We start from the raw sequence: 72,089 nt of genomic DNA, 5'->3' as shown, positions 1-72,089 counted from the left end.
GGTATGGTAATCTCAGTAGCGCAAAAGTACAATCTCATTTCGAGGACCATCATAGTAAAGCGAAGATTTTTAACTACGCCTCTTTTGTGTGGATAACAAAGATTTCCCAATATTTGGCATAGTTTGGGACGCCACCATATCACAAATCTTGAATGTCGGGGTAATTCTTCTAAAAATGAATTCTAACACCCTTCTGCTAGTGGTAGCATTGACTGAGTGGTTACTTAACGTTTTCAGGCTCGTAGTTCAGCTAGTGATTATTCGTCTAATAATTTTGAATAGGACGCTATATAATCTCACTTGAATTCCTTCCTAATCTTTAATATACTCAACTGGTGAAGGACGCGCTCTGAGAAGCATATATTAGACTTTTCCTAATATATCAGACTATTAATTTTGCTTGTTCACGGCGCATTGCTTCACTAATGGAAGTGACGTCAAATGTCTGTGCATCAAGGAGATACAAAATAGTCTTTTCTAAACAATAATGTTTTCAGAACACAAGACACATCGGGAACATGTCTTCCTTTGCCAGAAAATATTCGCTTTGTGACACCCTTCTTTCTCGCTCACAGCTGAATGTTCCCAGCTCATATAGGTCCGATGTACTTCTGTCTGTACTTAAAACCCGGTGAAAATCCCACTTCAAAATGAAAACTATTTGTAGAGTCCCTGATTTTCTCTGGTTATACGAGATCTGCATCCCTTAACTGCGCTCAGGATATCATTTTCTTCCTTGAACATGCCAAAAATAACATGGTAAATCACTTGTTGGGCCCCTTGTTCTCTGAATAAGCCATACATAGGATATCTATAATCTCACACTTTTTTGGAGGAGTCAGTACCCCACTGGGAGTATATCCATCATTATCTTATGTGTTCAAACCAATAAGTTCCATTTCTTTCTGTTATCTTAACAACAGTAATCCATTACAGTAGGTCAGATTCCCCAATTAGTCACACTAGTAATGCCTGGTTGGTTAAGTATTTTATAAACAGTCCACACTTTCATGCAAGAATATCGTCTTGGCCTCTTGTCAAGCAGGACTCTCGACCAGGAGAATGGTCAGCAACTGGCAACAGAAACTTACACACCTGGTTGTCACCTTGTCCAGTAATGTAACTTCTTCTCCGTGTGGAGTCTTGTAAACCAATTGTTATTAGAAGACTATCCTTTCTGCTTCAAACCTTCAAAACTTCCTCCATGATCGTACCATAAAATGTGTCATTCTGCTGGTGTTTCTTCAGGAAAGTGTACTGGTGTTACTAAAAGACTGAGATAGGAAGCCCAGGCCACTATGTACGAGGATCATTCAAAAGTAACGCCCGTTTTTTTTTTCTAGGAACGTATTTGACGTTAAGAGTGGGAATTTGGTGGCAATATACATCAACATGTCCATGTCATATTTTTCTACATAGCGTCGTTCACGTTCTATGGTCGTACGCCGACGTTGTGGAAGAGCATGTATTCCCTGCTGGTAAGAGCTCTTGACCTGTAGTCGTAGCCATGTTTTCATTGCATAATGACACTCTCGTCATCTTCAAAGAGTGTTCCCCAAAGAGAGTCTGTAAGCGGCCCGAGACACGGAAGTCCGAGGATGGGAGGTCTGAAATGTAGAGTGGATGAGGCAATGTTGTCCATCCCATTTGGCGATGTGTTCCTGGGTTCCCAGGTTTGTAAGTGGGCGTGCATTATCGTCTTGGAGCAAGATTTTTGCTGGATCGTTGCCGGATCGAACACGTCGGAAACGGGTCTTCAGTTTCTTCAGGGTCTTCACTATGCCTCTGAATTGATGGTTGAACCTCTTGGCATCACATCCTCGAGGATGATGCCATCAGAATCCGAGAAGACTGTCACTATGCCTTTCACGGCAGAGGGGGTTGTCTTAATGAACGGGTGTTTCAAACAGCTGATACAAAATTTCAAAGAAAAATTAGTGTAGTTGGTTTATGTGACTGGGATTTCAGAAGCACTGAGGAAGCCATTAGGATTAGCAACATTGATTAGAACCGCTTTACTGACTCAATCACATCTAATAGCATGGTTCTCTTTTTCTCGCTTCTTTCCCACATGTATATGAGATTGGCGTGTTTTGGAAGCAGGTGCACCAGACGCCTTTAATGTCGCCACCTCATTATCCCTCCAGGACGGAGATGTGTAGCGCAACTGTCGGTGTATCGTGTTACCTTTGTGAAAGTCTGTGAATGTTTATCTAAATGTTTTCGAAACTTATAACTCACTCATCACTTAGCTACTTGTCTGACATTGAGCAATTGATAATTGGGAAAACACCTAATAACAACATCCACGCTGGCTGGCGAACTGTTTCTCGTCGTTAATCTGGCACTCGGATTCAGTCCAGGTCGAGTTAGTTGTTTGTCCTCGTAAAAGCTATTTATCGTTCTCCACATAAACGCAGTCCAGGTTTTTCCAAATTTTTAACGTATTGCAATCGTTAAGTAAGGGGTCTCAGGAATATACATTAAGCTTTTTTCTAACATATGTAAGGAATAGGCTTATCGGTGTTTCGCCTCTCTTCTCCCTAGGTGGCACTGTTCGCTGGTGCATCAGAAAGATATAATTTTTTTCTTTCCAAGCTAGAACATGTCTTACTTTTCTAAAATTATCTCTTTGTAGTATCCTTTTTTCTTACCCACTGTTGAATATTCCCAGTATATAGAGATACTGTGTACTTTAAACCTGAAGAAAAATTCCAGTCTCAAATGAAGCTTATTACAGATCACCCTGATTTTTCTTTTTGTATAAGATCTACATCTCGTAACTGAGCCCGGGACACCCATTTCTGCTTTGGACATAACAAAAATAGATTATTATATCACTTGTATGGTTTCCTTTTAACTGAATGCCCCATACATACGATATCTGTGATCATAAACTTTGTCCAGCGATATACCTCTTTCATCCCTGTAGACTGTTCAACCAGAACTAATTAACCTATAGATATTACAGAATATGCTTTCTGCCTCAAGCCCTCAAACCCTCTGGCGTAATGATAACTTTTCGTATTCTGCTGGTGTTTCTTCTGGGTGATCTATGAGTCCTTTTGGATGGTTGAGACGGAAAACCAAGGCCACAGTGTAGGACTCAAAGAACCAATGCATGTTGGTTTAATGACCTGGTGTTTCAAACAGTTGATACAGAATTTGAAAGAGAAGTAAGGGTAGTTGGTTCATGTGACTGGAATTTCAGAAGCATAATGTATATTGTATATCGCACTTAGGAAGCTTTTAGTATTAGAAACATCGATTAGAACCACATTATTGACTCAATCACACCTAATAGCATGGTCCTTTTTTTTCGCTTGTGTTCCACCTGTACACGAGATCGGCATGTTTAGGAAGTAGGTCCACCACACGCCTTTAATGTCGCCACCCCATTATCCCTCCAGGATGGAGTTGTATACCCCAACTGTCTGTGTATAGTGTTAGCTTCGTGAAATTCTGTGAATGTTTGTCTACATTTTTTCGAAGCTTGTAACTCACACATCACTTAGCTACTATTCTGATATTCAGCAATTGTTAATTGGGAAACCGCCTAAAAACCACACCGAGGCTGGCTGGCATACTGTTGCTCGTCGTTAACCTGGTAGCCGGATTCAGTCCATGGTGGATGCCCATCCCAGGTCCCAGAAGCGATGCCGTAACACACACGGCTATGCAGGCTGGTATCTTTTATCGTTGTCTGGTCTGGAAAACCCCTAATATGTTTTCTTTGCTGTGCTACGCTCTGTTGTGCAGAAGTATAGCCTCATCTCTAATACCATCATTGCAAAGAGTCAGCCTTTCTTTGCTGTCCCTATATTCTGTGGAAAACAGTGATACTCGGCATAGTTTGGGACGTCACCATATCGCATATCTCCTTGACTGTCTTGATAGTTTTTATTGGTATATCCTTTAACCCTTCCTGCATGTGGTAGGGTCCTCTGTGTGCTTACTTAACCTTTGCTGGCAACACATAGCTCGTAATTCTGAAGGAGGTCGAGCTAGTTGTTTGCCCCCGTAACAGCTTTGTATCGTTCTGTTCATAATCACAGTAAAATTGTTTCCTAAATTCTAACATAATCCAATCGTTAAAAAAGATTTCTCAGGAGTATACATTACGAAGTTTCGTGATGTCTATAAGGAATAGGCTTATTCGTGCGTATCTCCTCTCTTTACCCTAGGTGGCGCTGTGAGCAGGTGCATCAGAGACACGTATATTTTTTTCTTTTCAAGCAAGAACATGTCTTACTTTTCGTACGGCAATGCGTCTTAAAGCTCTCAGAGTCCATGCATTCCTTTCTGGCGAGATACACGTGGTAAAGGTGGTTATGTTTGCTCCCAGTGGTTTCAACCCGACTTCTCCTCTGATGCATAATTAGCTCAGCATATTATGTGTAATTCTTCTTCTTCCCCTTCTTCTTCTTTCGATGCCTATCCGGTTCGGATGCCGGATATAATTATGACTATTCTTCTCTTCTTGATAGATAGAGGTTCATACCTTTTTCACATAATTACGCAGATATCTCGTAGATATAAAAGCCTTTTGTCAAAAGTTAAAACATTCACGAATTGAGAGATTTTCGGTTCCAGTAACACTGAAATTCGGTTCAGAGATATTATAAAATAAAACTGCCGTATCTTGCACATTAGAGAGCAGTTTTGAAACCCTTTTTAATATTTTACTCCTGCCGTTAAAATGTGCCTTTTTACATCTACTGCGTAATTGTACTGACATGTTCGCTGAATGAAAACAATCTATTACCCATTAATAGTGTTACACGTGATTGCAAACACATCAACGTGTTAGCACCCATTCGCTTTAGTTATCAGGTCCTAACAGTACATGTTGACATGACTTGCCGAGGTCCTATATTCACGAAATTTTATTTATAATTATTTTGCTACCGTATAAATAAATTAAGAAAGTATGTGTTCAAACCAACAATTTCCATTTCTTTCTGATATCTTAATGAACAGTAATCTATTGCAGTAAGTCAGGTTCCGCAATTAGTCTCAGTAGTAATGCCTGGTTGGTTAAGGATTTTATAAACAGTCTCCACATTCGTGCAAGAATATCGTCCTGGCCACCTATGAAGCAGAACTCTCGACCAGAAGAATGGTCAGCCATTGGATACAGTAACTTACATACCTGGTTGTCTCCTTGTCCAGTAATATAACTTCTTCTCCCTGTGGATTTTGCAACAAGAACTAGTAAATCAATTCTTATTAGAGACTATCCTTTCTGCTTCAGACCTTCAAAACCTCCGGCATGATCGTGCCATAAAATTTGACATTCTGCAGGTTTCTCTTCAGGACAGTGTACTGGTGTTATTGGAGGTCTGAGATGGGAAGCCCAGGCCACTATGCACAAGGGTCATTCAATAAGTAACGCCAGATTTTTTTTTCTCAGAACATATTTATTGTAAAGAGTCAGAATTTGGTGGCAATATACATCAACATACCTTGTCCATGTCCTACCTTTCTCCATAGTCTCCTTCAGGTTGTACGCCGACGTTGTGGAAGACCATGTATTCCCTGCCGGTAAGAGCTCTTGTCCTGTAGGCGTAGCCATGTTTTCACTGCATGAATGACACTCTCCTCATCTTCAAAAAGTATTCCCCATAGAGAATCTGTAAGCGGCCCAAGAGACCTAAGTCCGAGGCTGGGGGGTCTGAAATGTAGGGTGAATGAGGCAATGATGTCCATCGCATTTGGCGATGTGTTCCTGGGTTCTTAGTCTTGTATGTGGGCGTGAATTATCGTGTTGGAGCAAGATTTCTGATTGTTGCCTGATCGAACACATCGGAAACGGGACTTCAGTTTATTCAGGGTCTTCAGTATGCCTATGAATTGTTGGTTGACCCTCTTGGCATCACATCCTCGAGAACGTTGCCATCAGGATCGCGGAAGACTGTCACCGTGACGTTTCCGGCAGAGGGAGTTGTCTTGAATTTCTCCTTTTGTAATGAATGAGGATGATACAACTCCATGGACTGCCTTTTTGTTTCCGGCGCAAGATGGTGCACCCAACGTTGTCCTCCGTAACGATCCGTGACAGAGGCCTCTCCGTCGGCCTCATAATGCTCCAACAATTCATATGAAATGGCCTTTCTTTGAATCTTGTGGTCCGCTGTTTGCATTCGTGGAACCCGTCGTGAGCACCTCTTTGAATATCCAAGAGTCTCAGTAATTGCAGACGCACTTCCAATGCTGACAGACAACTGTAGAGTTGTGATAGGCCAGTCGTCACGAATAATGGCATCCGCACGGTTCAGCATTTCTGCAGCAGTGGCTGTGACAGGACGTCCCGAGCGTGGCTGATCATGGAGTTGTTTTTCTGCGTTTCCTGAGGCTGTAACGTCTTTTACCCAACGCCCAGCTGTACTCCTACCAACTGCAGCACAAAAACGTTTATGGATGTTTCTTTTCTGCACACAAGAATTTAATAAAGGCACGCTGTGAGTCGTATGTAGACGTCATTTTGACGATATACTACGGCTTTGCTATCTCCAGAACGGTTCGAAACTTACCGGCACACAGAAAAAACATCAAATGTGAAGCATCAATTAGGTTTCTGTGTAATTTTTTTTTTCATTACTTATTGAACGAGTTGCATAGGACTGTAGGAACCACTGGGTATCGGCGTAAATAGCCGGTGTTTCAAACAGTTGAACCAGAAATCCAAACAAAAAGAAATACAGTGACATTGTGAGATAGATATTCCAGGAGTCAAAATCTAAATGGTGTATGATACTTAGGAATCAGTTAGGTTTCGTGCCAGGCTCAGAGAAGTGTAGGTGCCATTTCATTAACAAGGTCTCACCTAGTATCTTGGTCTTGTTCTTGTTGTACGTTTCTTTTGCATTTGTCTGTCGTTTTCATGGGGTCGGCATGCATCTACATCTACACGGATAATCCGCAAGCCACCATACGGTGCGTGGCGGAAGGGAGCCTGTACCACTACTAGTCACCTCCTGTTCCACCCACGAAAAGAGCAAGCTAGAAACGACCATCAAGATGCCTCGGAATGAGCCGTAATTTCTTGTGTCTTATCTTCGTGGTCCTTACAACTGGGAACTGATTGGCACCCAGAAGTTTAAGGGCTGACAAGCTCCTCTTCCTGTCACCGCCACATTACTCCCAGGAGGTGGATGTATATCGTAACTGTCTCTGTATAGTGTCAGCCATGTGAAAATGTGCGAATGTTTTTCTAAATTCTTGCAAATCCTTAACTGAGATGAGACTTTGAAAGGAGTCTGGTATTTACAACATTGGGTGTGGGGAACTTTCTAAAAACCACATCCAGTCTGGGTAAAACCCCAGTCCTCATCATTAATCTCCCAGAAAGATTCAGTCCAGAATCTGGCACACATGCTCGAATCCTGGAAATGGTGCGTTAACACATGTGGCAGTCAATGCCCGTGTCTAGTATCAGTGTCTGTTGTGGGAAATATCTAATATACCTGTTGTCTTGGGTATGGTAATCTCAGTAGCGCAAAAGTACAATCTCATTTCGAGGACCATCATAGTAAAGCGAAGATTTTTAACTACGCCTCTTTTGTGTGGATAACAAAGATTTCCCAATATTTGGCATAGTTTGGGACGCCACCATATCACAAATCTTGAATGTCGGGGTAATTCTTCTAAAAATGAATTCTAACACCCTTCTGCTAGTGGTAGCATTGACTGAGTGGTTACTTAACGTTTTCAGGCTCGTAGTTCAGCTAGTGATTATTCGTCTAATAATTTTGAATAGGACGCTATATAATCTCACTTGAATTCCTTCCTAATCTTTAATATACTCAACTGGTGAAGGACGTGCTCTGAGAAGCATATATTAGACTTTTCCTAATATATCAGACTATTAATTTTGCTTGTTCACGGCGCATTGCTTCACTAATGGAAGTGACGTCAAATGTCTGTGCATCAAGGAGATACAAAATAGTCTTTTCTAAACAATAATGTTTTCAGAACACAAGACACATCGGGAACATGTCTTCCTTTGCCAGAAAATATTCGCTTTGTGACACCCTTCTTTCTCGCTCACAGCTGAATGTTCCCAGCTCATATAGGTCCGATGTACTTCTGTCTGTACTTAAAACCCGGTGAAAATCCCACTTCAAAATGAAAACTATTTGTAGAGTCCCTGATTTTCTCTGGTTATACGAGATCTGCATCCCTTAACTGCGCTCAGGATATCATTTTCTTCCTTGAACATGCCAAAAATAACATGGTAAATCACTTGTTGGGCCCCTTGTTCTCTGAATAAGCCATACATAGGATATCTATAATCTCACACTTTTTTGGAGGAGTCAGTACCCCACTGGGAGTATATCCATCATTATCTTATGTGTTCAAACCAATAAGTTCCATTTCTTTCTGTTATCTTAACAACAGTAATCCATTACAGTAGGTCAGATTCCCCAATTAGTCACACTAGTAATGCCTGGTTGGTTAAGTATTTTATAAACAGTCCACACTTTCATGCAAGAATATCGTCTTGGCCTCTTGTCAAGCAGGACTCTCGACCAGGAGAATGGTCAGCAACTGGCAACAGAAACTTACACACCTGGTTGTCACCTTGTCCAGTAATGTAACTTCTTCTCCGTGTGGATTCTTGTAAACCAATTGTTATTAGAAGACTATCCTTTCCGCTTCAAACCTTCAAAACCTCCTCCATGATCGTACCGTAAAATGTGTCATTCTGCTGGTGTTTCTTCAGGACAGTGTATTGGTGTTAGTAGAAGAATGAGATAGGAAGCCCAGGCCACTATGTACGAGGATCATTCAAAAGAAACGCCCGTTTTTTTTCTAGGAACGTATTTGACGTTAAGAGTGGGAATTTGGTGGCAATATACATCAACATGTCCATGTCATATTTTTCTACATAGCGTCGTTCACGTTCTATGGTCGTACGCCGACGTTGTGGAAGAGCATGTATTCCCTGCTGGTAAGAGCTCTTGACCTGTAGTCGTAGCCATGTTTTCATTGCATAATGACACTCTCGTCATCTTCAAAGAGTGTTCCCCAAAGAGAGTCTGTAAGCGACCCGAGACACGGAAGTCCGAGGATGGGAGGTCTGAAATGTAGAGTGGATGAGGCAATGTTGTCCATCCCATTTGGCGATGTGTTCCTGGGTTCCCAGGTTTGTAAGTGGGCGTGCATTATCGTCTTGGAGCAAGATTTTTGCTGGATCGTTGCCGGATCGAACACGTCGGAAACGGGTTTTCAGTTTCTTCAGGGTCTTCACTATGCCTCTGAATTGATGGTTGAACCTCTTGGCATCACATCCTCGAGGATGATGCCATCAGAATCCGAGAAGACTGTCACTATGTCTTTCACGGCAGAGGGGGTTGTCTTAATGAACGGGTGTTTCAAACAGCTGATACAAAATTTCAAAGAAAAATTAGTGTAGTTGGTTTATGTGACTGGGATTTCAGAAGCACTGAGGAAGCCATTAGGATTAGCAACATTGATTAGAACCGCTTTACTGACTCAATCACATCTAATAGCATGGTTCTCTTTTTCTCGCTTCTTTCCCACATGTATATGAGATTGGCGTGTTTTGGAAGCAGGTGCACCAGACGCCTTTAATGTCGCCACCTCATTATCCCTCCAGGACGGAGATGTGTAGCGCAACTGTCGGTGTATCGTGTTACCTTTGTGAAAGTCTGTGAATGTTTATCTAAATGTTTTCGAAACTTGTAACTCACTCATCACTTAGCTACTTGTCTGACATTGAGCAATTGATAATTGGGAAAACACCTAAAAACAACATCCACGCTGGCTGGCGAACTGTTTCTCGTCGTTAATCTGGCACTCGGATTCAGTCCAGGTCGAGTTAGTTGTTTGTCCTCGTAAAAGCTATTTATCGTTCTCCACATAAACGCAGTCCAGGTTTTTCCAAATTTTTAACGTATTGCAATCGTTAAGAAAGGGGTCTCAGGAATATACATCAAGCTTTTTCCTAACATATGTAAGGAATAGGCTTATCGGCGTATTGCCTCTCTTCACCCTAGGTGGCACTGTTCGCTGGTGCATCATAAAGACTTAATTTTTTTCTTACCAAGCAATAACATGTCTTACTTTTTCTGAAATTATCTCTTTGTAGTATCCTTCTTTCTTACCCGCTGTTGAATATTCCCAGTATATAGAGATACTGTGTACTTTAAACCTGAAGAAAAATTCCACTCTCAAATGAAGCTTATTACAGATTACCCTGATTTTTCTATTTGTATAAGATCTTCATCTCGTAACTGAGCCCGGGACACCCATTTCTGCTTTGGGCATAACAAAAATAGATTATGATATCACTTGTATGGTTTCTTGTTAACTGAATGCCCAATACATACGATATCAGTGATCATAAACCTTGTCCAGCGATATACCTCTTTCATTCCTGTAGACTGTTCAACCAGAACTAATTAGCCTATAGATATTACAGAATATGCTTTCTGCCTCAAGTCCTCAAACCCTCTGGCGTAATGATAACTTTTCGTATTCTGCTGGTGTTTCTTCTGGGTGATCTATGAGTCCTTTTGGAGGGTTGAGGCGGAAAACCAAGGCCACAGTGTAGGACTCAAAGAACCAATGCATGTTAGTTTAATGACCTGGTGTTTCAAACAGTTGATACAGAATTTCAAAGAGAAATAAGGGTAGTTGGTTTATGTGACTGGAATTTCAGAAGCAAAATGTATATTGTATATCGCACTTAGGAAGCTTTTAGTTCTAGAAACATCGATTAGAACCACATTATTGACTCAATCACATCTAATAACATGGTTCTTTTTTTTTCGCTTGTGTTCCACCTGTACACGAGATCGGCATGTTTAGGAAGTAGGTCCACCAGACGCCTTTAATGTCGCCACCCCATTATCCCTCCAGGATGGAGATGTATACCCAAACTGTCTGTGTATAGTGTTAGCTTTGTGAAATTCTGTGAATGTTTGTCTAAATTTTTTCGAAGCTTGTAACTCACACATCACTTAGCTACTATTCTGTTATTCAGCAATTGTTAATTGGGAAACAGCCTATAAACCACATCCAGGCTGGCTGGCACACTGTTTCTCGTCGTTAATCTGGTAGCCGGATTCAGTCCATAGTGGATGCCCCATCCCAGGTCCCAGAAACGATGCCGTAACACACACGGCTATGCAGGCTGGTATCTCTTATCATTGTCTGGTCTGGAAAACCCCTAATATGTTTTCTTTGCTGTGCTACGCTCTGTTGTGCAGAACTATAGCCTCATCTCTAGTACCATCATTGCAAAGAGTCAGCCTCTCTTTGCTCTCCCTATATTCTGTGGAAAACAGTGATATTCGGCATAGTTTGGGACGTCACCATATCGCCTATCTCCTTGACTTTCTTGGTAGTTTTTATTGGTATCTCTTTTAACCCTTCCTGCATGTGGTAGGGATCTCTGTGTGCTTACTTAACCTTTGCTGGCAATACATAGCTCGTAATTCTGAAGGAGGTCGAGCTAGTTGTTTGCCCTCGTAACAGCTTTGTATCGTTCTCTACATAATCACAGAAAAATTGTTTCCTAAATTCTAACATAATCCAATCGTTAAAAAAGGTTTCTCAGGAGTATACATTACGAAGTTTCGTAATGTCTGTAAGGAATAGGCTTTATCGTGCGTATCTCCTCTCTTTACCCTAGGTGGCGCTGTGAGCCGGTGAATCACAGAGACATATATTTTTTGTTTTCAAGCAAGAACATGTCTTGCTTTTCCTAAAATTATCTCTTTTTGGTATACTTTTTCCTCACCCACGGGCTGAATATTACCAGTCCTTACAGATTTTCTGTACTTTAAACCTGAGGAAAAATTCCCCTTTTGGTTGAAGCTAATTACTGATTTCCCTGATTTCTTTCTATTTGTATAAGATCTACATCTCATAATTGACCTCAGGACACCCATTTCGTCCTTTGACATGTTAAAAATGGCGTGGTATATCACTTGTTTGTATAAGATGTACATGTCGTAATTGAGCGCTGGACAGCCATTTCGTCGTTGCACATGACAAAATGGCATGTTATATCACCTGCTGGGTTCCTTATTCCCTGAATGCCTCATACATACGATATCTGTCATCACGACGCTTGTCCAGCGATATAACTCTTTTATCCCCGTGAATTGTTCATCCAGAACCAATAAAACTATACTTATAACAGAATATGCTTTCTGTCTCAAGCCCTCAAATCATCTGGCTTGATGATAGTAGGTTCACCAGACGCCTTTAATGTCGCCACCCCATTATCCCTCCACGAGGGAGATGTATACCCCAAACTGCCTATGTAGTCTTAGCTTTCTGAAAAGGTGTGAATGTTTGTCTAAATGTTTTCGAAACTTGTAACTCACACGCCACTTTGCTAGTATTCTGATGTTCAGCATTTATTAATTGGGAAACCGCCTAAGAACAACATCCATGCTGACTGGCACACTGTTTCTCGTCGTTAATTTACCGGTCGGATTCAGTCCATGGCGGATGCCCCAGCCCACGTCCTAGAAGCAGTTACGTAACACACACGGCTATGCAGGTATGGAAATCTCCTAATATGTTTTCTTTGCTCTGCTACGCTCTGTTACGCAAAAGTATAGTCTCATCTCTATTACCATCATTGCAAACAATGAACTTTTTTATCTCTGCCTATGCTCTGTGCAAGACAGTGATGTTTGGAATGGTTTGGGACGTCACCATATCACATATCTCCTTGACTCTCTTGGTAGCTTTTATGGGTATTTCTTTTAATACATCCTGCTTGTGGTAGGATTCTCTGAGTGCTTAATTATCTTTGTTGGCAATACATAGTACGTAATTCGGAAGGAGTTCGAGCTAGTTGCTTGTCCTCGTATCAGTTTTGTACCGTTCTCTACATAATCGCAGTCCAATACTTTCCTAAATTCTAACGTATTCCAATCGTTAAAAAAGACTCTCAGGAGTATACATTGCACATTATCCTAAGGTCTATAAGGAATAGGCTTGTTCATGCATATCACCTCTCTTCACCCTAGGTGGCGCGGTGAGCCGGTGCATCAGAGAGACATAAAATTTTCTTTCCAGGTAAGAACATGGCTTACTTTTCCTAAAATTATCTCTTTGTGTTATCCTTTTTCTTCACCCTCTGTTGAATATTCCCAGTCCATAGAGATACGATGTACAGTAAACTTGAAGAAATATTACACTTTAAAATGAAACTTATTACGGATTTCTCCGATTTTTTTCTATTTGTATATGATCTATATCTCGTAGTTGAGTGCAGTACAACAATTTCTGCCTTGGACATAACAAAAATGGATTGTTATATCACTTGTTGGGCTTCTTGTTCCCTGAATGGCTCTTACATACGATATCTGTGATCACGACGCTTGTCCAGCGATATAACTCTTTTATCCCTGTGAATTGTTCATCCAGAACCAATAAAACTATACTTATAACAGAATATGCTTCTGTCCCAAGTCCTCAAATCATCTGGCTTGATGATAGTAGGTTCACTACACGCCTTTAATGTCGCTAACGCATTATCCCTCAAGGCGGAAGATGTAACCCGCAACTGCCTGTATATAGTGTTAGCTTTGTGAAAATATGCGAATGTTTGTCTAATTGTTTTCCAATCCTGTAACTGAGACGTGATGTGGCTTCCAGTCTGACATTTGGGTATTGGTATACGGGAAAACCTCCTACAACCCCATCCGGGCTGGCTGGCACACTGATTCTCGTCGTTAATCTGCCGGTCGGATTCAGTACATGGGGGATGTCCTAGGCCAAGTCCTTGATGCGGTGCTGTGACATACACGGCTATGCAGGATGGTGTCTTCTATCACTGTCTGGTGTGGAAAACACGTAATATATTTTCTTTGCTGTGCTAAGTATAATAGTGCAAACATATAGTCTCGTTTCCAAGACCTTCATGGAAAACAGTGAAATTTTTCAACTCTCCCAATTTTCCGTGGAAAACAGTGATATTTGGCATAGTTTGTGACATGACCATATGGCATATATCATTGTCTGTCGTGGTAGTTTTCATTGGTATCTCTTTTAATATTTTCCAGCGAGTGGCAGGATTCTATGAGTGCTTACTTAACCTTCGCTGGTTATATATAGCTTGTAATTCTCAAGGAGGTCTAGCTAGTTGTGTGTCCCCAGAACGGGGTTGTATCATTCTCCACATAATCGCAGTCCAATTTTTTCCAAATTTTTAACGTATTGCAATCGCTCAGAAAGAGGTCTTAGGAGATTACATTAAGTATTTTCCTAATGTATGTAAGGAATAGGCTTATTCGGGCGTATCACCTCTCTTGACCCTAAGTGGCGCTCTTCGCTGGTGCATCAGAGAGACTTAAATTTTTTCTTTTCAAGCAAGAGCATGTCTTACTTTTCCTAAAACTATCTCTTTTTGGTATTTATTCCCAGTCCATAGAGATACTCAGTACTTGAAACCGGAAGAAAAAAACCACTATAAAATGAACTTATTACAGGTTTCCCTTTTTTTTTCCTCTTTGTTTAAGATCTACATCTCGTAATTGAGCGCATTCGACGCATTCCTACCTTGGACATAGCACAAATGAATTGTTATATCACTTGTTTGGTTTCTTGTTAACTGAATGCTCTGTATACATTATCTGTAATCATAAATCTTGTCCAGCGATGTAACTCTTTTATCCCTGTAGATTGCTCAACCAGAACCAATAAACGTATAGTTATTACAGAATATGCTTTCTGTCTCAAGCCGTCTGATCCTCTGGCGTGATGATAACTTTTAATATTCTGCTGGTGTTTCTTCCTGGTGATCTATCAGTCCTGTTGGAGGGATGAGATAGAAAACGAAGGCCACAATGTAGGACTCAAAGAACCAATACACGTTGGCTTAATGACCTGCTGTTTCAAGGAGTTGATACAAAAATTGAAAGAAAAATAAGGTTTATGTGACCTGGCATTTCGGAAGCAAAAGTATATGGTATATCGCACTGAGGAACCTCTTAGGATTACAAACATTGATTAGAACCACTGTATTGACTCGATCACATCTAATAGAATGGTTATCTTTTCTCGTTTCTGTCCCGCATGTGCATGGGATCAGCAGACGCCTTTAATATCGACACCCCATTATCCCTCCAGGAGGGAGATGTATACCTCAAACTGTCTGTGTATAGTGTTATCTTTTGGAAAAGGTGCGAATGTTTGTCTAAATGTTTTTCGAAACTTGTAACCCAGACGCCACTTTGCTACTATTCTGATATTTAGCAACTGGTAATTGGGAAACCGCCTAAATACCACATCCATGCTGGCTGGCACACTGTTTCTCGTCGTTAATTTGCCGGTCGGATTCAGTCCATGGTGCATGCCCCAGCCCACGTCCCAGAAGCAGTGACGTAACACACACGGCTATGCAGGTACGGAAATCTCCTAATATGTTTTCTTTGCTGTGCTACGCTCTGTTATGCAAAAGTATAGTCTCATCTCTATTACCATCATTGCTAAGGGTTAACGTTTTTATCTCTTCCTATTTTCTGTGCAATGCAGTGATATTTGGCATGGTTTGGGACGTCACCACATCGCATATCTACTTGACTCTCTTGGTAGTTTTTATGGGTATCTCTTTTAACACTTTCCTGCTAGTAGTAGGGTTCTCTGAGTGCTTAATTAACCTTTGCTGGCAATACATAGCTCGTAATTCGGAAGTAGGTTGAACTAATTGCCTGTCCTCGTAACAGTTTTGTATCGTTCTCCATATAATCGCAGTCCAATCCTTTCCTAAATTCTAACATATTCCAATCGTTAAAAAAGAGCTCTCAGGAGTATACATTGCGCATTATCCTAATGTCTATAAGGAATTAGACTTATTCATGCGCATCACCTCTCTTCACCAGAGGTGGTGCTGTAAGCCGGTGCATCAGAGAGACATAAATTTTCTTTCCAAGCAAGAACATGGCTTACTTTTCCTAAAATTATCTCTTTCTTAGGTATACTTTTTCCGCGCCCACGGGCTGGTTATTCCCAGTTCTTACAGATTTTCTGTACTTTAAACCCGAGGAAAAATTCCACTTTTAATTGATACTAATTAGAGATTTCCCTGATTTGTTTCTGTTTGTATAAGATCTACATTATGTAATTGAGGGCAGGACACACATTTCGTCCTTTGACATGCCGAAAAATGGCGTGGTGTATCTCTTGTAGGGCTTCGTGTTCCCTGAATGCCCCATACATACGGTATTTGTAATCACGAACCTTTTTGTAGGAGACTATAACACTGAACACAACTTTGAAATATGCAGAAAACCCTCGACCATCGATGCTAACATAAATGCCGAATCAATTATTCCACTTAACATAAATTTGTATAGTTTAACTCCATGATCAATAGGTAAATAAATTTTCCACTAAGTAAAGAAGCAATCAATGAATAATTTGAAATACTAGAATATAAATGTCACGAAAACGACTTTGACCATAAAATTGTCACCCAATTTTACAAAAAACGGATAAAACTAACAAAATACTCGCTACACAGAAATATTCACCTATCTCGAAAAAAACAGGACACACACTAGAGTTAAATACATACCCACAGTATATTTAGGCAATATTTCCGACAAAATTGATGCACTGTTCAAAAATGCGATAGTTAAATTAGCCTTTCGCCTAACAACAATTTAGGAACAGAACTACATTGTACAAATACCAGAAATTCCCACTACTCAGCACCAGGAATTTACAAAAAGACATGTGAAGACTGCGACAACTTCTACATCGACCAGACAGGATGTAATTTCATCACACGATTCCGTGAATATATAAAGAGTCTGTGAAAACAACTAGTTAAGTTTCTGTCTACAACTAAAAACCGAAAACCACTCAGTACAAAACATCGAAACCGCTCAAGCATTATTACATAAAACACAAAAAGTATTACAGTTGAATGTTTTGAAAGAACTTTAGGTATATATTGACACAAATTGTAATTCGTGTTATTGGAAATTATGACTGCAGTTTCTCTTACACCTCGATAACTCACGAAATTGTTCACTTATAAAATGAATTCTAAAATTCTTTAAAACTCCGGGTCGTTGTAATTCTCAGGCATTTTATACTTAGGTACTTGAAAAAGGGAATCCTCCGAAACAGCTGTCATAATACTCAATAAATGTTTCAAGCAGTTGTACTGGAACCTTACTTACAATGTAATTTATATTTTGTCCAGCCGATTGTGGTTGTTGGGATAGTCTGTGTTTAGCTGTAATAAGGCATCGACACAAGCCTGAGAGTCATCCCTTGACATGATACTTCCTGTCCTCGCAGTGCCACGGTAAAGTGTGTAGTTGAAGACTTACCATTCTGCTTTGCGTTATCTGTTGGCTGCCCGTTGTCGTAAGATTCCAGATACACTCCTAAATACATAAACGATGCACTGCAGTGACAAGTCGATCACGTAGATAGCGAGCCAAGATTCTATGGTTGTGTGGTATGGGTATGCGACTGCAGCAGTGTGGAAATTGGAACAGCTATTTCGGACCACAAAATCCCCCTATTCACAGCCTCACCAGTTTGCGTGCCACGCACTAGCTGCACTGTAAGAGACAATTTTCCCTGTATTTGCTTCGAGCTACCGCTTGTTCGTCTCCCATAGCCGCTTCTTCGAGTCCTCTCGATGCACTGCACACTGCAGTACGCCAATTTACAAAAAAAGGTCTCAGACTCAGCTGCCTGTACCCGGAGCAGTTACTGATGGCACCCATCTTCGGGAGAAAAAACCCTACAGTTTTGGCAGCAGCGAGATTAGAATCCTCGTTTCCGTAGATACTGGTGGTTCAAACTACTACCTTAGAAAACTATTCTTTTGTTTTCCGAGTCACTATTTTAACTAAAAGCTTTTTCTCTTGTATGTAGTATAGTACTGGTTGTTCATAGAAAATGGATACAATGTTCTTCTTTTCTACTGGTGTGTAAGTATTCATGTGTGTTGTATAAAACTGAAAAAAGAAGAAACCGGGAAAAGACTTTTTTCATGAAAAAGAGTAGTTATTACTTGCATAAAAACAGTAAAATACCAACAACGGTCAGACCATTAAAATATTGTAGTTAATTAGACTGTAAAAACATACAGCGAGCCACTCTTTTCCCCCTTGACGATACGGTTAGTGCTTTTGTCAAACATGTCTCTGATACTATTCGATAGTTTTTAAAATTTTGTGTCTCTCATGTTGCTGAACTTCTTTCTAATACTACTGATTCGTGTTGCTCTCCAGAATGCAGTTTTCTCCTAAGTCTTTGAACTGGTTAAATTGTCTCTAGATAAGTTAATAGTGTAAGTCACATAATTCCTAAACGAAGAATACACTGTATTAATTTTTGTGGCAGGAGAGAATTGTGTGTCTGGCTGGAGTGATGTCACTGACATATAGCTTGTTACTGAAGATCTTGTCAGTGAAGCACGGCACTTTCTTATCCGTCTTCTGTTTTCCAGGAGTCCAGTGCAAGTGATCATGTCGGCAACGAGTCTGTCAATCAACTTTGGAGTTAAAATTGCCATTGTTACTGAGGCCGATTCGGTTGAGCTATGGTATATTTGACCACATTATACCAGGTGTATATATCTAATGTGGGCAAAAGCTTTATAAAACTATCCAAAGAGCAATGCACATTTTATAGTGTCACTGTATTCGTAAATTGCTGATATGACAGTACATCCAGGAAAACGAGACTGATGTTTATGGAATATTTTACGGAATTCATGCGCCTATGTATTGTAAATTCACCTGGCAATAGCTCCATAACCAAAGTTTAGCACAATTCTTGGACTCTTTTTGCCGTATGTTTTTAGACGACGCCGCGCGGGATTAGCCGAGCAGTCTGGGGCGTTGCAGTCATGGCTGTGCGGCTGGTCCCGGCGGAGGTTCGAGTCCTCCCTCGGGCATGGGTGTGTGTATTTGTCCTTAGGATAATTTAGGTTAAGTAGTGTGTAAGCTCAGGGACTGATAACCTTAGCAGTTACGTCCCATAAGATTTCACACACATTTGAACATTTTTTTCTTGGACGCCAATAAGATTTTGGTTTGGTTTAAACATGTGGGTACGGCCCCTCAATTCGTTTTATCATTCAGAAACGCAGTGAAAGTAGGGCTTATAAAGTTGAGAAATTTACAATAACATTCTTAGCGCTCCTCCTGGCCATGGAGGTTTATTTTCTGGCGATTTCAAGAGTAATTCTAAAACATCGTCTTCATCAAAATCAACAGAAATTTCGCTATAATCGCCATAAGTAGCACCTCTACTCAGTCTCTCTACAGTTTCAAGAACGGTATCCACCTCAACGAATTCTCCGGAGTACAAAGTTTCACAATGCTGCTGTATTTCTTGCATTGTTTCATTCTGGTTGGAAAAATCCGCCTTTCGTTGTTTACTGCCTATCAATGAATGTCCATCTGCAATTTGACTGGTGTTTAAAGAAGTGTTGTTGTGTGTTTAATGAGATGGTATATCGTGTTTTTGAACTGATCTTAAGCCATTATAGATGTTCTGCTTGATTCTTAAAATTATGGCTGTTATACAACAAAAACACATCTCGGACAGTTCCGATGCAAGTACACACATTGGTTATGTATGTAACAGGTCCCTGTTTGAGCGCTGTGAGTGAGTTGGCTCTCATACCCACAAGAAAATACCTTGGGATAAGAAAAAAGTGCCTTCAATGGTATGTCTACCGACCCACACAAACAGAACACTGTAGTATGTGCTGACTAGGCCAGCAGTCATCACTAATTTATTTGACCCCACCATACTTGGATGAAACGTCTTCATGAAAACAGTTCTTAACGTCTGGCGGCAAGCCGGTCGCTGCGGTAGAGCGGTTCTAGGCGCTTCAGCCCGGAATCATGCTGCTGTTACGGTCGCACGTTCGAAACCTGCCTCGGGCATGGATGTGTGTGATGTCCTTAGGTTAGTTGCGTTTACGTAGTTCGAAGTCTATGGGACTGATGACCTCAGATGTTAAGTGCCACAGTGCTTAGAGCCATGTGAGCCATTCAGGCGGCAAATTAAACACATGTACATTCTCGTGGTCATTTCAATGTCGACATTTAAAATTTTCTAAATTTCGATATTTAAAAATGTTGCAGTACCCATTGCAGAATAAGAAATCTGACTTTTTTCCTTGTTCCAGGAAAATTTCAAACTGGTTCACAGTACTGAACAATTTGCTGGAAAATCAGTACTGTTCCATGCCATAGTACGCAGTGTGTGCTTCATAGAGGTGATTCCAATTATATCCACAAATTGTGTAATTATAAGAAACTTGACTGGATTGTTCGATAGAACTTGTCAAATTCAAACTGTAGTGAGCACTTCAGGATTAGGCCACTCAGCGGCCGAAACCGCCAACTACAATAAATAATATACACCACGAACCTCTATAACACGGAAGGCACGGACATTTTGAACGTTTTTACGCGAAACGCAAAATAAACACGAAATGTTCAGTGCTTGTTTTCGGTGACGCATACCCAGACACGTAGTAAGTCCTCACGTAACAGCAGCTCTGGTGGGAATTTTCTTCCTTCCGTACCTTATAAAGATTTACATCCATCATGGCAGCCCTGTCTGCTAATTGAACAAATATCTGAGCAAATTCCAGAGTTGTCCACTATAGCAAACTAGAAAAACCCCTGCCTTTTTCCTAAAAAGTAGGGAATGAAACTCGTAAGATGTTCATATTCGTTAAAGGATCGTTTCTCTGAAAAAGGATAGGCTCTTGGAGAAATTAATTTCTGCCCAGTACCCTAGGGCTGTGAGTTCTATCGACATTCTGTTCGTACCATCTATAGATAAATTGGTGCGCAGCGTGTGAAGTTCTCAAGTCTTGTGTTCATTCAGGTACAACCTCCTCCTAGTAGAAGATCCTTAGTTTCTTGGCTTGATTTGTTGCTCATTCGTCGTGTGGGGTTGTGCTGGACGCTTTCGCCAGAAATTCAGAAATAATACAATCCTGGCCGGCTGTCGACAAGTGTAACCTCCCAACAGTTTAAACCCGTAACCTCGCAATAATAATAGTGACTAACCTCTCAATAAATATGTGACTAATATATAACCTTTCAGTAATTATCTGACTGTCAGTCTGAACTGGTAAATCTGGACGTTAGAAATGCTGCGTCATGGCCCTGAAAAGTCGTTCTGAATAAACTGAAAATTCTTATCTCAATTATGTCGCCGGATAACGCGTATATATCTGCACCTATAAAAAAAAATTAATGGCACAGCCCAGTGCAATGCTGGCCACTAGATTTTGTTACGTATGGAAAACAACTGATTTTATTTACGATAATTGGCATGACTATCGATAAGAGGAATTAGTAAAAAGTTCAAATTCAGATGAATGACTGTCAAAAGTTCTCTTTATAAGAAACACTATTATTGAAAAATTATTGAAAAATATTTACATGTAACTTTGGTATAACAATAGTACAAAATCAGTTGTAGCAATAAATATATGCCCGCGGCAACAGATAATAATTATTTTGCTTTTACCTTATACTACGTCGCTCAGGCAACGCCATCGTTCTCCACGACCGGCCTTGGTAATTCCATATAGGACACAAGTGCTCTCTGTGAGCTATTCAACTAGACAACTGCTCTCTGAGAGCGACCTGAGCCAACCGCCCGACTGCGTGCTATTACTAGTACTGCTGCCGACACAGCTCTGTGGTCTGCGATTCTATTGTAGCACACATATCGCAGGCAGCGCGTGAGCAATCCATGGAAGTTACATCTGCTCGAGTCCGCTAGCAATAAATTCCTTAGTCATGGACCTCTTACAAGGGTTTTTGGTGGGTTAAGGGTGGAAGTCAAGTCCACAATGTAGGACTCTAAGATACGGTAGGTATTCGCTTAAAGAACTGGTGCGCCAAGCTATTGATCCAAAAATTCAGAGAGACAAGAAGGCAATGGCTTTGTGTTACAGAGATTCCAGCAGACAAAATTACGTGGTATGTAACACTGAGAAACCTGTCAGGGTCTCAGCCGGGATTTAAGGTAAACAGGAGTTGCTTTATTATTTATTCGGTCTCGACTAGTGTTATGGTCTCATTCTTGCTTTTTTCGTGTTGCCTCCGGGGTCGGCATGGCTACGAACTGATTCGGCGACATTCAGTTAAGGGCTGATGGGATGCGAACGCTTTCTATCAGCTCACTCTCCATCCTCTCCTACTCCCGTCCCCTTGGGAGAAAGATGTATACTCCAACAGTTACAGAGTTTGCCATGTGAAAGGGTTCGAACGTTCTTTTCTAAATACATATAGAAGCTGAAGCAACGAATTACAATTTGTGCCATAGCTAGTGTTGTGGGTTGGCAGGAGAGCCAACACCGGGTTACTAGAGGAAGCCGAAAGGCACGCGTTTTAGCTCACGCAGGCTGGCGTGAGGTGTGGAACATGACAAGGAAATTAGAATTTAGAAAAAAACGGACGTAGCTGGTGGAATACGTAACTTTAATCCATAAATTGTGAACGTCGATCTTGACGGTACATTATTACAGTATCAATAGTACTGGCGCCTTGCTATGTCGCAGCAAATGACGTAGCTGAAGGCTATGCTAACTATAGTCTCGGCAAATGAGAGCGTATTTAGTCACTGAACCATCGCTAGCAAAGCCGGTTGTACAACTGGGGCGAGTGCTAGGAAGTCTCTCTAGACCTGCCGTGTGGCGGCGCTCGGTCTGCAATCACTGATACTGGCGACACGCGGGTCCGAAGTATACTAACGGACCTCGGCCGATTGAAAGGCTACCACCTAGCAAGTGTGGTGTCTGGCGGTGACACCACAGCTAGGACTTAAGAGCTGCTTACTAGGCAGGTGTGCTAACCGCTACGCCGCTATAGCATTACGGCAGCCTCCCCTCCGTCATTGGTGTTCCTAACACAAACTTTAATTCACACCTTCAGCTCATTTTCCCATTTTGTTGTCGTCATTGTTGCCTAGCCTCCCCCTCGCTGGAATAGCACCCCAGGTGGGGTGTGTAGTAACAAGGAGACATAAGGTAAAGTCCTAGCTGTAGCACAAATTTTAGTTCGTTGCTTCGGCTTCTATCCTTACTGAAGTTATATGTCTCCAGAAATGTTTATCTGGATGTTTGCGAATTGTATAAATGAGACAGGGCTTGGTACTAGCCTGTTATTCATCTAGTCGGTTGTTAGAAACCACCTGTTAACCACACCCTATCTGGCTGGCGCACTGGCCTTCATAGTTAACCTCCCAGTTTCATCCGCTCAACGCTACAGCTCCGTCACATGCCACAGGAATTATTGTATTCTGTAAAAGTTATTCATCTAATTTGTAGGCTTCAAGACACTGAAACGTAGCATAAAAATTCCAGAAACGCCACGCTTTCGAGCTCAATTGGGACCAAAAGTAAATTTACGTATAATTCTCGACTGAATTTTGTAAGACAAACTCTGATCTTCAAAATTAGATTTGATGTTTTGCTTAAACTAATTTTTCGTCGATGATGACTGCAAACGTATCGTCCACTTGTACTATTTCCTGTATACGTTTTCTAATTTTTTTAGACTGCTATCGTTAATGGTATTCACACGCGCCTTACTCGAATCTAGTAATCGGCCCATATTTAATGCAGTGACCTCCTGAACATCGATTTCTGATTTGAAGTTGTCGAGAGACTGGTTCTCTTTCGCAGCCGTGTAGGCAAAGCGAAAGATTCTTGCTGTAACTTCTTTCTCTTTTGATATGGTTTTCAAGCATTTTCCATTGTTTATTGTTAACTATCTACTAAAATTTTTACACCTGCTGCGTTAGGAGCACTGTCTTCGTGATCAAATATCTTTTTTCTCAACGCTGTCTGTTGCTTTGTTGCTGGGTTCGAATTTCCCCGCAGCTAATCACATTCAGTCCATTGCTTCGACATCTACATATCAGTCTTTTTTCTTTTCCGTTTTTTCTTCAAACCTCACAGCTCAGTCTTTCTTGAGTGCAATATTACAAAACTCGGTCGTTTGTTCAAACCTCCAACAGTCTGGCAAATGTGTATCATCTTCCTTGACGTCCTCAGCAGAAGATGATAAAGTGACGCTGGATGAAGCAGGTACTGGTAACTCCGTTTCAACTTTTCCACTGACTGCGTCGGGCGTTTTTCTACTTCTTCGCCTAGTTTTTGTTCTTTAGCTGTTTTACTCAAATAACTAGTAATTTTAGCTATTGTACACAACAAACGAACACTTGATGCACATGGATTTTACAGTTTTACTCGACAGAACTGAGCACGCTCAACAGAATAGTGACAGGCAGAGCGGCCACTTCACACACCAAACCGAGTCGAATTGAATAAACTGACTGAAGTGATATGTGGGAGTGTAGCGGAGCTCGTACAGAATGGTGGACCAGGCAGGGAGGGTAAAGAAGAGTCAGCTGACCATAGCCCATAGCCATCTCCCACTGCGCTCCACTGAGTAGGTCTAGACGAAGTGCAGTGTAGTTTAGCACCAAGTAGCCGGCCGCGGTGGCCGTGCGGTTCTAGGCGCTGCAGTCCGGAACCGCGGAACTGCTACGGTCGCAGGTTCGAATCCTGCCTCGGGCATGGATGTGTGTGATGTCCTTAGGTTAGTTAGGTTTAAGTAGTTCTGAGTTCTAGGGGACTGATGACCTAAGATGTTAAGTCCCATAGTGCTCAGAGCCATTTGAACCATTTTTTTTAGCACCAAGTATGCATGATTTTACATATATTCATCTGTCAAAATTTGGAGCTTTGATTACTTTTTAGCCGGCCGTGGTGGCCGTGCGGTTCTGGGCGCTACACTCTGGAACCGCGCGACCGCTACGGTCGCAGGTTCGAATCCTGCCTCGGGCATGGATGTGTGTGATGTCCTTAGGTTAGTTAGGTTTAAGTAGTTCTAAGTTCTAGGGGACTGATGACCTTCGAAGTTAAGTCCCATAGTGCTCAGAGGCATTTGAACCATTTGATTACTTTTTCGTCAGAGTCAACGGTACATTGTAATGGTGTTGTCATATATTGAGACGTAATGACTTGTACGTTGTTACACTTAAGGCTGTTTGGAGCCATAAAGGGCACTCCAAGGAAAAATCCGAGACACAATGCGAGGAGCAGACGAGAGTGGTAGCGTTTAGGTTACCTGAGGTAAAGAGTAATACTAGAGCAGTGCAAATTGCAGATTCTCTGCGCAGCTGTCCCAGGGGAGTAGTTTCACTTGAAAGAATTAAATGGCAATTCCATCCACCGCCTAGACATTGTCGTAAGGCATCATTGCAGAAGATGTCCGCCCACTTAGCTGAGTGGTAACGTGCTTGCCTCTCATGCAGTGGGCCCGGGTTAGAGATTTTCTCCGCTTGGGGACTGGGTGTTGTGTTGTCCTCATCATTTATTTCATTTCCATTTTCGGCCGCAAGTGGCCTAATGTGACACCAACTGGAATAACACTTGCACTTGGCGGCCGAACCAGAATGGGACATGGCGGGAAACAACGCCATCCGATCATTTCATTTCATTTCTTTTGCTACCGAAGATGTCCACAAACAGGCACGTCTTAGCAGAGGCAGAAAACTACATACTTGCTCGTGAGAACTGCAACGTTAGTGGGTTTACACAGGTTAGAGTGCTACTGCAGCAGGCCCCACCCACAGAAGGGCGGGGCCAAGTGATGTAAAACACTTTTGTTGCTGGCCATAATAGGAGTGGCAGTGACTTTTAGCTTTCAGCTGAACGCTGTTGATATCAAATTTGGAGTCTTTTAATGTAATATCCAGAAACATCCCTACCTACCGAATAGGAGTAGGGAGGGAATCTAAATGTGGGTGGCCAGAGACACAATGGAGGTGCAGAACGACTCGCAAGATTTTTCTAAGATTTTTAAGTGGCGGTGGTTTGGTGGGTCGTCTAAAGGAATGGAGAAATGATGCGCCGCCAGTGTTCTTTAAAAACCAGTGTTTTTTTCTTCATCGGAATTTTCAGTCAGATCGCATTTTTCTCACTTGGAGTACTGCTCTTAAGTTTGTACTTAAAGCCCTTCTTATTGCTCATGAAAATGACACATTGCATGTTGTACTATAATACAACGAGACCTCCAGACGTAGTGGTCCAAATTTCTGTACACACCGGTACCTCTAATACCCAATAGCACGTCCTCTTGCATTTATGCATGCCTGTTTTCGTCGTGGCACACCATCCACAAGTTCATCAAGGCACGGCTGGTCGAGATTGTCCCACTCCTCAGCCGCGAATCGGCGTAGATTCCTCAGACTGGTTTTCAGTCAATCTCAGGCATGTTCGATAGGGTTCATGTCTGGAGAACATGCTGGCCACTCTAGTCGAGCGATGTCGTTATCCTGAAGGAAGTCATTCACAAGTTGTTCACGATGGAGCTGAAAATTGTCGTCCATGAAGACGGATACCAAGCCAATATGCTGCTGATATGGTTGCAGTATCGGTCGGAGGATGGCATTCACCTATCGTACAGCCGTCACTTCGCCTTCCATGACCACCAGAGGCGTACGTCGGCCCCACATAATGCTACCCCAAAACAGGGAACCTCCACCTTGCTGCACGTGCTTGACAAGGCATTCAGCCTGGCCGGATTGCCTCCAAACACGTCTCCGACGATTGTCTGGTTAAAGGCATATGCGACGTTCATCGGTGAAGAGAACTTGATGCCAATCCCGAGCGGTCCATTCGGCATGTTGTTGGGCCCATCTGTACCGCGCTGCGTGGTGTCGTGGTTGCGAATATAGACCTCGCCATGGACGTCGGGAGTGAAGTTTCGCATCATGCAGCCCATTGCGCATAGTTTGAGTCGTAACATGACGTCTTGTGGCTGCACAAAAAGCATTATTCAACATGGTGGCGTTGTTGTCGGGGTTCCGCCCGAGCCATAATCCGTAGGTAGTCATCCACTGCAGTAGTAGCCTTTGGCGGCCTCAGAAAGACATGTCATCGACACTTCGTGTGTCGCTGTATCTCCTCCATGTCCGAAAACATCGCTTTGGTTCACTCCGAGACACCTGGACACTTCCCTTGTTGAGAGCGCTTCTTGGCACAAAGTGACAATGCGGACGCGATCGAACCGTGGTATTGGCCGTCTAGGCATGGTTGAACTACAGACAACACGAGCCGTATACCTCCTTCCTTGTGGAATGACTGCAACTGATCGGCTGTCGGACCCTTCCATCTAATAGGCGTTGCTCATGCATGGTTGTTTACATCTTTGAGCGCGTTTAATGCTATCTGTGAACAGTCAAAAAGACTTTGTCTGTGATACAATATCCACAGTCAACGTCTATCTTCTGGGAACTGGGGTGATGCTAAACTTTTTTTTGATGTGTGTACTTCGTTATCATGAAATACGCGATGCACAAATACGGAAGCTGCACCTTAGATTTGGAATTACGATATGTAGCTCGTATTTGCACGGGGAAACTCATTGTTAGCTACCCATAATGCCATCGTGGATAATCGTCATCGGCTAGTGTTAACTACAAATGTTCGAAACGCTTGCCGATAGGAATACAATCCCCTCATAAGAATGTGAGCAATAAATCCACATACTATGTCATGACATTCCCTGTCGCATTATATCATAGTCACGTGTTTCCGTTAGAAAACTCATGCTCATCTAAATACTACTGAAATACAACAAGATTTGATAGAAAAACTCTGTTCCTTTTCAATCTGCAGTTCTCATTCTTAGCTCTTCCGGCTAGTCTCCTCCGTCATTACCAACAGTTGACAGCATGTTCTCAGTTCATTCAACGTAACTAACATCAGTGCCTGGCTTGTCCTTTTCTCTCTTCAAGTGTTTGGCTTTTGAAAGCAGTTTTTCTTCAAAGTTGGATCTGCTATATGATTCTGACACAGTTTCAAAGAAAATGCCATAGATCTCTCGAAACAGACACGAAAAGTGATAGATAAAATACGTACTGCCTATGTTGGATGGGATAGTGGCGCAGACGTACCTGTCATTGCTCGGTTGCTATTCCTAGAAATAGCGATTAATTTCTGCTGTCATTCTCACCTTGTAACCTCCTGGACTCTCACTCCGTAAGTCCGGCTTCACACTGAGCCCTTGTGCTAGGGTGCTGCAAAATTGTCCTTTGGTGCACATTGTCAGTTCCTCATAGACATTCTCCCGAGCGACTTCGAAAACCATTTCTTCTATCCGAAAATAACTAATTTTTCAACATTAGCATGTAATTCTCGTTCAGGTCCCTCGACTGCTCCCTCTCACCACAAAATAAAGGTCGGAGCAATCCTTGCGCTTAGCGGTTTCCTCAATAAGCTCACAACGTAAATGACTTGCAATCAGTATTTGACTCTGCAATTTCACGTAACGGCTACAACAAGATCATCACAAATAGGTTTGACTAAACCTTTCGTTACCAGTAAAATGTCCAACTAGGGCAACGGAAAGTTACACATCACTTAACATCTATCTACATTACCCACAGAATCCCCACTCTTCAGTCGAAATGCTTGCCCACTAATTACAAAAAGTTACAATTAAGCCAACGTTATCCTTACAATTTATCGTTTTATGTCTCGCCAACTGCCCTACTTTGTTCATTCTCGAATCAACTTGGGGTACCTCAGATGGTTCACACCTCACAACATCTTCATACAACTAACACACATGAACAAGATTTTTATGAGCAGTCTGCAACCAACATGATGCTCATCGCTCATATATTCATTGACCCAGTCTCAGTACCTGTGGTTACTATATATACTCGCGCAGATTAATGGTTCCTAACCTAACAAAAGAGAAAGGGCTTCTGGGGAAAAAACAAAAAGTGAAATCATGGCCACGCTAAAAGGAATAAACAAATCATACAACATTCATTAAAGGAATTTGACCCTTTAAATTTCAAAAATATATGCACACTCCAATATCAATTAATTAGGCCACCCAGTCATCAAAAAGAAAACCTCATTAGCTTGGCACCACAGAAACGTCATCGCTCCACCAAACAATGAGGAATATGCACACATAGTTACATTACATTTTTTTCTTTTTTTTCCGTAACATCAATCACATACCACCCTCATCACCCCCCTTATCAGATCACTTCATACTGTCAATCACACAACACTTAAGGAAGGAAGAAGGATGAAAGTAAATGCTTAGAATGTCTCAGCCAAAGGAAGAAACGATAAAACTCAAACCGTCTTCTACTTAGCCAATGCACATTTCGTTTGGCAAAGGTTCCCTCTTACCTCTCGAAGTTTCTATAAGCTTTTATAATTACCCCTGTGTCTGCTTTACAGCATCTATTGAAATGTCTAAATTCCACTTTGGCTTGTTAAAGGTTCATTTTGGAACACATTCCAACTTTCAACTGTCACACAGTATTCGACCCCTAGTGTAGTCACAATGATTGAGTGGGCTCCTTCGCTCAGCTCCTATTAGTAAATCATTACAGAAAATCGCTGCAACACTTCACTGCGAAATGTCACATATAGCACCACTCATTACCTTTGCATCATTAATGATTAATATCCTCATTATCTTCAATTTACAGAACATGTGTAATGCATCCGTGTTCCCTGGGAAAAAAAATTCCTATCTTCTCCACAACATTGACACTTCTGGACAAGTTACACCACAGATTAATCTCTTCAGACTACTGCTACCGAAGTTCAGCCACAGAACACAAGAGAAGTGGTCTTCCCTGCGTAAGTCTTCCTCTGTGAGTAAAACCACTGATCTCTAACTCACCAACGCTGAGACAACTCTGGTGCACCATGGCCCATAGAGGACAGGGACGAACGAAGGCAGTAGATACTTCTACAGGCGAATAGATGCGCAACTGTTGGGCAAATGACGTCCCAGATGAACCAGAGGACTACCACCAGTGTCATCTCGACAACCATTCAGCGAATGTTGCTGCTTATGTGTCTCTGCAGTATGCACCTGGTTCATGGACCCATTCTGACTGCTGCTCATCGCTAATGAAGGCTGGAATTTGCACTTCGGTACCGCAACTGGAATTTGCACTCCGCTACCGCTAATGGAGGTCCACAGATGGCCTTTTGGATGAATGCTCCATTGCACAAATGACTTTGGCGTGTATGGCGTCAAATGTCTGAATCCTAATACTCTGCAGTAATCGTCACAACGATCCAGGCCGGAAGGCATTTCCTGATTAATCTCGTCGTTCTGGAGGGCACAATGGAACAACAGAAGTATGCATCTATCCTTAGTACCATGTTCACTTCTGCATGCAGTTTGTTTTTCCTCTGCACGATCATGGCAACATGGCAAAGCATCTTGTCGCACAGCTAGCAGTGTATGTGCATGGTTTGAAAAGCACGAGGATGAATTTATCACACTCCCCCGGCCACAAAACTCCAGAGTTATAAACACAATCGAGAATGTGTATGATCATTTCCATCAGGATGTACCGGCCAAGAGTTCTCAACCAAGAGTCCTAGTGCATATGGCCACGGCGCTGGAGTTGCCATTGCTCCAGACCGCCGTCGGTACCTTCTAGAGCACCAATGACTCAGTTCCTCCACATCTCGCAATGTGAATCGTGGTTGCATTAATGTGACTGACAGTGTATATAAGCTAATATATACCTGTGAGATACTTCGAGATACTAAAATACCATCAACAGGTTTTCTACTCTGAGTCGTTCCGGCCATTTCTTGCCATGCAGACAATGACTTAACGTACGCTGAGCATCAGACTTGTACATGTTGTTGCGCTACAAACCATATACCTAACCTGGCGCCATTTTGAGTGACGTCTACTGTTTTCAGTGTCTCCATTTCGCTTTAATCTTCTCGATTTCCTCCGAGCTTCCCGTTTTACGTAGCAAATGGTTTCATCATCAAATCCGACTAACTACAATGAGACTGTGAATAAAGTATCTACAGTGGGGCAAATTGGCATTCTTAAAACTAGCAGGCCATGGCACACTTCAACAGTGTGAACTATGGCCGTTATTACCGTATATCTTGATCAAGAGCCGACTGACCCCATTTTACAACAAATAAAGATCCTCCTGACTTTAATTCCAGAACTATTGTAGAGTGAGCGCTTCCCGACTCTAACCATGTTTGAGAAAGCAAAGAAAACAGTTGGTGTCAGAAGTTGCACTAACTTAGTATGACTGCATGGTTAGTACGTGACTGTACGACGGTATTGTCACTAAGGACTGTAGATTGCATAGTTTGGCTCGAGCCCCCACTTGCTATGGCACGAATATACACTCCTGGAAATTGAAATAAGAACACCGTGAATTCATTGTCCCAGGAAGGGGAAACTTTATTGACACATTCCTGGGGTCAGATACATCACATGATCACACTGACAGAACCACAGGCACATAGACACAGGCAACAGAGCATGCACAATGTCGGCACTAGTACAGTGTATATCCACCTTTCGCAGCAATGCAGGCTGCTATTCTCCCATGGAGACGATCGTAGAGATGCTGGATGTAGTCCTGTGGAACGGCTTGCCATGCCATTTCCACCTGGCGCCTCAGTTGGACCAGCGTTCGTGCTGGACGTGCAGACCGCGTGAGACGACGCTTCATCCAGTCCCAAACATGCTCAATGGGGGACAGATCCGGAGATCTTGCTGGCCAGGGTAGTTGACTTACACCTTCTAGAGCACGTTGGGTGGCACGGGATACATGCGGACGTGCATTGTCCTGTTGGAACAGCAAGTTCCCTTGCCGGTCTAGGAATGGTAGAACGATGGGTTCGATGACGGTTTGGATGTACCGTGCACTATTCAGTGTCCCCTCGACGATCACCAGTGGTGTACGGCCAGTGTAGGAGATCGCTCCCCACACCATGATGCCGGGTGTTGGCCCTGTGTGCCTCGGTCGTATGCAGTCCTGATTGTGGCGCTCACCTGCACGGCGCCAAACACGCATACGACCATCATTGGCACCAAGGCAGAAGCGACTCTCATCGCTGAAGACGACACGTCTCCATTCGTCCCTCCATTCACGCCTGTCGAGACACCACTGGAGGCGGGCTGCACGATGTTGGGGCGTGAGCGGAATACGGCCTAACGGTGTGCGGGACCGTAGCCCAGCTTCATGGAGACTGTTGCGAATGCTCCTCGCCGATACCCCAGGAGCAACAGTGTCCCTAATTTGCTGGGAAGTGGCGGTGCGGTCCCCTACGGCACTGCGTAGGATCCTACGGTCTTGGCGTGCATCCGTGCGTCGCTGCGGTCCGGTCCCAGGTCGACGGGCACGTGCACCTTCCGCCGACCACTGGCGACAACATCGATGTACTGTGGAGACCTCACGCCCCACGTGTTGAGCAATTCGGCGGTACGTCCACCCGGCCTCCCGCATGCCCACTATACGCCCTCGGTCAAAGTCCGTCAACTGCACATACGGTTCACGTCCACGCTGTCGCGGCATGCTACCAGTGTTAAAGACTGCGATGGAGCTCCGTATGCCACGGCAAACTGGCTGACACTGACGGCGGCGGTGCACAAATGCTGCGCAGCTAACGCCATTCGACGGCCAACACCGCGGTTCCTGGTGTGTCCGCTGTGCCGTGCGTGTGATCATTGCTTGTACAGCCCTCTCGCAGTGTCCGGAGCAAGTATGGTGGGTCTGACACACCGGTGTCAATGTGTTCTTTTTTCCATTTCCAGGAGTGTATATATATATTACACTCAGCTTAATTGAGCGGCCCAGAGATGTGACTGGTCTCAATGTTTGGCTGCGTTTTGGGTCATACTGTGTCGGATCACACCTGTCGTAAACTCAATATTCAAGCTGAAATGAAATATTAAAAAAGAAAAAAAAAAATGCAACAGGTACTGCGGTGAAATTTAAAGATATTGAGTCACTCACGTTGATTTATAATTTGAACAAGTAGTTTATTTCTATTTTTTGACAAATAGTCTTCAATATGTGATGTTTAAAGCTTCTCAAAACCTTGGTCCACCGTGCCCATACTATCTCTGACGCCGACAGTCTTCAAGCGGAACTGGAACACCTGCAAAAAGTATTTTTGAAGAATGGCTTTTCACCTAGGCAAGTGAACAGAGTGATGAAGACCTACAAACGACGGAACAAGGAAGAGGAAGAGGCCTTCAGGTCGACTGTTTATCTACCATTTATTGGGAATATTTCTTCACAGATAGGGAGAATATTGAGAAAGTATCAAGTGAGAATCATCTTTCGCCCTCCTTCCAAAATTTCATCACTGGTGGGATCCGTTAAAGACGACCTGGGCCTGCGTAAACCAGGTGTTTACAAAATTCCGTGTGAATGCGGCAAATCATATATAGGGCAAACAACACGAACTGTGCAGGAACGCATTGTGGAACACCAACGGCATACTCGCCTTCTCCAACCCACCAAGTCCGCAATCGCCGAACATTGTATTTCCACAGACCATTCCATGAATTACAACGACACAAAAATTTTAGCCCATACATCCAACTTTTGGAGCTCGATTATCAATGAAGCTGTGGAAATAAGATTGTCTGACAACGAGACTCTCATCAATCGAGATAGCGGTTATCAGCTGAACTCTGCTTGGAATCCTGTTATAGAGAAACTTCGTAGTCGACGTAGTTATCTGCATAAAGATGGAAATCGACCTGACACCGATACGCCAGGCTTTCACAGTGGACGGCGCGAGGCGCAGCGCACGGAGCCGTTATGAACGCGCGCACTGAGCGGCGCATGCGCAATGTCACCTCAGAAGGCTTTAAATAGCGGAGCTCAGCGCGTACTCGCCAGTACTACTACAGTGGCATTCACCTGAAGATGGCCAGAAGACTCTGCGCCGAAATATCGTGGCAGGAAGTTACTGATATCCGGCAGTTCTCCCGTGTTTTATGGAACAGTCTTCAATATGTTGACGAAACTCTTAAAATGCTGTGTTAGGGGCTTTTATGTAAGGGCGGCTGTTAATAACTGAAGCTACAACACTTTACTATAAACTTCCTATGTCGCGATCGTTTGCTGTCCTAAACCACTATATTGCGCTCAACGTGATCGTTTTTGAACGTCGCTACATACATACTTGCCCGCAATCGTGGCTACCAACGAAATACTACCCCCATATCGGCAGTACGTCTGGGTCTTAGCGTCACTCGAACTCCACTATCCTCAAAGATGGCCGCCCTATGCTCCCTCGAAACGACTGCCTAACTCAAAACAATGTTTGACAAAAAAAATTATGAATGTTCTAAAACACAAAAACACATATGATACATTGAAAAATAAGGAAATTTTCCAGGCAACAACAATCTTTCTTTTCTTTCTTTCTTTTGCTACTGCCTTTATTTCGCATTGTGCGCAGGGTCGGCAGGGTTATGTATGGGATTGGCATGGTTAATTTTAAGGGGTCGCCGGATGCCCTTCCTGCCGCCACCCCATACCCCCCGGGACGGAAGTAGTGAACCCCAGCTGTCTGCGTCTAGTGTAAATCGTGAAATAGTGTGAATGTGTTTCAAATGTCTGCGAGTCGTGTAACTGAGGTGGGACGTGGGGACCAGCCCGGTATGCACCTAGCAGGATGTGGAAAACCGCCTAAAAACCACATCCACGCTGGCTGGCACACCGGCCGTCGTCGTTAATCCGCCGAGCGGATTCGATCCGGGACCGGCGCGCCTACCCGAGTCCTGGAAGCAGCGCGTTAGCGCTCTCGGCCACCCTGGCGGTTGGGCAATAACAATCTAAAGTTAAATTTTTTGTATCTGCAACCGTTTTTTCACAAACTATGTTCTCGTGGCACGATTTTGCTTTTCCCATATTTTTAATAATAAACATAAATAAATAAAAATAGGTATGAATGTATTTCAGATGCCTTCGAGTCGTGTAACTGAGGCGGAACGTGGGGACCAGCCTGGAATGCACCTATTAGGATGTGGAAAACCGCCTAAAAACCACATCTAGGCTGGCCGGCACACCTACCACTTGAATCTTGTCCCTAGTTTTGTCTCTCTAAATTTATTTATTACCAAAAGCATAGGTTCTCTCAGTCCATTCCCATATTCCGACTTCTCATTCAAAAGCGGTACATATTATGCTTAATCGGCTATGATTGCTCGATACGGATCTACTAGCTGCATGCATAAACATTTTGTTCAAATCGACCAAAGCATTGCTGAGATGTTCGCGTCTGAACTTTAATAAATTTACAATTTTTAAGACAACAATAACTTTTAAATTATTATATATTGTTGTGGCGTGTCTAGATAATTTAGTTTTACATATTGTGTGCCAACTCGCAGCTCCATGTCACTCTTAGTTTTCTTTTTATCATTTTTTCTGTGGCATATAATTCCTCCAACGGCAAAAACACAGCCATACGCGCCCCTGCCAGGCTCCCGCTCGGCTTCTTCCAGGACTCTGGAGGTGTTAATAATATGAGATTTCATCCTGAATTTCTGCTTAGAACCACTTTCTAGCAGAAACGTCGGCACTCTTCGAAGCCAGGAACAGCCTGGTTTCGTTCCAGAACATATCTCGCTGGATGCTGAGTCCAGAGCAAAAAATCTTCAGGTTGGGCGGTCTCGAGCAGTCTCCAGCGCCCACTACACAATGCGCCCCACTTTCTTTACATGACCTCCTCCCCACAAGTTGAATGAATAGGCTTTAATAAAGGTGGTAAAATGCGTTGCCACATTTGTGGCCAGCTGCCCCCTATCAAGTTCGAAGAAAAGCTTGTCCCAGTTGTGGAGAATAAGAAACTGATAATCGCCTCAAACTCGTTCCATAGACGGCGTGTTACTGATTTTTTGTAAGTTGAAGTGGCTGCGTAAGGAATTGGGATGTTGAAAGGAATGAGGCCGTTGACTTCAGTAGTCACATGAGAACACTGAAACTGAATAACTTCTCCGTTAGAAATAGTGTATGTAAAGATTAAATATAAATCAGTAACAGTTCAAAAATGAAATGTACACACGGTACTAATCTTCACATTATGAGAGATACACCGAAGTAGCATCAAGAGTATGAAAGGCACATCAAGTAACATCTATCTTTCAGTGGAATCATCGTCTTTTGTTGTAGGGATTTTGATATGTCATAATCGAAGTTATACACCCTATACGGCTTTTTAGGGTCATGGTGTCAAAGTTGATCAAGGGCAAATTATTTTTCTGAACTTCTGCTTCCACACTTGGCACTTGCGTGGACGTCATCCCTTGTCATGATGCTCCATCCTTTTGAGACAGTGAAGTCTCTAGCTGATGATTTCTCTTTTTCTTCTCACTGACTGTCAGCTGTCCTTAGTTGGAAGAGTGCATGACAGCCAAAATCGATAATGGCACGGTGGCTTTTTAGATTCACATTGGATATTTTACCTTTATCGTTTGGGTTAAATTTAAGAACCTTTTAAGGTTCATCAAGTGTGAACCTTGGTTTCCTTATATCAGTAAGTTATTTCTGTGTGTTTGTAGCCACAATATTTTCTGTCTTGCCATTTGTAGCAAGTGGCATAATGGAGTCTGTCTTTGTATTTCAATTGTAGCAAAATTAGTCCATCTAATCAAAGGAAAAACAAACGGGTGTTAACAACAGTGAGACTATAGGACCAAACTGCTGAGGTCATCGGTCCATAGGCTTACGCACTACTTAATCTAACTTACCCTAAGGACGACACACCCACACCCATGCCCAACAGAGTACTCGAATCTCTGACGGTCAGGAGAGAGGGGGGGGGGGGGGGGGGACGTGCCTTACCGATACTTCAAATGGCTGGACTCCCTGAATGGAAACTCAGTCTTTGCTGGCAGTAACTAGTTCTAAATTCTGCCCAAACTGGAGCCAGTGATTTGTCCCCTACCAGTCCTGCATAGTCCGTTGCATAATCGAATCCTCCTAATTCTGTTGAACATAGACCTAATTATTTTTTCATAATATACATGTTTCACATATATCATTTTGAAATCTTATCCTACATCTTAGTCAAAAGTTTGTGTCCTCACAATGGCAACCTCGACCAACCATCTGCAACAACATTCTCAGATCCTTCAATGTACTTGATCTCAGAGTGAAACTTTTGTAAGTGCATCACCCACCTTGTCAGCTTTCTATGATAATAGCTGCACTCCTGAAGTTAGGTAACGTCTGTATGATCGAAAAACAGTTTTACCTTGTATCCTTGCAACTACGTTCTAGGTTTTGAGAATGACCTGTCTATTGGTAACAATTCCTCTCAGTGACTGTTTAAACTTTTTCATTGATTAAAAACATCTTGTTTGTAAACGTTATTTTACATTGTATAGTTCCTCCATGAACTTACTTTTGAGGGCGTAATTCTGAGCCGAATCGAAAATTACTACTCTCGGTGTGTAAACGGAATGGTAAACCAAAATCAAATCTGTATAACAAAATGGGGCTGTTTTATTCTTTATTGATTTTCTCAAAAGATTATTTGGCGTTCTTTACAGAATATCCAAACAGTGTTCTTTTAAGCAAATTGATGAGACAAAGTATATTTAGAACTTTCGGTAAAAATTATGTAAGATATTAAAGGAAAAAATAATTCTGATTTGTTTTGGGTGTGACGGAGTTCCTTTTTCAGTGATTTCTATATTGTAACTATTTCATTTCGGATACTGCTTATTACCCTACTTACATTTTTCTATTTCAGTGTCATCTTACCTTGCCTTAAGTTTTTCATACACACGTGTCAAACATTCAATCCCAAGTTTGCCCTTTTTCAAAATTTGACTCAGTATGCTGTTAGCCGGCCGCTGGTGGCCGAGCGGTTCTGGCGCTACAGTCTGGAAGCGGGCGACCGCTACGGTCGCAGGTTCGAATCCTGCCTCGGGCATGGTTAGTTAGGTTTAAGTAGTTCTAAGTTCTAGGGGACTTATGACCTCAGCAGTTGAGTCCCATGGTGCTCAGAGCCATTTATGCTGTTAATTTAGTAAATAATCTAACTCTGTAATAGGTTAAGACTGAAAAATACCACAGGATATTGGCAACACCTTCCACCACAAAGGAAAGTCACATCCTTTCTGGACTCTGCTGCTAATGGAACCCGATGAAAACGTAATGTTAAATTTATACTGAACATAGCCTGCATGCTTCTGAATTTTTCTAGCAGTGCGTCACTGCTCACAGGGTGATCTGTTTCGCTACACAGAAATTTATTCTAATGTCTAGAATATATATCTCACTCCTGCATACTTCTTCGACACAACCACAAGCGTATTATTATATGGACTGATACTTCTGTCAAGAATACCTCACATTTTTAGTTTTTGTAGCTCCTTCTCAAGAGCAGCTCTTTTAGCTATAGTTACCCCATATGATTTCATGTAAAATGGTTGATATTGGGTTAATTGTTAAGTACACTGACACCCTTCAACTCCCTGTAATGTTGCTAAAAGCAATTCTGTATTCACAGAATAAAAATGTCAACTGATGTTTTTGTTTGTTTGTATGTCCTCCTGTTTCAGAGATTTTTGTATCCACAAGTTTCTCACATTCCACTTCATCAGTGTCTAATCTGGGTATATATCTGTCTATTAGGTCTCATTCTTTTGAAAATAATATGCGTTTGATCTTATTGAGTGACAGGTATCATTCTAATCAATAAAACTAATATTTATACATTTCCCATTTTTTAATGTTATGAAATGTTTTGGCCTGTCTCAGTCAAATCCTGCATTACCACTTGTTATCCATTGAAGTGATTCCTCCCTCTGCTTCCTCTGAAGTAGTGAAAGTTTTGATCCATGGCTCGTTTGATTGTCGAAAGGGAATGGGTTACTGGGTTGCTGGGCGTATCGTAGCTTCACCAGAGCCTCATTGGCCGTTACTTTCTGGAGTTCCTGTACGGTCTTCACAGCTACCATAGTGGCCTTGGACACACAGTCTGTACTTCGCCCCTAATTCATGCCAATGCCCTTCTCCCACTATGGGGTTGAACTTGTGAGAGAAAATTAGAAATTCGAAAATAACTGCCATAGCAAAGATCGTGATGTACAAGTCATATCATCGGTCAGTTTGAACCTGTGGATCAGAATGTCGAACGTGGACAAAGAAAGATCTGAGGAGAATATAAGGCACAGAGATACACTTTCTACGAGGTATCCTAGGTAAGACAAGAAGGGATACGTTCAGGAAAAAAAGCAATACAAAACACCCAGAATATCAAGCCCCTACAATAAACTCTGTAGATTAATATGTTTGAATTGTTTATCCAGATTATGTCTATTGTAGTGCTCTCCTCAGAAGATTTCTGTTCCCATTCTCTTAATGTGGCCAAAGACCAATTGGAAGACTGGAAACCAGGTGGAGACATCAGGTGAAGGATGATGTGAATAAAAGAGGACTGCAGTGGGAGAAGATGCTAAATGATAGACTATTGGAGAAAAAAGACATTAGGAACGTGTTCTGTGAATGACCATCATAGGTGGAAAAGTTAGAGGGACAATAGGAAATTAAAGTTTGCAGAGAGGTGATTGAATTGAAGTGACTTAATTGACATGTATGTAACAGATACTAACAGCAACTGCCATGTGAGACAAAACTTCTGTTGATAGGGGGTGAGTGATTCTGTTATGACACTGGATTCATGCTTCAAAAAGAAAATACACGTATTTGGGTATAATTTTAAAATATAAAAAATGATACAACAAGTCAATTAGATAAACCCACTGGCACAAGACACAACATCCAACACAACATCCCACCATTGTACCCTAAAAATGTTAAAACTACTGAAATCTCCCCCCCCCCCACAAGGAATCCAAAAAAGTACCAAACCCACAGAAAAGAAATATATGAGACCCATCCACACCTAACTAACAAAACACGGCTTGTACATTCTGCTGACTATTTCCATAAATGCTAGAAATACATAATAACCTTTGGGAATACTCTTCCTCCAACAGTGTTCGTTCAAATGGCCTTGCATCACTGAAATACTTCTCTTCCCTGCTTGACAACAGATTTTACACCCATCCAATACCCCTCGATAGTATTGGTACATGACCGCGTCTTGTAATCTTTAAATTGAATGGTGTGATTTACAACCAAATGCTGATAATATCTGTCACCCAACCCCTTGTAGGAAGCAAACCAATCCAACATGACTACTGAAGCTTCTTAAACCTTTAAAAAAAGGTACCTTTTAAAATAAAGAAAAAACACAGAGGTTGAGCCCCTCCACGCCCACACCGACATCTCTGCATAAGGGTTAGTTTTCGCTAAAGTGAGGTGTCGCAGGATGTTTGCGTACGTCTGGTTAAGGTTAACCATTAATACGCGCTCATCTGGAGATAGATTGGGTCGAAGTCGAACGAAGGGTAGCGGTTTGAAGGGCAGAGGCAAAAAAGTGCCAAGGCAAGAGCCGAAGGGAAAAATCCTCTGCGATAGTTAGGTTGAGTGTTAAGAGCAGTAGCGGATGTCTTGCTGCCTGTGATAGGTATAAGATTTGTTAGTAGTAGGTATCATGCCTGTCGATACCTTTGACGTTGTGTGGTGGTGTTGCTCGGTGGCTGCCGTTGGATGCCGGTGTAGAGCTCTCGTTAAGCGTCAGCAACCTGCAATATTTAGGTTAGTCATTGTTTTTGTGTCCGATAGGTCATATATCGGATGCACACTGTAGGGTGGTGTTGGCGTATTGTTTGTGCGTCAGTGGGCGAGCTCATCGGCATCCTTGCTGTGTCCTGTTGGTCAGCTCTAATAGCAGCTGGTTATTACCAGTCAGTGTTGCTAATATGCAGGGGCTTGCTGACGTTTGTCGCTTGTTGGTGTATGTTATTTTACCATAGGTGGCTATGCTCTAGCTAGTAGTGTCTTTGACCACTTGTGCTTCCACCAATTGTTGTGATCATAGTTTCCAGAGTGAGGATGGAAGGATTGTTCGAGTTTCTCGAGTTCCTGTATGGTTGTGTGGCGAGTTTTTTTTTCCTTCGTATGATTTGGAACGATCTTAAATACAACATCATCTCAATCCTGAAACTAGTACTCCAAACACCCAAGACCCAACCGCCTCAAGCCCCTTTCATACTTCTTTCCAAAATGCAACTCATCTACTTCAGCTGTAATCCCTGGCCCTACCAATGCTACCCTATGCTTTATAAATTCCCTGCAGACTTCTCTACAAAATGGAAACTAGTCAACTACAGTGCCACAAGCAACGCATGCATGCCAAGATTAGAAGAACACTAATAGAAAAAAATAGTAAGTTAACATGTATTGTATTGTATATTAACCGTGGACCTAGAAACGACGGAGAGGCTCCGTCCCCACAACAGCTGCAGTGGTCCGCAACCCCATGACGACTACTGCAGTCCACTTCACCCCTCCACCGCCCCACACCGAACCCAGGGTTATTGTGCGGTTCAGCCCCCGGTGGACCCCCCAGGGAACATCTCACACCAGATGAGTGTAACCCCTGTGTTTGCGTGGTAGAGTAATGGTGGTGTACGCATACGTGGAGAACTTGTTTGCGCAGCAATCGCCGACATTGTGTAACTGAGGCGGAATAATGGGAACCAGCCCGCATTCGCCGAGGCAGATGGAAAACCGCCTAAAAACCATCCACAAACTGGCTGGTTCACTGGACCTCGACACAAATCCGCTGGGCGGATTCGTGCCGGGGACCAGGCGCTCCTTTCCGCCCAGAAAGCCGTGCGTTAGACCGCACGGCCATCTGGACGGGTAAGTTAACATGACTATTACTTTTTAATTCAGCCTCGATTTTCCAAAGATGTCCCTCTGCGTTTAAACCTCAATATATTATTTTTATATGCACCTGGACAAGTATTCATCGGAAGGTCTTGAGGATGGAATCTTTGTCAATATAATTATCTTTGTCATATAATTACCACAAACACTGCACTTGCAAAATTCTGCAATAACGCCCAATGATTGTAAAAGTCTTGAAGTAGATTTATGGTCATTCATTCTGTCAAACAGAATTTTCGTTGTAAACACAATTGATTCATCTGTAATGCGAAGGAATTGTGAGAGAAATCAGAGTCTTATAAATCACGACTACTTTCATCAACAAAAGACACCGTAAACCAATTACGATATGAAAACAAAACAATGTTCATTGCATTTTTAAAATACGCGCATTATGAAGAAATCCAGAGAAACCATTTAACTACGATGTGCGACATAAACAAAATAACATCACGCATTACATTATTGGTCAAAGCTGATCGGTGGAATCAAATACTAGAATTTGACCCCACGATAATCAGCAGCGTATGCACCCCTCACTCTTTCAGCATTGTTTGTATACGTGATTACATTTAAATTTTCCTGAATATTCATGGCGTTCACATCTTACTTACAAGGTTCTTTCATTAGGTCTTTAATTCGTAATCGTCATTTAAATTAGTTAGCATTTTATTTTCTGACAAGTGATAAGTTTCTACCCATTCGTACAAATTCATTTTTCAAAAACTTAATACATATGTGGTCATTGGCCTTAAATGTATCTGTCAGCTGAATTGGCTGACATGTTTGTTTCCCAACAGAAATGACATTAATAGGATAGTTCGCACTTTTAAAGTAGTTGTTGATTATTTTACTCATTTTATTGTTCTACACTTCTGCTCTTGATCTTTTTACTATCCTGTTCATTTGCCTCTAAATTTCAGACCCTCAATGGAGCAATTCTTACGTTTTTCGCTATGGTATACCTGGATTTTTGAGCGTTTTGGCATCCTTGTGTCATGGTGTCTATGTCAATTTCTGTTTCTGTTGTCAAGGCTTCTATTCCCATTTTTATCTCAATAATTTGTTTGGTGTCCCCCCTGCCTGAATGTATAACCATTATGATTATTATGTTTTCCTCATTCATATTCCAATTTTGATTTCCTACACTCTGTTGGTAGTTGTGATTGTTGTGATCTTATCTACTTATTTTATCTATAATTCTAGGTTTATCCACATATTTTAAAAATTGATGATCTGGACCATGTACTAAATTCCATTGAACTGGAAATGACAATTTTCATTTTAAACCATTTGTCTGTGTCACGTTATCAAATGCTTTCTTAAATGATTAATTTCCTTATCTCGTTTTTACAACATCTTTTCACTCTATCATGTGTCTTTCCCTGTAATTTGATCCATTCAAAAATACACCTTTTACACCAGACATTAGTTATGAAACTTTTTTTCAAAATCTGCATATGATATGCCTACTGAAAAATTTTGATCCATCCATAGAAAAGTTCGCCCTTCAAACATTTTTTAACTAGCATTATTTTGATCGGTGAGAAACTTTTTTACAACGCTGTACAAAGTCAACCAGAAGTAAACTGTCCGCATGTGAAAAATTTTTTACTGGCTTATTAGACCATATGGTACATGAATTACCTGAAAATTTCTGTTTACTACATCATTACTTACAGCTTCAAGTTTTTTTAGGAATCACAGAAATAGAATTTTCCATGTTTGATACATTGGTTCTCTTCAATATTTCATTTGAGTATACTCTCTGGCAAACTACAGTAATCTTTTCGAAATATTTTCTTTCAACATTAGCTAGCTGTGATTCAAAATTACTTTTTGGATTTGTATCACAATTTTTTTCAATTTTCAACCACATTCTTATTTTAGTACAAAGATTTACCACAGGAATTAATTTTTCTCCTCATCAAGAACTGATTTATCTTTGAATGCTTTGATTTCACTACTCGGCTTAGATGCTGCTTCTAAGAGTTTTGTTTCTACAACCACAACTCTGGTTTCCAAACCCTCTATTTTCTCTCCAAGATTTTGAATCTCCTGTGGCAATGACTATTCAAGACTTGCAGCTCTCTGATGCATTGACTGTTCGAGATTTGGAATAATTAATTATTTCCTAAATTTTGAATGCTCTTCATTTTTAACATTAATTGTCTGAATTTGCCTTGAAACGTCTATGATCAGCGTCCCTATTATTCATCACTTTTCATGTAATTCTGCTGTCAACCATGAAGCAGGTGATTTTCGTAGACGTATTTAGTGCACTGGGGTATGCTCGCAAAGAGCAATACGTTTATTAGCAAGTTCATGGATTTTACCATCAATTGTGGGCTCTCTGATTATTTGATGCTTTTAAGTTTGAACAGTCGGCCGTTAAAGTGTAACGATCCATTTTTAATGTTCATACACGTTGGTAGGACATGTCCTGAGGCATCAAGGGATCACAAATTTAGCATTGGAGGGCAGCGTGGAGGGTAAAAATCGTAGAGGGAGACCAAGAGATGAATACACTAAGCAGATTCAGAAGGATGTAGGTTGCAGTAGGTACTGGGAGATGAAGGAGCTTGCACAGGATAGATTAGCATGGAGAGCTGCATCAAACCAGTCTCAGGACTGAAGACCACAACAACAACACGTTATATACAATTTCACCTGTGGGGACTGCACAGAACAATCCGTGAGTAAATATGTCATTGCTGTTGTCAGCTCAATTCCAGTTCATTTGTTCTCCAACAGAACACATATCTTTTGTTTAAATCACTTTTCCCAATTTCAACAGTATTTGTATTTTCCTTGATTTTATTTCTGTTACGTGTATATCATTTCATTACCGTACATACATATATTTATTTATATCACTGCTAAATTTTTTATAACCTTTGTACATGTGTCTGCAATATTTAATTACAGACCTTGTAAATAACTTTTTTACATATGTTTACCTAGTTCGTTCTGCTACTGCCAACAAATACGAACACAGGTAGATTTATTCATAAAAGGAAGATGCTTATAAAATGGATATAGTAATTTTCATTACTTCATATACGAGGTGCGTCTAGAAAAAAACCGTACTGATGCTGGAAAAAACATTTATTTACAATTATTTACAATTTCATGTTATCTCCTTCAATGTGCTCTCCTCCTCGGTCTCTACACCGCTCCATACGAATTTTCCACTGTTCATAGCAATGCTGCAGATCATTTTCGGTAAGTCCATACATTACTTCCGTCGCTTTTTCTTTTACTGCTTCAACAGTCTCAAATCTAGTTCCTTTCAAAGCTGACTTGACTTTAGGGAAAAGAAAAAAGTCACAGGGGGCCAAATCAGGTGAGTAGGGTGGATGATCTAAGAGGGGAATGTTGTGTTTTGCCAATCACGTCTTCACTGACAACGCACTGTGAGCTGGGGCATTGTCTTGGTGAAGGATCCATGACTTTTTTCTTCACAAATCGTTCCGTTTTCTCCGTACTCGCTCACGTAGGGTAGCCAGGACGCTAATGTAGTAATGCTGATTCACTGTTTGTCCCTCTGGTACCCAATCAATGTGCACAATCCCTTTGATGTCAAAAAAAAAAACAATGACAATGGTCTTCCAGTGCGAGTTTCATCACTGGTGTCTTCGCGGCCATCTTTAAATCGTTTAAACCACTCAAACACTTGTGTTCGCGATAAACAATCATCGCCGTACACTTGTTGTAACATTACAAACGTTTCACTTGCAGATTTTCCTAGTTTGAAACAAAATTTGATGTTACCACGCTGTTCTTTCTGTACACTCAACATTTTCCGACGCACAGACAAAACGTCAACTACTTAAAACAGACGCCACGGGCAGACTGAGTGCAGGAGGCAGATGAAACTCGAGCAGTAGGCGGAGCGAGAGTCACGTGACAGGCCATGCGACTTTCAGCCTTATTGCATTCGTTTTATTGTTTCACCAGTCCTAGTCCGTTTTTTTTTTCTAGCCACACCTCGTATTGTCTTCATTCGATGCATTTCGACATCTTTGTTGTTGCTCATTTTCTAGAGGTATTCTTCTGCTTGCAGGAGGATATTCCGGTGTTTTGTTCAAAATATGTACGCTAAATAATTTGTCTTAGGCATATATATCATTTAATTCTCCATATTCTGACGCATCACTGTTTTAACATTGACGTAGTGCTGAAACCCAGATTTCAGCATAACACGTGGAGTATAACAACTTCCCACCAACCATAAACAGTAATAGCTTTTCTCAACTACCTAACTGAGAATAAAAAAGATTGTATGTATGTCAAACAAAGTATTTCACAAAAGAATGAATTATTGATCTATTATGTTTTTTTGAAGTTATTTCAAAAATTTGTTTAATGTTTAGTAGTTATTATTGTTTATGACTTCAAATAGATATAACAATAAACAAACTAATTTAGAAGTAAGTCCAATATATGACAAACAAGTTATTTGAAAAATAAAATCAACTCATGTTTATCAGGTTATTCAAACTATATGGAATGAGTGCTAATAATAATGCTGCATTTGCTTTTATCGTATAATAAAATTATAAAAAGTATTTGCTAATGTTTTCCTTAACTGTATCGACAGGTACCGTACTTAGCGAAAGATGAGCCACTAATCACTTCAATTACAGTTCCCAGTGAAATATACTTAACGTACCACTGCCTACTGCAGTACTGAGTGGAAGGCTGGGGTCTAGTAAGACCTACCAGCCTGCAGTGTTCAAAAAGCACGACCAAGTGATGCGCTCTCTCAATAACACAGCTAACAACGGGAACACATTTACTTTTCTCAATAACACAGCTAACAACGGGAACACATTTACTTTACTGACGTAAGGCTTTCAAACAATAGGACAATCAAAGTAAATGTACCATTTCTTATAGGAAACTACTGAGTATTGCGATGGCGTTAGAGTTGCTTTTGGGATGGAACTGTGCCAACAACAGTGCCATTGGTGTAACGTAATGTGAAAGCCGTTTGGGGAACATCAGTAGCTCTTAATGTGAGCAGCTTCACATTATATTTTCAGCTACGTGGTAGTTTTCGTCGAATACTCATACAGCATTCTCTATCGAGTGATCAGTCCAGACGCCTTCTCTCTGAAAAGCAGAATGTGCCCTTACTTATAACTTAGGATCATGGAGGAGCAACAATTATTTTTATTAAATGCTTTTCATTTAGTATCTACGAAAGCGTGTACCGCTAATTGCCGCTTCTTGCCTCAAGCCCAGCTCCCCAACTCAAGATAAAGTGCCCGTTATGTCAAAAAAAGTGTTGTGCTACTACGATCCTTTTCCCTGTCCGGAAAAAATAACAGATGTATACATTATTGAAGTACAGAGGTGTCTTCGTAGTGTTGTTACGTCTTACCTGTGGGACCTAGCTGCCGTATTCGTACGGCAATGCGTGTTAAAGCTCTCAGAGTCCATGCATTCCTTTCTGGCGAGATATACGTGGTAAAGGTGGTTATGTTTGCTCCCAGTGCTTTCACACCCACTTCTCATCTGTTGCATAATTAGCTCAGCATATTATGTGTAATTCTTCTTGAAACGTCCCCTTAGAACAATTTATACACGACTGTGCTTAAACTGACGCACAATATTTTTAGCGCAACGCAATCTGACTTTCAATAATCTCTACAAGAGAATGGCCTTGACTAACATTAACCTGTACTTTTCACAAATCACTTACCTCACAAAAATCTTGGTTACTCCCACTACTGCAATACAGCAAGCGCCACTACTGCCAGCTAAATAAAAGATTCAAACTATGGAAGGCACTAACTACTGATAGGGATAGTTAGCAAATGAAAGATATTAATAGAGAACAAACAATGTATTTACCTTGATATCATCATATATATATATATATATATATATATATATATATATATATATATATATATATATATATATATATATATATATATCACATAATTAGGCAGATATCTCGTAGATATAAAAGCCTTTTGTCAAAAGGTAAAACATTCACGAATTGAGAGATTTTCAGTTCCATTAACAGCGAAATTGGTTGGTTAAGGATTTTATAAACAGTCTCCACATTCCTGCAAGAATATCGTCCTGGCCTCCTATGAAGCAGGACTCTCGACCAGGAGAATGGTCAGCCATTTGATACAGTAACTTACATACCTGGATGTCTCCTTGTCCAATAATATAACCTTTTCTCCCTGTGGATTATGCCACAAGAACTAGTAAATCAATTCTTATTAGAGATTATCCTTTTTGCTTTAAACCTTCAAATCCTCCTGCATGATCGTACCATAAAATTTGACATTCTGCAGGTTTCTCTTCAGGACAGTGTATTGGTGGATTGAGATGGGAAGCCCAGGCCACTATGCACAAGGGTCATTCAATAAGTAACGCCAGATTTTTTTTCTCAGAACATATTTATTGTTAAATAGTCAGAATTTGGTGGCAATAAACATCAACATATCTTGTCCATGTCCTATCTTTCTCCATAGTCTCCTTCACATTCTATGGTTGTACGCCGACGTTGTGGAAGACCATGTATTCCCTGCCGGTAAGAGCAGTCTTGTCCTGTAGGCGTAGCCATGTTTTCACTGCATGAATGACACTCTCCTCATCTTCAAAATGTTTTCCCCATAGAGAATCTGTAAGCGGCCCAAGAGACCGAAGTCCGAGGCTGGGGGGTCTGAAATGTAGGGTGAATGAGGCAATGATGTCCATCACATTTGGCGATGTGTTCCTGGGTTCTCAGTCTTGTATGTGGGCGTGCATTATCGTGTTATGGCAAGATTTTTGCTGTATTGTTGCCGGATCGAACACGTCGGAAACGGGTCTTCAGTTTATTCAGGGTCTTCAGTATGCCTCTGAATTGATGGTTGACCCTCTTGGCATCACATCCTCGAGAACGTTGCCATCAGGATCGCGGAAGACTGTCACCGTGATGTTTCCGGCAGAGGGAGTTGTCTTGAATTTCTCCTTTTGTAGTGAATGAGGATGATACAACTCCATGGACTGCCTTTTTGTTTCCGGCACAAAATGGTGCACCCAACTTTGTCCTCCGTAACGATCCGTGACAGAGGCCTCTCCGTCGGCCTCATAATGCTCCAACAATTCATATGAAATGGCCTTTCTGTGAATCTTGTGGTCCGCTGTTTCCATTCGTGGAACCCGTCGTGAGCACCTCTTTGAATATCCAAGAGTCTCAGTAATTGCAGACGCACTTCCAGTGCTGACCGACAACTGTAGAGTTGTGATAGGCCGGTCGTCACGAATAATGGCATCCGCACGGTTCAGCATTTCTGCAGCAGTGGCTGTGACAGGACGTCCCGAGCGTAGCTGATCATGGAGTTGTGTTTCTACGTTTCCTGAGGCTGTATCTTCTTTTACCCATCGCCCAGCTGTACTCCTACCAACTGCAGAACAAAAACGTTTATGGATGTTCCTTTTCTGCACACAAGAATTCAATAAAAGCACGCTGTGAGTCGTATGTAGACGTCATTTTTACGATATACTACGGCTTTGCTATCTCCAGAACGGTTCGAAACTTCACCGGCACACAGAACAAACATCAAATGTGAAGCATCAAGGAGGTTTCCGTGGATATTTTTTTTTAATGTTGCGCATTACTTATTGAACGACCTTCGTAGGACTGTAGGAACCACTGGGTATCGGCGTAAATAGCCGGTGTTTCAATCAGTTGAACCAGAAATTCAAACAAAAAGAAATACAGTGACATTGTGTGATAGATATTCCAGGATTCAAAATCTAAATGGTGTATGATACTGAAGAATCAGTTAGGTTTCGTGCCAGTCTCAGAGAAGTGTAGGTGCCATTTCATTAACAAGGTCTCACCTAGTACCATGGTCTTGTTCTTGGTGTGCGTTTCTTTTGCATTTGTCTGTTCCACCCACGAAAAGAGCAAGCTAGAAACGACCATCAAGATGCCTCGGAATGAGCCGTAATTTCTTGTGTCGTATCTTCGTGGTCCTTACAGCTGGGAACTGATTGGCACCCAGAAGTTTAAGGGCTGACAAGCTCCTCTTCCTGTCACCGCCACATTACTCCCAGGAGGTGGATGTATATCGTAACTGTCTCTGTATAGTGTTAGCCATGTGAAAATGTGCGAATGTTCTTCTAAATTCTTGCAAATCCTTAACTGAGATGAGACTTGGAAAGAAGTATGGTATTTACCACATTGGGTGTGGGGAACTTTCTAAAAACCACATCCAGACTGGGTAAAACCCCAGCCCTCATCATTAATCTCCCAGAAAGATTCAGTCGAGAATCCGGCGCACATGCTCGAATCCTGGAAATGGTGCGTTAGCACATGTGGCAGTCCATGCCCGTGTCTAGTATCAGTGTCTGTTGTGGGAAATATCTAATATACCTATTGTTTTGGCTATGGTAATATCAGTAGTGCAAAAGTATAATCTCATTTCGAGGACCATCATAGTAAAGCGAAGATTTTTAACTACGCCTCTTTTGTGTGGATAACAAAGATTTCCCAATATTTGGCATAGTTTGGGACGCCACCATATCACAAATCTCCTTGAATGTCGGGGTAATTCTTCTAAAAATGAATTCTAACACCCTTCTGCTAGTGGTAGCATTGACTGAGTGGTTACTTAACGTTTGCAGGCTCGTATTTCAGCTAGTGAGTATTCGTCTAATAATTTTGTATAGATCGCTATATAATCTCACTTGAATTCCTTCCTAATCTTTAATATACTCAACTGGTGAAGGACGTGCTCTGAGAAGCGTATATGAGACTTTTCCTAATATATCAGAGTATTAAGTTTTGCTTGTTCACGGCGCATTGCTTCACTAATGGAAGTGACCTCAAATGTCTGTGCATCAAGGAGATATAAATAGTCTTTTCTAAACAATAATGTTTTTAGAACACAAGACACATCGGGAACATGCCTTCCTTTGCCAGAAAATGTTCGCTTTGTGACACCCTTCTTTCTCGCTCACAGCTGATTGTTCCCAGCTCATATAGGTCCGATGTACTTCTGTCTGTACTTAAAACCCGGTGAAAATCCCACTTCAAAATGAAAACTATTTGTAGAGTCCCTGATTTTCTCTGGTTATACGAGATCTGCATCCCTTAACTGTGCTCAGGATACCAGTTTCTTCCTTGAACATGCCAAAAATAACATGTTAAATCACTTGTTGGGCTCCTTGTTCTCTGAATAAGCCATACATAGGATATCTATAATCTCACACTTTTTTGGAGGAGTCAATACCCCACTGGGACTATATCCATCATTATCTTATGTGTTCAAACTAATAAGTTCCATTTCCTTCTGTTATCTTAACAACAGTAATCCATTACAGTAGGTCAGATTCCATAATTAGTCACACTAGTAATGCCTGGTTGGTTAAGTATTTTATAAACAGTCCACAATTTCATGCAAGAATATAGTCTTGGCCTCTTGTGAAGCAGGACTCTCGACCAGGAGAATGGTCAGCAACTGGCAACAGAAACTTACACACCTGGTTGTCACCTTGTCCAGTAATATAACTTCTTCTCCCTGTGGATTCTTGTAAACCAATTGTTATTAGAAGACTATCCTTTCCACTTCAAACCTTCAAAACCTCCTCCATGATCGTACCATAAAATGTGTCATTCTGCTGGTGTTTCTTCAGGACAGTGTACTGGTGTTACTAAAAGACTGAGATAGGAAGCCCAGGCAACTATGTACGAGGATCATTCAATAAGTAACGCCAGATTTTTTTCTAGGAACGTATTTGTCGTTAAGAGTGGGAATTTGGTGGCAGTATACATCAACATGTCCATGTCATATTTTTCTACATAGCGGCGTTCACGTTCTATGGTCGTACGCCGACGTTGTGGAAGAGCATGTATTCCCTGCTGGTAAGAGCTCTTGACCTGTAGTCGTAGCCATGTTTTCATTGCATGAATGACACTCTCGTCATCTTCAAAGAGTGTTCCCCAAAGAGAATCTGTAAGCGGCCCGACACACGGAAGTCCGAGGATGGGAGGTCTGAAATGTAGAGTGGATTAGGCAATGATGTCCATCCCATTTGGCGATGTTTTCCTGGGTTCCCAGGTTTGTAAGTGGGCGTGCATTATCGTCTTGGAGCAAGATTTTTGCTGCATTGTTGCCGGATGGAACACGTCGGAAACGGGTCTTCAGTTTCTTCAGGGTCTTCACTATGCCTCTGAATTGATGGTTGAACCTCTTGGCATCACATCCTCGAGGATGATGCCACCACAATCCGAGAAGACTGTCACTATGACTTTCACGGCAGAGGGGGTTGTCTTAATGACCTGGTGTTTCAAACAGCTGATACAAAATTTTAAAGGAAAATTAGTGTAGTTGGTTTATGTGACTGGGATTTCAGAAGCACTGCGGAAGCCATTAGGATTAGAAACATTGATTAGAACCGCTTTACTGACTCAATCACATCTAATAGCATGGTTCTCTTTTTTTCACTTGTTTCCCACATGTATATGAGATTGGCGTGTTTTGGAAGCAGGTCCACCAGACGCCTTTAATGTCGCCACCCCATTATCCCTCCAGGACGGAGATGTGTACCCCAACTGTCTGTGTATAGTGTTACGTTTGTGAAAGTCTGTGAATGTTTATCTAAATGTTTTCGAAACTTGTAACTCACTCATCACTTAGCTACTAGTCTGATATTGAGCAATTGATAATTGGGAAAACACCTAAAAACAACATCCACGCTGGCTGGCGAACTGTTTCTCGTCGTTAATCTGGCACTCGGATTCGGAATAGGCTTATCGGCGTATCGCCTCTCTTCACCCTAGGTGGCACTGTTCGCTGGTGCATCAGAAAGACATAATTTTTTTCTTTCCAAGCAAGAACATGTATTGCTTTTTCTAAAATTAACTCTTTGTAGTATCCTTTTTTCTTACCCGTTGTTGAATATTCCCAGTATATAGAGATACTGTGGACTTTAAACCTGAAGAAAAATTCCACCCTCAAATGAAGCTTATTACAGATTACCTTGATTTTTCTATTTGTATAAGATCTACATCTTGTAACTGAGCCCGGGATACCCATCTCTGCTTTGGACATAACGAAAATAGATTGTTATATCACTTGTATGGTTTCTTGTTAACTGAATGCCCCATACATACGATATCTGTGATCATAAACCTTGTCCAGCGATATACCTCTTTCATCCCTGTAGACTGTTCAACCAGAACTAATTAACCTATAGATATTATAGAATATGCTTTCCGTCTCAAGCCCTCAAACCCTCTGGCGTAATGATAACTTTTCGTATTCTGCTGGTGTTTCTTCTGGGTGATATATGAGTCCTTTTGGAGGGTTGAGACGGTAAACCAAGGCCACACTGTAGGACTCATAAGAACCAATGCATGTAGGTTTAATGACCTGGTGTTTCAAACAGTTGATACAGAATTTCAAAGAGAAATAAGGGTAGTTGGTTCATGTGACTGGAATTTCAGAAGCAAAATGTATATTGTATATCGCACTTAGGAAGCTTTTAGTATTAGAAACATCGATTAGAACCACATTATTGACTCAATCACACCTAATAGCATGGTTCTTTTTTTTCGCTTGTGTTCCACCTGTACACGAGATCGGCATGTTTAGGAAGTAGGTCCACCAGACGCCTTTAATGTCGCCACCCCATTATCCCTCCAGGATGGAGATGTATACCCCAACTGTCTGTGTATAGTGTTAGCTTTGTGAAATTCTGTGAATGTTTGTCTAAATTTTTTCGAAGCTGGTAACTCACACATCACTTAGCTACTATTCTGTTCTTCAGCAATTGTTAATTGGGAAACCGCCTATAAACCACATCCAGGCTGGCTGGCACACTGTTTCTCGTCGTTAACCTGGTAGCCGGGTTCAGTCCATGGTGGATGCCCCATCCCAGGTCCCAGAAGCGATGCCGTAACACACGGCTAAGCAGGCTGGTATCATTTATCATTGTCTGGTCTGGAAAACACCTAATATGTTTTCTTTGCTGTGCTACGCTCTGTTGTGCAGAAGTATAGCCTCATCTCTAATACCATCATTGCAAAGAGTCAGCCTTTCTTTGCTGTCCCTATATTCTGTGGAAAACAGTGATACTCGGCATAGTTTGGTACGTCACCATATCGCATATCTCCTTGACTGTCTTGATAGTTTTTATTGGTATATCCTTTAACCCTTCCTGCATGTGGTAGGGTCCGCTGTGTGCTTACTTAACCTTTGGCAATACATAGCTCGTAATTCTGAAGGAGGTCGAGCTAGTTGTTTGGCCTCGTAACAGCTTTGTATCGTTCTCTACATAATCACAGTAAAATTGTTTCCTAAATTCTAACATAATCCAATCGTTAAAAAAGATTTCTCAGGAGTATACATTACGAAGTTTCGTAATGTCTATAAGGAATAGGCTTACTCCTACGTATCTCCTCTGTTTACCCTAGGTGACGCTGTGAGCCGGTGCATCAGAGAGACGTATATTTTTTTCTTTTCGAGCAAGAACATGTCTTACTTTTCTAAAATTATCTCTTTTTGGTATACTTTTTCCTCACCCACAGGCTGAATATTACCAGTCCTTACAGATTTTCTGTACTTTAAACCCGAGGAAAAATTCCACTTTTGGTTGAAACTAATTACTGATTTCCCTGATTTCTTTCTATTTGTATAAGATCTACATCTCATAATTGACCTCAGGACACCCATTTCGTCCTTTGACATGTCAAAAATGGCGTGGTATATCGCGTGTTTGTATAAGATCTACATGTCGTAATTGAGCGCTGGACAGCCATTTCGTCGCTGCACATGACAAAAATGGCATGTTATGTCATCTGCTGGGTTCCTTGTTCCCTGAATGCCTCATACATACGATATCTGTGATCACGACGCTTGTCCAGCGATATAACTCTTTTATCCCTGTGAATTGTTCATCCAGAACCAATAAAACTATACTTATAACAGAATATGCTTCTGTCCCAAGTCCTCAAATCATTTGGCTTGATGATAGTAGGTTCACTACACGCCTTTAATGTCGCTAACGCATTATCCCTCAAGGCGGAAGATGTAACCCGCAACTGCCTGTATATAGTGTTAGCTTTGTGAAAATATGCGAATGTTTGTCTAATTGTTTTCCAATCCTGTAACTGAGACGTGATGTGGCTTCCAGTCTGACATTTGGGTATTGGTATACGGGAAAACCTCCTACAACCCCATCCGGGCTGGCTGGCACACTGATTCTCGTCGTTAATCTGCCGGTCGGATTCAGTACATGGGGGATGTCCTAGGCCAAGTCCTTGATGCGGTGCTGTGACATACACGGCTATGCAGGATGGTGTCTTCTATCACTGTCTGGTGTGGAAAACACGTAATATATTTTCTTTGCTGTGCTAAGTATAATAGTGCAAACATATAGTCTCGTTTCCAAGACCTTCATGGAAAACAGTGAAATTTTTCAACTCTCCCAATTTTCCGTGGAAAACAGTGATATTTGGCATAGTTTGTGACATGACCATATGGCATATATCATTGTCTGTCATGGTAGTTTTCATTGGTATCTCTTTTAATATTTTCCTGCGAGTGGCAGGATTCTATGAGTGCTTACTTAACCTTCGCTGGTTATATATAGGTTGTAATTCTCAAGGGGGTCTAGCAAGTTGTTTGTCCCCAGAACAGGTTTGTATCATTCTCCACATAATTGCAGTCCAATTTTTTCCAAATTTTTAACGTATTGCAATCGTTTAGAAAGTGGTCGTAGGAGATTACATTATTTTCCTAATGTATGTAAGGAATAGGCTTATTCGGGCGTACTACCTCTCTTTACCCTAAGTGGCGCTGTTCGCTGGTGCATCAGAGAGACTTAAATTTTTTCTTTTCAAGCAAGAGCATGTCTTACTTTTCCTAAAATTATCTCTTTTTGGTATTTATTCCCAGTCCATAGAGATACTCAGTACTTGAAACCGGAAGAAAAAATCCACTATAAAATGAACTTATTACAGGTTTCCTTTTTTTTCCTGTTTGTTTAAGATCTACATCTCGTAATTGAGCGCATTCGACGCATTATTCCTACCTTGGACATAGCACAAATGAATTGTTATATCACGTGTTTTGTTTCTTGTTAACTGAATGCCCTGTATACATTATCTGTAATCATAAATCTTGTCCAGCGGTATAACTCTTTTATCCCTGTAGATTGTTCAACCAGAACCAATAAACCTATAGTTATTACAGAATATGCTTTCTGTCTCAAGCCGTCTGATCCTCTGGCGTGATGATAACTTTTAATATCTTCTGGTGTTTCTTCCTGGTGATCTATCAGTCCTGTTGGAGGAATGAGATAGAAAACGAAGGCCACAATGTAGGACTCAAAGAACCAATACATGTTGGCTTAATGACCTGGTGTTTCAAACAGTTGATACAAAAATTGAAAGAAAAATAAGGTTTATATGACCTGGGATTTCGGAAACAAAAGGATATGGTGTATCGCACTGAGGAACCTCTTAGGATTACAAACATTGATTAGAACCACTATATTGACTCAATCACATCTAATAGCATGGTTCTGTTTTTTCGTTTCTGTCCCGCATGTGCATGGGATCAGCATGTTTAGGAAGTAGGTTCACCACACGCCTTTAATATCACCAACCCATTATCCCTTCAGTAGGGAGATGTATACCCCAAACTGTCTGTGTATAGTATTAGCTTTTTGAAAAGGTGCGAATGTTTGTCCAAATGTTTTTCGAAACTTGTAACTCACACGCCACTTTGCTACTATTCTGATATTCAGCAACTGGTAATTGGGAAACCGCTTAAATACCACATCCATGTCTGGCTGGCACACTGTTTCTCGTCGTTAATTTGCCGGACGGATTCAGTCCATGGTGCATGCCCCAGCTCACGTCCCAGAAGTAGTGACGTAACACACACACATGGCTTCGCAGGTATGGAAATTTCCTAATGAGTTTTCCTTGCTGTTCTACGCTCTGTTATGCAAAAGTAAAGGCGCATCTCCATTACCATCATTGCAAAGAGTGAACTTATAACTCTCCCTATTTTCTATGCAAAATCATGATATTTGGCATGCTTCAGGACGTCACCATATCGCATAGCTCCTTGAGTCTCTTGGTAGTCTTTATGGGTATCTCTTTTAACACGTTCCTGCTTGTGGTAGGATTCTCTGAGTGCTTAATTAACCTTTGATGGCAATACATGGCACGTAATTCGGAAGGAGGTTGAGCTAGTTGCTTGTCCTCCTAACAGTTTTGTATCGTTCTATACATAATCGCATTACAATCCTTTCCTAATCTCCAATGTATTCCAATCGTTAAAAAAGATCTCTCAGGAGTATATATTGTGCAGTATCCTAATGTCTAAAAGGAATAGACCTATTGATGTGTATCACCTCTCTTCACACTAGTAGGCGCTGTAAGCCAGTGCATCAGCGAGACATAAATTTTCTTTAGAAGCAAGAACACGGCTTACTTATCCTAAAATTATCTCTCTGTGGTATTCATTTTCCTCACCCACTGATATTCTTTTTCCTCACACACTGATATTCAGCTGTTGGTGTGTGTAAAAACTGGCTACAACCGCATGCGGGCTGGCTGGCTAACTCTTTCTCCTAGTTAATTTGCCGGTCGGATTCAGTCCACAGTGGGTGCCCCAGCCCACGTCCAAGAAGAAGCGACTTTACACACACACATGGCTTCGCAGGTATGGAAATTTCCTAATGAGTTTTCTTTGCTGTTCTACGCTCAGTGATGCAAAAGTAAAGGCGCATCGCGATTACCATCATTGCAAAGAGTGAACTTTTTTATCTCTGCCTATTTTCTGTGCAAAACGATGATATTTGGCATGCTTTAGGACGTCACCATATCGCATATCTCCTTGACTCTCTTGGTAGTTTTTATGGGTATCACTTTTAACATGTTCCTGCTTGTGGCAGGATTCTCTAAGTGCTTAATTAACCTTTGATGGCAATACATGGCACGTAATTCGGAAGGAGGTTGAGCTAGTTACTTGTCCTCCTAACAGTTTTGTATCGTTCTATACATAATCCGATTACAATCCTTTCCTAATCTCCAATGTATTCCAATCGTTAAAAAAGATCTCTCAGGAGTATATATTGTGCAGTATCCTAATGTCTAAAAGGAATAGACTTATTGATGTGTATCGCCTCTCTTCATACTAGTAGGCGCTGTAAGCCGGTGCATCAGCGCGACATAAATTTTCTTTAGAATGAAGAACATGGCTTACTTTTGTAAAATTATCTCTTTGTGGTATCCTTTCTCCTCACCCACTGATATCCTTTTTCCTCACGCACTGATATTCAGCTGTTGGTGTGTTTGAAAACTGGCTAACACCGCATGCGGGCTGGCTGGCAAACTGTTTCTCCTAGTTAATTTGCCGGTCGTATTCAGTCCACGGTGGATGCCTCAGCCCACGTCCAAGAAGCAGTGACATAACACACACACATGGCTTCGCAGGTATGGAAATTTCCTAATGAGTTTTCTTTGCTGTTCTACGCTCAGTGATGCAAAAGTAGAGCGCATCTCGATTACCATCATTGCAAAGAGTGAACTTTTTTATCTCTGCCTATTTTCTGTGCAAAACGATGATATTTGGCATGCTTTAAGAAGTCACCATATCGCATATCTCCTTGAGTCTCTTGGTAGTTTTTATGGGTATCTCTTTCAACACGCTCTTGCTTGTGACAGGATTCTCTGTGTCATTAATTAACCTTTGATGGCAATACATGGCACGTAATTCGGAAGGAGGTTGAGCTAGTTGATTGTCCTCCTAACAGTTTTGTATCGTTCTATACATAATCCGATTACAATCCTTTCCTAAACTCCAATGTATTCCAATCATTAAAAAAGAGCTCTCAGGAGTATATATTGTGCAGTATCCTAATGTCTAAAAGGAATAGACTTATTGATGTGTATCGCCTCTCTTCACACTAGTAGGCGCTGTAAGCCGGTGCATCAGCGAGACATAAATTTTCTTTAGAAGCAAGAACATGGCTTACTTTTGTAAAATTATCTCTTTGTGGTATCCTTTTTCCTCACCCACTGATATTCTTTTTCCTCACCCACTGATATTCAGCTGTTGGTGTGTTTGAAAACTGGCTACAACCGCATGCCGGCTGGCTGGCAAACTGTTTCTCCTAGTTAATTTGCCGGTCGGATTCAGTCCACTGTGGATGCCCCAGCCCACGTCCAAGAAGCAGTGACATAACACACACACATGGCTTCGCAGGTATGGAAATTTCCTAATGAGTTTTCTTTGCTGTTCTACGCTCAGTGATGCAAAAGTAGAGCGCATCTCGATTACCATCATTGCAAAGAGTGAACTTTTTTATCTCTGCCTATTTTCTGTGCAAAACGATGATACGAGGGGCGTTCAGAAAGTAAGCTCCGATCGGTCGCGAAATGGAAACGACTATGAAAATCCGATAAAGCTTTGCACAGATGTGTTGGGTAGTGTCTCTAGTATAACCCCAGTTAGCATCACGTCGCTCTTCTCATTTCTGAGCTCGCAGTGAGTGCGTAAAGATGTCTAGAAAATAGTGTCTGCCGCCAAGTACGAGGGCCTGGTGAGAAATTTCGCCTGAAGCTATGCAGGTAACATTACATAACTGTCGTGCTGTTTCTTCTTCAAGACAATTCTCAGCCGCATTCTGCAGGGGCAATGAAGATGCTCCTGCATCGTTTTCAAATGGAAATGTTAGATTACCCACAATACAGTCCGCAATTGTCTCCCCCTGAGTTTCATCTCTGGTCACATGAACCGCTGTCTTTGAAGACAACATTTTGACACAGACAACGAGGTGTAGGCCAGCGTGGAGAATTAGCGGAAAGCACTGGCGGCTGCCTTCTATGATGAGGCTATTGAAAAGTTGGTACAACGCTATGACAAAGGTGTAAGTCAGAACGGCGACTACGTAGAGAAGTAGCTGAAAGGTGTAGCTAATTGTTACAAGTAAAACATTTCTGATGTTCATTGTGGTTTCAATTTGGCAATCAATCGGAGCTTACTTTCTGAACAGGCCTCGTATTTGGCATGCTTTAAGAAGTCACCATATCGCATATATCCTTAAGTCTCTTGGTAGTTTTTATGGGTATCTCTTTTAACACGCTCTTGCTTGTGACAGGATTCTCTGTGTCATTAATTAACCTTTGATGGCAATACATGGCACGTAATTCGGAAGGAGGTTGAGCTAGTTGCTTGTCCTCCTAACAGTTTTGTATCGTTCTATACATAATCCGATTACAATCCTTTCCTAAACTCCAATGTATTCCAATCATTAAAAAAGAGCTCTCAGGAGTATATATTGTGCAGTATCCTAATGTCTAAAGGGAATAGAGTTATTGATGTGTATCGCCTCTCTTCACCCTAGTAGGCGCTCTAAGCCGGTGCATCAGCGAGACATAAATTTTCATTAGAAGCAAGAACGTGGCTTACTTTTCCTAAAATTATCTCTCTGTCCTATCCATTTTCCTCACCCACTGATATCCTTTTTCCTCACCCCCTGATATTCAGCTGTTGGTGTGTTTGAAAACAGGCTACAACCGCATGTGGGCTGGCTGGCAAACTGTTTCTCCTAGTTAATTTGCCGGTCGGATTCAGTCCAAGGCGGGTGCCCCAGCCCACGTCCAAGAAGAAGTGACGTAACACACACACATGGCTTCGCAGGTATGGAAATTTCCTAATGAGTTTTCTTTGCTGTTCTACGCTCAGTGATGCAAAAGTAAAGTCTCATCTCGATTACCATCATTGCAAAGAGTGAACTTTTTTATCTCTCCCTATTTTCTGTGCAAAACGATGATATTTGGCATGCTTTAGGACGTCACCATATCGCATATCTCCTTGAGTCTCTTGGTAGCTTTTATGGGTATCTCTTTTAACATGTTCCTGCTTGTGGTAGGATTCTCTGAGTGCTAAATTAACGTTTGATGGCAATACATGGCACGTAATTCGGAAGGAGGTTGAGCTAGTTGCTTGTCCTCCTAACAGTTTTGTATCGTTCTATACATAATCGCATTACAATCCTTTCCTAATCTCCCATGTATTCCAATCGTTAAAAACGATCTCTCAGGAGTATATATTGTGCAGTATCCTAATGTCTAAAAGGAATAGACTTATTGATGTGTATCACCTCTCTTCACCCTAGTACGCGCTGTAAGCCGGTCCATCAGCGAGACATATATTTTCATTAGAAGCAAGAACATGGCTTACTTTTGTAAAATTATCTCTTAGTGGTATCCTTTCTCCTCACCCTCACATTTTGTTTTGACACAAACACTGATATTCAGCTGTTGGTGTGCTTGAAAACTGGCTACGACCGCATGCGGGCTGGCTGGCAATCTGTTTCTCCTAGTTAATTTGCCGGTCGGTTTCAGTCCACGGTGGATGCCCCAGCCCACGTCCAAGAAGCAGTGACATAACACACACACATGGCTTCGCTGGTGTGGAAATTTCCTAATGAGTTTTCTTTGCTGTTCTACGCTCAGTGATGCAAAAGTAAAGTCTCATCTCGATTACCATCATTGCAAAAAGTGAAATTATTTATCTCTGCCTATTTTCTGTGAAAAACGATGATATTTGGCATGCTTTAGGACGTCACCATATCGCATATCTCCTTCAGTCTCTTGGTAGTTTTTATGGATATCTCTTTTACACGCTCCTGCTTGTGGTAGGATCCTCTGAGTGCTTAATTAACCTTAGATGGCAATACATGGCACGTAATTCGGAAGGAGGTTGAGCTAGTTGCTTGTCCTCCTAACAGTATTGTATCGTTCTATACATAATCGCATTGCAATCCTTTCCTAATCTCCAATGTATTCCAATCGTTAAAAAAGATCTCTCAGGGGTATATATTGTTGCAGTATCCTAATGTCCAAAAGGAATAGACTTATTGATGTGTATCGCCTCTCTTCATCCTAGTAGGAGCTGTAAGCCGGTGCATCAGAGAGACATAAATTTTCTGTAGATGCAAAAACATGGCTTACTTTTGTAAAATTACCTCTTTGTGGTATCCTTTATCCTCACCCACTGATATTCTTTTCCCTCACACACTGATATTCAGCTGTTGGTGTGTTTGAAAACTGGCTACAACCGCATGTGGGCTGGCTGGCAAACTGTTTCTCCTAGTTAATTTGCCGGTCGGATTCAGTCCACGGTGGGTGCCCCAGCCCACGTTCAAGAAGCAGAGACATAACACACACACACATGGCTTCGCAGGTATGGAAATTTCCTAATGAGTTTTCTTTGCTGTTCTACGCTCAGTGATGCAAAAGTAAAGGCGCATCTCGGTTACCATAATTGCAAAGAGTGAACTTTGTTATCTCTCCCTATTTTCTGTGCAATACGATGATATTTGGCATGCTTTTGGACGTCACCATATCGCGTATCTTCTTGACTCTCTTGGTAGTTTTTATGGGTATCTCTTTTAACATGTTCCTGCTTGTGGTAGGATTCTCTGAGTGCTTAATTAACCTTTGATGGCATTACTTGGCACGTAATTCGGAAGGAGGTTGAGCTAGTTACTTATCCTCCTAACAGTTTTGTATCGTTCTATAAATAATCCGATTCCAATCCTTTCCTAATCTCCAATGTATTCCAATCGTTAAAAAAGATCTCTCAGGAGTATATATTGTGCAGTATCCTAATGTCTAAAAGGAATAGAACTATTGAAGTGTATCGCCTCTCTTCACCCTAGTAGGCGCTGTAAGTCGGTGCATCAGCGAGACATAAATTTTCTTTAGAAGCAAGAACATGGCTCACTTTTGTAAAATTATCTCTTTGTGGTATACTTTTCCTCACCCACTTATATCCTTTTTCGTCACCCACTGATATTCAGCTGTTGGTGTGTGTGAAAACTGGCTACAACCGCATGCGGGCTGGCTGGCATACTGTTTCTCCTAGTTAATTTGCTGGTCGGATTCAGTCCATGGTGGGTGCCCCAGCCCACGTCCAAGAAGCAGTGACATAACACACACACATGGCTTCATAGGTATGGAAATTTCCTAATGAGTTTTCCTTGCTGTTCTACGCTCAGTGATGCAAAAGTAAAGTCTCATCTCGATTAATATCATTGCAAAGAATGAACTTTTTTATCTCTCCCTATTTTCTGTGCAAAACGATGATATTTGGCATGCTTTAGGACGTCACCATATCGCATATCTCCTTGAGTCTCTTGGTAGTTTTTATGGGTATCTCTTTTAACATGTTCCTGCTTGTGGTAGGATTCTCTGAGTGCTTCATTAACCTTTGATGGCAATACATGGCACGTAATTCGGAAGGAGGTTGAGCTAGTTACTTGTCCTCCTAACAGTTTTGTATCGTTCTATACATAATCCGATTACAATCCTTTCCTAATCTCCAATGTATTCCAATCGTTATAAAAGATCTCTCAGGAGTATATATTGTGCAGTATCCTAATGTCTAGAAGGAATAGACCTATTGAAGTGTATCGCCTCTCTTCACCCTAGTAGGCGCTGTAAGTCGGTGCATCAGCGAGACATAAATTTTCTTTAGAAGCAAGAACATGGCTCACTTTTGTAAAATTATCTCTTAGTGGTATCCTTTTTCCCCACCCACTGATATTCTTCTTCCTCACCCACTGATATACAGCTGTTGGTGTGCTTGAAAACTGGTTACAACCGCATGCGGGCTGGCTGGCAAACTGATTCTCCTAGTTAATTTGCCGATCGGATTCAGTCCAAGGCGGGTGCCCCAGCCCACGTCCAAGAAGAAGTGACGTAACACACTCACAGGGCTTCGCAGGTACGGAAATTTCCTAATGAGTTTTCTTTGCTGTTCTACGCTCAGTGATGCAAAAGTAGAGCGCATCTCGATTACCATCATTGCAAAGAGTGAACTTTCTTATCTCTGCCTATTTTCTGTGCAAAACGATGATATTTGGCATGCTTTAAGAAGTCACCATATCGCTAATCTCCGTGAGTCTCTTGGTAGTTTTTATGGGTATCTCTTTTAACACGCTCTTGCTTGTGGTAGGATTCTCTGTGTCTTTAATTAACCTTTGATGGCAATACATGGCACGTAATTCGGAAGGAGGTTGAGCTAGTTGCTTGTCCTCCTAACAGTTTTGTATCGTTCTATACATAATCCGATTACAATCCTTTCCTAAAATCCAATGTATTCCAATCATTAAAAAAGAGCTCTCAGGAGTATATATTGTGCAGTATCCTAATGTCTAAAGGGAATAGACTAATTGATGTGTATCGCCTCTCTTCACCCTAGTAGGCGCTATAAGCCGGTGCATCAGCGAGACATAAATTTTCATTAGAAGCAAGAACGTGGCTTACTTTTCCTAAAATTATCTCTCTGCCGTATCCATTTTCCTCACCCATTGATATCATTTTTCCTCACCCACTGATATTCAGTTGTTGGTGTGTTTCGAAACTGGCTACAACCGCATGCGGGCTGGCTGGCAAACTGTTTCTCCTAATTAATTTACCGGTCGGATTCAGTCCATGGTGGATGCCCCAGCCCACATCCCTGAAGCAGTGACGTAACACACACACACATGGCTTCGCAGGTACGGAAATTTCCTAATAAGTTTTCTTTGCTGTTCTACGCTCTGATATGCAAAAGTAGAGTCTCATTTCGATTACCATCATTGCAAAGAGTGAACTTTTTATCTCTGCCTATTTTCTGTGCAAAACGATGCTATTTGGCATGCTTTAGGACGTCACAATATCGTATATCTCCTTGACTCTCTTGGTAGTTTTTATGGGTATCTCTTTTAACACGTTCCTGCTTGTGGTAGGATTCTCTGAGTGCTTAATTAACCTTTGATGGCAATACATGGCACGTACTTCGGAAGGAGGTTGAGGTAGTTGCTTGTCCTCCTAACAGTTTTGTATCGTTCTATACATAATCGCATTCCATTCCTTTCCTAAACTCCAGCGTATTCCAATCGTTAAAAAAGAGCTCTCAGGAGTATATATTGTGCAGTATCCTAATGTCAAAAAGGAATAGACTTATTGATGTGTATCGCCTCCTTTCACCCTAGTTGGCGATGTAAGCCAGTGCATCAGCGAGACATAAATTTTCTTTAGAAGCAAAAACATGGCTTACTTTTCCTAAAATTATCTCTTTGTGATATCCTTTTTCCTCGCCCACTGATATCCTTTTTCCTCACCCACTGATATTCAGCTGTTGGTGTGATTGGCTACAACCGCATGCGGGCTGGCTGGCAAACTGTTTCTCCTAGTTAATTTGCCGGTCTGATTCACTCCATGATGGATGCCCCAGCCCATGTCCCAGAAGCAGTGACGTAACACACACATGGCTTCGCAGGTACGGAAATTTCCTAATAAGTTTTCTTTGCTGTTCTACGCTCTGTTATGCAAAAGTAGAGTCGCATTACGATTACCATCATTACAAAGAGTGAACTTTTTTATCTCTGCCTATTTTCTGTGCAAAACGATGATAATTGGCATGCTTTAGGACGTCACAATACCCTATATCTCCTTGACTCTCTTGGTAGTTTTTATGAGTATCTCTTTTAACACGCTCCTGCTTGTGGTGGGATTCTTGTGCGTGCTTAATTAACCTTTGATGGCAATACATGGCACGTAATTCGAAAGGAGGTTGAGCTAGTTGCTTGTACTCCTAACAGTTTTGTATCGTTCTATACATAATCGCATTCCAATCCTTTCCTAAACTCCAACGTATTCCATTCGTTAAAAAAGAGCTCTCAGGAGTATATATTGTGCAGTATCCTAATGTCTAAAAGGAATAGTCTTATTGATGTGTATCGCCTCTCTTCACCCTAGTTGGCGCTGAAATCCAGTGCATCAGCGAGACATAAATTTTCTTTAGAAGCAAGAACATGGCTTACTTTTCCTAAAATTATCTCTTTGTGATATCCTTTTTCCTCGCCCACTGATATCCTTTTTCCTTACCCACTGATATTCAGCTGTTGGTGTGTTTGAAAATTGGCTACAACCGCATGCGGGCTGGCTGGCAAACTGTTTCTCCTAGTTAAATTTCCGGTCTGATTCAGTCCATGATGGATGCCTCAGCCCACGTCCCAGAAGCAGTGACCTAACACACACATGGCTTCGTAGGTACGGAAATTTCCTAATAAGTTTTCTTTGCTGTTCTATGCTCTGTTATGCAAAAGTAGAGTCGCATTTCGATTACCATCATTGCAAAGAGTGAACTTTTTTATCTCTGCCTATTTTCAGTGCAAAACGATGATATTTGGCATGCTTTAGGACGTCACAATACCGTATATCTCCTTGACTCTCTTGGTAGTTTTTATGAGTATCTCTTTTAACACGTTCCTGCTTGTGGTAGGATTCTTGTGCGTGCTTAATTAACCTTTGATGGCAATACATGTCACGTAATTCGGAAAGAGCTTGAGCTAGTTGCGTGTACTCCTAACAGTTTTGTATCGTTCTATACATAATCGCATTCCAATCCTTTCCCAAAATCCAACGTATTCCATTCGTTAAAAAAGAGCTCTCAGGAGTATATATTGTGCAGTATCCTAATGTCTAAAGGGAATAGACTTATTGATGTGTATCGCCTCTCTTCACCCTAGTTGGCGCTGTAAGCCAGTGCATCAGCGAGACATAAATTTTCTTTAGAAGCAAGAACATGTCTTACTTTTCCTAAAATTATCTCTTTGTGATATCCTTTTTCCTCGCCCACTGATATCCTTTTTCCTCACCCACTATTATTCAGCTATTGGTGTGTTTGAAAACTGGCTACAACCGCATGCGGGCTGGTTGGCAAACTGTTTCTAATAGTTAATTTGCCGGTCTGATTCACTCCATGGTGGATGCCCCAGCCCACGTCCCAGAAGGAGTGACGTAACACACACATGGCTTCGCAGGTACGGAAATTTCCTAATAAGTTTTCTTTGCTGTTCTACGCTCTGATATGCAAAAGTAGAGTCTCATTTCGATTACCATCATTGCAAAGCGTGAACTTTTTTATCTCTGCCTTTTTTCTATGTAAAACGATGCTATTTGGCATGCTTTAGGACGTCACAATATCGTATATCTCCTTGACTCTCTTGGTAGTTTTTATGGGTATCTCTTTTAACACGTTCCTGCTTGTGGTAGGATTCTCTGAGTGCTTAATTATCCTTTGATGGCAATACATGGCACGTACTTCGGAAGGAGGTTGAGCTAGTTGCTTGTCCTCCTAACAGTTTTGTATCGTTCTATACATAATCGCATTCCATTCCTTTCCTAAACTCCAACGTATTCCAATCGTTAAAAAAGAGCTCTCAGGAGTATATATTGTGCGGTATCATAATGTCAAAAAGGAATAGACTTATTCATGAGTATCGCCTCTCTTCACCCTAGTTGGCGATGTAAGCCAGTGCATCAGCGAGACATAAATTTTCTTTAGAAGCTAGAACATGGCTTACTTTTCCTAAAATTATCTCTTAGTGGTGTCCTTTTTCCTCGCCCACTGATATCCTTTTTCCTCACCCACTGATATTCAGCTGTTGGTGTGTTTGGCTACAACCGCATGCGGGCTGGCTGGCAAACTGTTTCTCCTAGTTAATTTGCCGGTCTGATTCACTCCATGATGGATGCCCCAGCCCACTTCCCAGAAGCAGTGATGTAACACACACACATGGCTTCGCAGGTACGGAAATTTCCTAATAAGTTTTCTTTGCTGTTCTACGCTCTGTTATGCAAAAGTAGAGTCGCATTACGAATACCATCATTGCAAAGAGTGAACTTTTTTATCTCTGCCTATTTTCTGTGCAAAACGATGATATTTGGCATGCTTTAGGACGTCACAATACCGTATATATCCTTGACTCTCTTGGTAGTGTTTATGAGTATCTCTTTTAACACGTTACTGCTTGTGGTGGGATTCTTGTGAGTGCTTAATTAACCTTTGATGGCAATACATGGCACGTAATTCGGAAGGAGGTTGAGCTAGTTGCTTGTACTCCTAACAGTTTTGTATCGTTCTATACATAATCGCATTCCAATCCTTTCCTAAACTCCAACGTATTCCAATCGTTAAAAAAGAGCTCTCAGGAGTATATATTGTGCAGTATCCTAATGTCTAAAAGGAATAGACTTATTCATGTGTATCGCCTCTCTTCACCCTATGTGGCGCTGTAAGCCAGTGCATCAGCGAGACATAAATTTTCTTTAGAAGCAAGAACATGGCTTACTTTTCCTAAAATTATCTCTTTGTGATATCCTTCTTCCTCGCCCACTGATATCCTTTTTACTCATCCACTGATATTCAGCTGTTGGTGTGTTTGAAAACTGGCTACAACCGCATGCGGGCTGGCTGGCAAACTGTTTCTCCTAGTTAATTTGCCGGTCTGATTCACTCCATGGTGGATGCCCCAGCCCACGTCCCAGAAGCAGTGACGTAACACACACATGGCTTCGCAGGTACGGAAATTTTCTAATAAGATTTCTTTGCTGTTCTACGCTCTGTTATGCAAAAGTAGAGTCTCATTTCGATTACCATCATTGCAAAGAGTGAACTTTTTTATCTCTGCCTATTTTCAGTGCAAAACGATGATATTTGGCATGCTTTAGGACGTCACAGTACCGTATATCTCCTTGACTCTCTTGGTAGTTTTTGGGTATCTCTTTTAACACGTTCCTACTTGTGGTAGGATTCTCTGAGTGCTTAATTAACCTTTGATGGCAATACATGGCACGTAATTCGGAAGGAGGTTGAGCTAGTTGCTTGTCCTCCTAACAGTTTTGTATTGTTCTATACATAATCGCATTCCAATCCTTTCCTAAATTCCAACGTATTCCAATCGTTAAAAAAGAGCTCTCAGGAGTATATATTGTGCAGTATCCTAATGTCTAAAAGGAATAGACTTATTCATGTGTATCGCCTCTCTTCACCCTAGGTGGCGCTGTAAGCCAGTGCATCAGCGAGACATAAATTTTCTTTAGAAGCAAGAACATGTCTTACTTTTCCTAAAATTATCTCTTTGTGATATCCTTCTTCCTCGCCCACTGATATCCTTTTTCCTCACCCACTGATATTCAGCTGTTGTGTGTATGAAAACTGGCTACAACCGCATGCGGGCTGGCTGGCAAACTGTTTCTACTAGTTAATTTGCCGGTCTGATTCACTCCATGGTGGATGCCCCAGCCCACGTCCCAGAAGCAGTGACGTAACACACACATGGCTTCGCAGGTACGGGAATTTCCTAATATTTTTTTTTCTGTTCTACGCTCTGATATGCAAAAGTAGAGTCTCATTTCGATTACCATCATTACAAAGAGTGAACTTTTTTATCTCTGCCTATTTTCTGTGCAAAACGATGCTATTTGGCATGCTTTAGGACGTCACAATATCGTATATCTCCTTGACTCTCTTGGTAGTTTTTATGGGTATCTCTTTTAACACGTTCCTGCTTGTGGTAGGATCTCTGAGTGCTTAATTAACCTTTGATGGCAATACATGGCACGTAATTCGGAAGGAGGTTGAGCTAGTTGCGTGTACTCCTAACAGTTTTGTATCGTTCTATACATAATCGCATTCCAATCCTTTCCCAAACTCCAACGTATTCCAATTGTTAAAAAAGAGCTCTCAGGAGTATATATTGAGCAGTATCCTAATGTCTAAAAGGAATAGACTTATTGATGTGTATCGCCTCTCTTCACCCTAGTTGGCGCTGTAAGCCGGTGCATCAGCAAGTCATAAATTGTCTTTAGAAGCTGGAACATGGCTTACTTTTCCTAAAATTATCTCTTAGTGGTGTCCTTTTATCTCACGCACTGATATCCTTTTTCCTCACCCACTGATATTCAGCTGTTGGTGTGTTTGAAAACTGGCTACAACCGCATGCGGTCTGGCTGGCAAACTGTTTCTCCTAGTTAATTTGCCGGTCTGATTCAGTCCATGATGGATGCCCCAGCCCACGTCCCAGAAGCAGTGACGTAACACACACATGGCTTCACAGGAACGGAAATTTCCTAATAAGCATTCTTTGCTGTTCTACGCTCTCTTATGCAAAAGTAGACTCGCATTTCGATTACCATCATTGCAAAGAGTGAACTTTTTTATCTCTGCCTATTGTCAGTGCAAAACGATGATATTTGGCATGCTTTAGGACGTCACAATACCGTATATCTCCTTGACTCTCTTGGTAGTTTTTATGGGTATCTCTTTTAACACGTTCCTGCTTGTGGTGGGATTCTTGTGAGTGCTTAATTAACCTTTGATGGCAATACATGGCACGTAATTCGGAAGGTGGTTGTGCTAGTTGCTTGTACTCCTAACAGTTTTGTATCGTTCTATACATAATCGCGTTCCAATCCTTTCCTAAACTCCAACGTATTCCAATCGTTAAAAAAGAGCTCTCAGGAGTATATATTGTGCAGTATCCTAATGTCTAAAAGGAACAGACTTATTCATGTGTATCGCCTCTCTTCACCCTAGGTGGCGCTGTAAGCCAGTGCATCAGCGAGACATAAATTTTCTTTAGAAGCAAGAACATGGCTTACTTTTCCTAAAATTATCTCTTTGTGATATCCTTCTTCCTCGACCACTGATATCCTTTTTCCTCACCCACTGATATTCAGCTGTTGTGTGTTTGAAAACTGGCTACAACCGCATGCTGGCTGGCTGTGCAAATGTTTCTCCTTGTTAAATTTCCGCTCTGATTCAGTCCATGGTGGGTGCCCCAGCCCACGTCCCAGAAGCAGTGACGTAACACACACATGGCTTCGCAGGTACGGAAATTTCCTAATAAGTTTTCTTTGCTGTTCTACGCTCTGTTATGCAAAAGTAGATTCGCATTTCGATTTCCATCATTGCAAAGAGTGAACTTTTTTATCTCTGCCTATTTTCTGTGCAAAACGATGATATTTGGCATGCTTTAGGACGTCACAATATCGTATATCTCCTTGACTCTCTTGGTGGTTTTTATGGGTATCTCTTTTAACACGTTCCTGCTTGTGGTAGGATTCTCTGAGTGCTTAATTAACCTTTGTTGGCAATACATGCCACGTATTTCGGAAGGAGGTTGAGCTAGTTGCGTGTACTCCCAACAGTTTTGTATCGTTCTATACATAGTCGCATTCCAATCCTTTCCCAAACTCCAACGTATTCCAATCGTTAAAAAAGAGCTCTCAGGAGTACATATTGAGCAGTATCCTAATGTCTAAAAGGAATAGACTTATTCATGTGTATCGCCTATCTTCACCCTAGGTGGCGCTGTAAGCCAGTGCATCAGCGAGACATAAATTTTCTTTAGAAGCAAGAACATGGCTTACTTTTCCTAAAATTATCTCTTTGTGATATCCTTCTTCCTCGCCCACTGATATCCTTTTTACTCATCCACTGATATTCAGCTGTTGGTGTGTTTGAAAACTGGCTACAACCGCATGCGGGCTGGCTGGCAAACTGTTTCTCCTAGTTAATTTGCCGGTCTGATTCACTCCATGGTGGATGCCCCAGCCCACGTCCCAGAAGCAGTGACGTAACACACACATGGCTTCGCAGGTACGGAAATTTCCTAATAAGTTTTCTTTGCTGTTCTACGCTCTATTATGCAAAAGTAGAAACTCATTTCGATTACCATCATTGCAAAGAGTGAACTTTTTTATATCTGCCTATTTTCAGTGCAAAACGATGATATTTGGCATGCTTTAGGACGTCACAGTACCGTATATCTCCTTGACTCTCTTGGTAGTTTTTGGGTATCTCTTTTAACACGTTCCTACTTGTCTTTTAACACGTTCCTACTTGTGGTAGGATTCTCTGAGTGCTTAATTAACCTTTGATGGCAATACATGGCACGTAATTCGGAAGGAGGTTGAGCTAGTTGCTTGTCCTCCTAACAGTTTTGTATCGTTCTATACATAATCCGATTACAATCCTTTCCTAAACTCCAATGTATTCCAATCATTAAAAAAGAGCTCTCAGGAGTATATATTGTGCAGTATCCTAATGTCTAAAGGGAATAGAGTTATTGATGTGTATCGCCTCTCTTCACCCTAGTAGGCGCTGTAAGCCGGTGCATCAGCGAGACATAAATTTTCATTAGAAGCAAGAACGTGGCTTACTTTTCCTAAAATTATCTCTCTGTCCTATAAATTTTCCTCACCCACTGATATCCTTTTTCCTCACCCACTGATATTCAGCTGTTGGTGTGTTTGAAAACTGGCTACAACCGCATTGGGGCTGGCTGGCAAACTGTTTCTCCTAGTTAATTCGCCGGTCGGATCCAGTCCAAGGCGGGTGCCCCAGCCCACGTCCAAGAAGAAGTGACGTAACACACACACATGGCTTCGCAGGTATGGAAATTTCCTAATGAGTTTTCTTTGCTGTTCTACACTCAGTGATGCAAAAGTAGAGCGCATCTCGATTACCATCATTGCAAAGAGTGAACTTTTTTATCTCTGCCTATTTTCTGTGCATAACGATGATATTTGGCATGCTTTAAGAAGT

The sequence above is a fragment of the Schistocerca nitens genome, chromosome 1 (genome assembly GCF_023898315.1).
Source record: "Schistocerca nitens isolate TAMUIC-IGC-003100 chromosome 1, iqSchNite1.1, whole genome shotgun sequence".
Taxonomy (NCBI): domain Eukaryota; kingdom Metazoa; phylum Arthropoda; class Insecta; order Orthoptera; family Acrididae; genus Schistocerca; species Schistocerca nitens.
This window is presented reverse-complemented; position numbering follows the sequence as displayed.